The sequence below is a fragment of the Rissa tridactyla genome, chromosome 10 (assembly GCF_028500815.1).
Source record: "Rissa tridactyla isolate bRisTri1 chromosome 10, bRisTri1.patW.cur.20221130, whole genome shotgun sequence".
In the NCBI taxonomy this organism is placed as follows: domain Eukaryota; kingdom Metazoa; phylum Chordata; class Aves; order Charadriiformes; family Laridae; genus Rissa; species Rissa tridactyla.
In genome coordinates, this window is record NC_071475.1 from 11,899,927 (window position 1) to 11,968,113 (window position 68,187).

Below are 68,187 nucleotides of genomic sequence, written 5' to 3' on the forward strand. Positions count from 1 at the left end.
CGTCTTTTGATTGATGAAGCCTTTTGGCATATGAATCTGTGGGATTTATAAATTTGCACAGAAGGAAAATGATAATTGGGATGTCTAATAGGACTTGCAAGAGGATAGAAGGGCCCAAAATCATAGCTGGTCCTGCTCGGTGTGACAAACTGGTGTAAAAAACAAGGGTAAAGGTTGGCAAACCTGTTGGCAAAGGGTGGCCGGCGGGGCTATGTCCCCAAGCCTGCTCCACCGTTGCTACAGCAACGGAGCTGCTGAATTTAGGCTCCTCTCCCGCCCTGCCCGTGCCACGCAGACCCTCCTGGAGCCGGGCAAGGTGGGGGCAGCCACCACAGGCAGCGGCTGGGGCCATGTCAGAGCCACCAGCCCGCACACAATTCCCAGACTCCGGCACCCCCAGCAGCCTTGCTGCACTCCCGCCGTCCCCCAGCTGCCCTTCCCCTCCCAGAGCGTTTGCAGCCAGGGGAGCTTCCCGTCACTCATTTTCCCCAGTGCCATTGTATCGCAGCAACTCCCAGTTAGATCCCTGTTGGAGGCTGTCACACACCCATCACACCCCACAACAATCCAGCCCCCTGGGAATCACCATATTCCTTTTCCAGGGAGCGTTTCTGCAACTCCAGACCACATTTTCCTTCCTTAGCTTTGCACCAGAAAACTTGGGTTGAATAGGGAGAACACTAGGAGCAGCTAAATGTGTTTCCATCCCCTCTGTCTCCTGGCAGCAAGCACAAATCCTGGGCTTGCGGGGATGCTGCCAGGCTTTTTGCGGGCTCTCTGCTATCAGGTTTGTTAACGTCTGGATGCAGCCCCAGCCCTCAGCCAAAGCCTCAACCTCTCGCAAAGGCTGCGCAGAGAGATTTGGAGAGGATTTTCCTTGCTGCGAATAAAGAATGGGAACGTTATGCACGTGAGAAATGTTGAAAGACGCAAGTTGCTTCCTCCTGGGCAGACACACGCTCCGGGCTTCCCCCGGCTGCGGCACAGATTCTCCATCCAGGCTCCACGAGGCTCTTCCAGCAGCTCGAGGCTGATGGCCATCTCTTCGAATCTGGGAAAAACTCTGGATGTATAAATAAATTGACCCTCCCCGAGAGTAGCATCAGCCTTGAGCCCTAACCAGGTTCCTTCTGCCACTCCAGGCAGGAGTCCTTCTTGGATCAGAAAGAAATTAGTTCAATGGAAAGCTATGTTTTTCTTGCGCTTTCATCATCTTATTTTTATAAACTCCATTGGGAAGTAAGGCATATGAACAGAGAGCGCCAGCCTACTTGCTGCTGAAGTCAATTTGCAGAGTAAGAGAGTAATTACCCCCTGAAAGGGGTGGGAGGGGCTCCTGGCCCTATTTATACTTGGCCTGTGCTGGTGATTCCTTGAGAGTCAACAAGGGAGTAAACCCCCATTAGAGCCAACTTTTGACAAGTCATGCTTTTAAACTTCACCACCATCTTTAGCCTATCACATAGACTATCTCTACAGCCTATGTAAAATCTAACATAGATGTATTTAAGATCATATAGTATAGGTTATATGTATTACATCGGTATTAATTTCTGGGTGAAGGTAGAATTAAAATCTCAGTGACTCTCCTGCATTCATTCCTACACTACTCTGAGCTTTAATCCCTGCTGAAACACACACACAAACATGGAAAACTCCTCCTGCCAACTCCACGCCAAACCTCCCAGGCAACATGAATCATACGGCCCCGACAGCACAGCTTGAGGAATAACAAAAATCAGCTTTAGTCATTCCTGCTCTTCTTACCTGGGCCACCACGTGCTGTCTCTGCAGCATGCCGGCTTCCTCCTGCTCGCAGGGATATTTCGTACCCAAATTCAACTCCACAACTTGTTTTTTCCAACACTTGAGAGCAATTTAGAGCAGCTTAAACCCTTCAGACCTCCTCCCTCCAACTCCTGCCAGCTCCAGTAGCTGTGGCCAATTAATACTTCCTCAGAGCTTTTGATGTGCTGTTATCAAGTGTGTATTACACTGGGAATTTCACGGTATTTAAGTGAACGCTATCGGCCTTACAGGCTTTGGATGCCTCTGCCTCACCTGCCAGGAGGAGGGAGGGCGGATTGCCGGAGCCGGAGAGGCAGAGACCACAACGGGGATTCTCACTCCGGACCTCCCTGGGAGTTACTGGGCAGTTTTACGTCCTTCTGAGAACGGTTTTGGAGAAGAGATGTGTGCGCTGGAACAGCCTCTCCCATACATTGGAATAGTTTTGACAACTCCTAATGCTGAAAAAAAGATCGAAAAAAATTAGAAGTGTTAGAAAGTCATGAAATCTTCAGGATCCTGGAAATAATAAATAGTCAAGGTGGAGAGCAATTTCTCTCACTTTTTTTTTTTTTTTTTTTTTTCATTTTTTTGGTATGGAGACATAGAGGAGAACAAAGAAGTATTTATTACTTGATTCCTCATCTAGGAAGCGTAACTGGCTCGTGCCTCCCGCGTTTCCTGCCCAGCCAGAGCTGCCAGACCATTTACTGCTCTGCGAGGAGCAATCCCCGTCTGAGGAGGAACAGGGGACTTCGGGCAAGGACTGGGAGATTTGCAGCGCAACAAGAGCTGCCTGCAGGAAGACACTGTGTTCTAGCTTCAATATTAACATTAGGTGAAGACCAGAGTTAGGCAGAGAGTGCTCTTCACCATTCCAAGCTTCCACACTGTGCCGTAGGAAGGAGAGTTTCCCCAAGTGGGATAATTGCACTGGTGTGGTTTGAAATTCGGAATTTCTGGAACTTCCTTTTGATGCTATTGCTGATTTCTGTTACTGCTGATTTCTGCATGCAGCTTCTCCTTTGCTGAAATACATAAATAAGCAACGAGAAAACACTGCAGCCGTTCCCAGTGTCTTCCTATTAGACGGGATCAGCACTAGCCTCAGCCCTATCTAGAAAAGGGCTCCACACAAATACCAAGCAATTGGCCATCATAAGGTGGAAGACAGCAAACAAGCCTCACCACACCTTCCGACAGCACGAGCAAGAAGACAGGCAAGACTTACACATATAAATATCCCAGAAAGAAACAACCCAGAGAAAGGCAGGTAGAAAGACCTGACATTTACCTGTCCTTATTACAACTAGAAAAGCCACAAAGGAATCCAGCGCTGCAAAACGCAGCCGTTCTCCCTCTTCCTCCCAGATCCTGCTGGGTTTCCACAAGCGACCAGGACATGCTGGCTCCGCTGTGGCTCCCAGTCTGCCCTTTGGAAGGCTTTGGACTGGGCTCCGGAGTCTGCCCAGCCACAGCACCCACCCCACGAAACCCAGCCTGCCGCCCGGCACCAGGAGGGGATGCAAGGAAATGGCAAATAGCAAATGCATTAAACACAATGCCTGCCATGCTTGTGTACTTAATTTCTTTTTTTTTTTTTTTTTTTGGGGTAGGGGACACAAAGGGAAAAAGAAGAAAAAAGGTCTGTGAAACAAGAATTCATGTGGGGAAACCTAAAAACTAGGGGCTTTTAAGGGTTTTCTTTGGATGTTTGGGGTTTTTTTAGCTCTTCAGTTTGTGAAGTTTCACAGCTCAGCTCCCTTTAGAACATCATAGGTTTACCTCTAAACAACCGACTAAAGGGGGCTGCAGCAGCCCACCCAACCTGCTGCGAGGCGCTTGCCTGAAGTCGAACATTTACACCCCGGAGGAGCCCACGCTGGAAGCCACACGCACAGCAGCGCATCATTTCGTACCCCTCTCCAGCCGTAAGTGGCACCCAGTTTTCCAGCCAGGTTTTTTGGGGTTGGTTTTTTTTTTTTCGTCATGCAAAGAAGGAAAGACGCAGTCACAAATGCCATTTCTTCTCGATGGCGCCTCCTCGGCAAGATGGGAAGGAGTTTGCCCACAGCTGGGATCCAAACACAAGCCCTGTCTCGGGGCGCTTTGCTGACTCAGGAGGGCAGTGGCATTCCCATGGGATACAGCTGGACCAGCACAGCCATTCAGCACATCCCCTGTGTCTTTCGCAGACAGCTTTTCACTTTGGCACGTGGGAACTCCCATCGTGACTTCGATGCGAGAAAATGCTGCCGCACATACACAGCGGATGGCTGGGGGCACAGCCCTGCCGTGGGTTCCTAAAGCTCCTGCCAGACCACACATAGGCTGTTAGCGTCTTCTCGCTCTAATTGTCCCCAAACTGCTGTGTAAAAGAGGTACGTTCAGATTTTAATAAGTCATTTTAAAAATGAGCTGACATATGAGCCCTGCAAAGGAGAGGCTTTTTTCTTCTCTCTCGCAGTTACACAAGGAGGTGCTGATTTTTAGAATCGAATGATAGAATTGCCTAGGTTGGGAGGGACCGTTAACATCATCGAGTCCAACCATCAACGTAACACCACCAAAACCCGTACCAAACCACGTCGCTAGGCACCACGTCTGCCCGTCTTTTAAATACCTCCAGGGATGGTGACTCAACCACTTCCCTGGGCAGCCTGTTCCAATGCTTGATAACCCTTTAGGTGTAGAAATTTTTCCTAATATCAATCCTAAACCTCCCCTAGTGCAGCCTGTTGTCCTATCGCTTGTTACTTGTGAGAAAAGAAACAGAACACCTTAGAACACCTTCAAGTCTTCTAACAACTGAAGTTAGCCCAGAAAGTTTACAAAACCCTAAGGAGCCATGAACTAGAGCTCCCCATGCCCATCAGCTCCTTCTGTACCCACCCCCCGGCAACAAACACAAACCTGTCAACACAAAACCCAAGTCTGGAGCATACCTTGAAGCACCCTTGGCAATGATGCTTGGTGAAGCCTTCACCATCCTTCCCCCACAGCGGGGCCGATTCCATAGCTCTGGCATGTGGCTCTTGGCTCATGTGGCTCCAAAGCAAGGGATTTCCAGGAGCCCTGACAGCCAAAATCCCAGTGAAGCAGTGAGAGGGCAGGCTCGGCGGGTACCCGCGCTGCCACGGGAATGGTTTGCTGGCTCCTTCAAGCCTCCCATGGAGATGAAGCAGGTGGATGCTGGTGAAGATGAAGCCCATCTATCTCCTCCTTCGGCTGGTCGCAGGTCAAGCACTGGGACCGCGGGCTCTCCGAGGCAAGGGCCGTTTCTCTTCTCACTCCTTCAGCATGCCAAGAAAGTGCGTTTTCGTTCTGTAGAACAACCACTACCTTTCCTGTTTCTTCTTATTCTTGGCACAAAGGATTTTGAATAGTTTCCAACTGAGGTTAAAAGCATTTAAGAATCTGTTTGCACAGTGTTTTTTTTAACCCAACCTCTAGTTGTAACATACACTTTCCCCCCCCAGCATACACAAAAATATCCAAACGGCTTTTAGTTTAGAAACTGTCCTCATATTTCTGAGAAAAAGCTTGAGAGTAAGATTTGGGGATTTTTTCCCCTTTGCATTCTACCTATTGCTTGGTTTTCAAATTTCAGCTTCACTTTTGAACAGTTACATCACACATCTCCCGTCTCGTGTGGGGCCAAAATACGGACTAGAAAGAGCAGAGTAATTCGCATCACCTTCTTTCCTAGGCAGAGGACCAAAATATTGCTTGCAAAATACCGCTATTTTTACGCTACAAAAATACAATTAGGCTCTCAATTAAATTTTACTAATTTTACTCGTGGGAGTTTGTTAGCGCAAGACAGCCGGAGGAACTCCCAAGGGCTCTCAGTAAAATCCTCTGCACTAAGCCTTGCCATTTCTGCAGCAACAGAAAGGGGAAAAAAAGGATTATTTGCAAGTACCAGAACCCAAATTCTGCAGACACATCCACCACAGACTCCCCGTAGGTTGTCAGTCCCAGGCACAAACTGCATTAACTCGCTCGACTGAAGTTTTCTCTGTGCCCAAGCTGGTGTTTGCAGAAGTGGGGTGCTCAAGTGGTGGACAAGGCTCGTGGACAAGACGTACAGATGGACAAACTGCTTCCAGCACAGGACTCTCCGCTTTTTCTGAATGCTGGCATCTCCCAAAAAAGAGAGCTTTCAGATTTAATTAAATTTTACTATTTTATTTGTGAAAAAACTACAAGCAGAATTCATAAATAGACATTTCTATTTAAAGCAGGAAAATGATAAAGTGGCTTCTAATAACAGTCGTGCACATGCCAGTAACAGGAATATATTAACATCTTTTATTTGCTAGACAAAGAGCAGTGTCCAATATAAATTTCCCGAAAACATTTAAGACCTGTGAATTTCTGACCAGTTCACAAAACCACCATTGACACTTTAGCATGAAGATTAAAACAAACCTAACAGGACTGTCAGCTCTAAAGACTTTACAGAGCAGAAAAACTTTCAAAAGCGTTATACAAGCTGTCTTTCTGGGCAAATGAAAAATATAGCTCGTATAATACATTAACATAAAAATCCACAAGATAAGATTATGTTTTGACATACTTAAACAAGCATTCTATATTTGTCTCCAACAAACAAAGCTAAGGAAATAATGTAACCATCTTTACACAGTAAATTAAGGTTACAAGTCATACACAAGAACAGAACTGCTTGCGCATTAAAAACTGTTCAGCTCCATTGTCATACTCTAAATGTTGGCTCTTAAAACCATTCGGTTACATACAAGCAAAGGTTATTATATAGTCAGCAATTAATAAATTTTCAATAATTTAAGTTTATGGTAGAGCTTAAAAAAGTAGACTGAGAATGATCTTGGTAAGGCAGGTGAAAACATCTCAGTGGAAATAAACTCACGGAAGCTGCTGCCAATTTTTCGATCTGTCCAATTTGAAACAAGCAAAGTGTTCCAATTAAAATAAATAGCCTGGTGGTGTAAAACGCTGTCATTTTTCCTTTGCAGAACTACCTCAAACTGAGCGAGTCAGGCAAGCTGGGTTGGTGTCTGTGTGTGTGTGTAAGAGTTGAAACTTTGCAAACGTAACACTGTGCTTTACTTACCTGCTTTCTGTGCCACTGAACACCGCGAATCTGGTCCTTCCCCTACGACTAGTGTTTTGGTTGGTTTTTGTCTTAAAACACGCTCCCCACCAACAGCGGGATAACCCACGGACACAGCACAGAGGGAATCCCCCACCTCCCCCTCCCCATGGACACGGGGATGCTAACTGTAGAAATTAAGTGTAAAAGCAAACGCTATCCTTCAAATCCACAACACAGGCAGCTACAGATGAGGCTGGGGAGGCTCAATGCTTAGCTAGCAATTTCTACTGAATGCAGAATTACAGGTCACTTGTTCCAAAGAAATTTTCCCACTTATTTATAGCAAGCTACCTTATCGAGGAGGCATGCCCGAAGAGACAGATGTTACTGACTTTACCAGTAGCCATGAGTAGCTGGTTACGGCGTTAAAGCTTTTTCAACTGATCTACAGGTCCATTTTCATTTGAGAAAAGAAGCAATTTCCTGGTACACACAATGCCTTTTTTTTTTTTTTTTTTTTTTTTGCACAAATTCCCAGATTCAACGAGGAAGGCAAGCGCGCGGTTTGACTTGAAGCACCAGAATTAGCCCCGCTGAAGCCAGGGGGACTCACCGCTCGCTCGCACTCTTCGCTGGATCCCGGCCGAGATGCACGCAAGCCTAATTGATAATGGATCATTTATAAAGCAGTGCAAAATATACAAGTTCAGGGGCATCTTCAAAAAATCTCTCTTAAAAAATTATTCCAATACATTTCAGTAAAATAAATAAATATGGCTGACCAGTTTACCCTCCCTGAGACCCTTAAAGGAATAGTAAAAACTGGAAAAGGAATGTCTTTGCAATATCCCACTAATGTTAAAATGTGGATTGAGAAATTCATAGTATTTAAAACTATGTATAATAAATTGTCTTGATGCTCATAGGAAGCATCTGGTTTCCTTTGGTTCTTTAATAAATACTTTAAAAATGCTTAAAAAGGTAAAGACAGCCTATACTGTGAATATAAGCAGAATTAAGTCGGGGTGCCCACGTTAACCTATCAGGAATAAAACCACTGCTGCAAAGGCACTGCCGCTGCACACACCTTCGAGCAGGGGCTGTAACGGATCCCTCACTCACACACTTCTGTCGCCAGTGTGAAAGGAACCTACGTCTGCTACTCAAAACCACACAGATTTTTAAAAGAAATCTTAAAGCAAGTTGCCTCCACAGAGAGAAATTACTCTTGCTAAGCAAATAATTCACAACGTAACAAGCTGGCACAAAGTTGTCAAAATGTGGCCCTCTTTCATCGCACCCAAAAGTTATGCATTTGATGTCAAATGAAGCCACAGCCTCTGCACCCGGAATTACTGCCAAGCACCCTGGGGCCACGAAATAAAGATGAAAAGCCAAAGAGGTTTTGGTTTTTGTTCTTTTCAAAAAGTTTGTTTCACCTCTTCGGCCTAGTGTTTTAGCAGGATAATGCATGGAAGGTAAACTGTAAAGCAACACTAACAGGCCAGGAAAAGAAATTACAGTCTGAATAGCTTTAGAGCAAGAATGAAGGAGATGCTGGTCATGAGCATGAGCCACGCGTGTCGCTCGCTTGCCAGCATGAAAGCTTTGCCCTCCTTGTGCCCCCACAGCAGGACACCCAAAAGCATCCAAACACTAACAAGCCCAATGCCATCACTGGACGAGACGCTGTTCAGAAACCGCTCCTGGAATAGGGATGGACTTCAAGGAGAAGAGCCACCCCAACAGCACGGACAAGGCAGACAGAAGGGGGCCAGGACGAGCACCAGTTTGCTCCCTCAACCCGCGATCGCTCCCAGCCCTACAGCTCCCTGCTCTCTTCCCAGCCAAAGCAAAGCACTCCAGTTCTAAAGTTACCTCAATCACCAATGCAGGTGGACAGAATTCATTAAATCTAAGAAGCCCAAACGTCTGTGGGATTGGCCATGCACAACACAGCGATGCTCACGTTGCCAAAATACACGAATCCGTGGCATGCTGACACCGGCCTGGTCGTGAACGCTTACGCTCCAGCCGGGCAGGAACCTGCAAATCAATCTGGGTTACCCTAGTGGAAACACAAGCTACCTGGAGCAATCTCTTCTCATTTCAAATCCCAAGCTATAAAAATCAAAACCGTGTGTCCAGTACGTTTTAGCCACTGCTTAGGGAAGAAACGGGGAAGGAACAATAGAGAGAACGGGTCCCATCCAGGTTCAAACCCTCAGGAACACTTTTCACCTAAGACCAGTTCCATTTCAGTTTCAGTACTTTCACAAAAGGGGACTGTCCCAGATCTTGAACTGTTCAATTATTATTTTTTTTTTTTCACTTCACAGTGTTTCAAGCACCAGCGTTTCCATGTATTGGTTTCAAATAACCCTTTATATATATTTATTTATATATATATTTATATATAATTTATATCAAAACTGATAGTACACAGTATAACTGGAAGAAGAACTGAACTTAAAAAGGATATGTTGAAAGAGGATGGAGTTTGTGAATGCAATAAATAAAGCCCCCTTCCCTCCCCACCCGCTCCCTACCCCAAAACAAAAAGTTGTAATGTTCATGGAAAATTGTGCACAGCAGATATTATAAAAAAGTAGATTCAGGAGCACATCCAATTATAAATGATTGTTAGGAAAATCATATAAAACAATGGAATACATAAAAGTGTCAAGAGTAATCGTTAGGGTGAGAAATTCCTTGGTGGCCAGATGCCCACGGCAAGCAGAAATTATCCTGGCTGCATCAGTAAGAGGTCGATGTCCAAGAAAAGTGTGTGTTCAAGCACAGAAGAGGCTCTCCAGGATTTGAACAGCATGGGCAGGTGGAGTGTTTGAATTTCATACCCTGATTCATAGTTTCCACAACTCCATGTGCAATTTTCAGAAAGATTCGTCGTTGACTGCTGACATGTCCCCCTTTGGTGTGGAGGAACGGGACGAGCCCTTGTCTGTGCTCTCAGAGCCCGAGCTGCTCTGATTCTGTTGTTCTGATCCTGCACTGGAGGTCACTGTAGAAGACGACGTGGAAGAGGAGCGAGTCTTTTCCTTAAAGTCTGTGATAATTACTGTGACATTTCCCACTGTGACTGCCAGCTGCTGCGCGGTACTTCTGTCCACATTTTTCAGTCTGGGTCTAAAATAAATGAGAAAACATTTATAAAAAGGATAAAAATAAACGAGAAAGGAAGTTTATTAGAAAAAACATTCAACAAACTCAGTGTGACTTGTCCTCTGCTCATGCCTGCGCAGATGGCAGTACCTGGGAGGAGAACCTGGGCAGCAGTAAGCGCTGCACAGCAGAGGAGGAAGGTCTGACCTTCTGCTCCCCACGACAGCCCAGGCTGCGAGGAGAGACCTGTCTCACAGAGCTCTGCAAAGGGTGCTCTGCTGTAGACTTATCCCTAATGCAACTCCACCAGAAAGGAGGACATGACAGCAGAGCCAGGCGGACAGGAGCCAGACAGACCGAAGGATCTCCTCCCCGAGGGGCAGATGAAAGAGTTCTCTTATCTAAATTCACCATCTCATCATGTGCCCTGATGTTATGAGACAAGGCTGTGACTCTGCAATACAAAACCACATGAAAGCATTTGACCACAGCTCTTTCATTCCCATATTGGAACTCTGCAGCTGCAAACAACACAGGCACTGGGACAACTTGGCTTCTCTTTCAACTGCTTTGAGCTTATACAAATCAGATGCCCAATCAGCCTATGTATAAAATCACTCAAAATGTTCCCTCTGGAACCGAGGCTATTGTAAATAAAATCCAGAATGTACAACGATATTTCTTTCAGCTAATACTTCTGGTTAGGGGAAGGGAAAAAAAAAATAAGGAAAAAAATTCAAAACCACCAGAAAAGAACATGCTGGTATTTATAGCTCAGGATTATCTCAGTAATTTGCATGCTGTGCTATCTTTCAATTAGTAATGTAGCTAATAAGGGTCTAGACTCTAGGAAGCTGACATTCATGCACATTTCAGGGGCTGGTCCAAAGCTGTGATACAACAAGTCTTGGACACTCCTCCAGCTACCAGCAAATTCCAAGTCAGCTGCACCGACTGCTGCAATTTACAGCTTTTGCTCCTAATTAAGGGTCAGGCTTAAGCAGCTGAATACTCCCAACAGGGAAATTAAAAAGGAGATTCTTTATACATCAGTGAAAAGTAGCTTGCTGAGAACTGCCCTATTCCAAGCGATGGAGGGAAGGTTAGTTTACTTTGGGATCAAGCTCCGGCTTTTAAACCAATCTGCTTTTCCTCCTCCTCCTCTGCAGCACACTAAACTAGTGTGGTCAAAACAAAAAAAAAAAAAAAAAAAAAAAAAAGAGGAAATTAAGCCAACTTTGTATTTGTCATGCATGTCAATGGCTTGCAGCGGTAAATTAACAAGGGGAAAGTCCTTAAGTAGTAGTTATCCAAGTGGTATTCCAGAACTAGACAGAATAGAAAAAAGTATTATGTACAGCTTCAAAAATAGAACAAACGTATTTCTGCAAACTTCCTTGCCAAAAATGAACTTACTGCACCAAAAATAGTATTTTTAGTATCATATCTAACCTAGGAGGCTGTTTCAATTTTTAACAAGTAACACAGGAAAAGCATTTCTAACAGATAGAAAATACAATTAAAATATTGCTGTGCTGGGTTTCACCGTCAGTAAAACCTCTGACTTGAAAGAGCCCCTTCATTTAGTGCCCGGCCTTTTCAAACCCGCAGCTGCACTTAGTGAATTCCCGCAGCAGTGAGACACGCACCCACGTCTATGTGTTGTACGTATGCGCTTGCAGGAGTTGGCAAATTCAACACGTAACCACACGCTAGATTAAATGACATCACCTTGTTTGTGGGTAAGAAGAAAGGCCAGCTAGCTCAGCAAGTTTTGGGGTTTCCGTCCGCTTTCAGATAACGTCTCAGCAGATAAAGGCTGCCCACAAGGCATTGCCAGCAAACACAGCAGCAAGCATTCCCGGAAGCGTAGTACGCGTACGTATTTTCCTCCCTAAGCCCCAAGTTCCTCTAGGAAACCCAGTTCTTCCTGTAATTTGCCTGGGTCATTTGTTTTCTGTTGTACTCAGAAACAGCCAAAAAATGCTGGCCCAGATACCGGAACAGACCTTACTGCCTCCACCTTTCTACAGGGTTGAACACACACTCTTGATATTGCTTGTCAAAAGCCAGCACTGATAGTCATAATTAGAAAAATAGGAAAGAAAAATTAAAAGAAGAGTTCATACGGCCTAATCTGCATTAAGTTCTGCCCACAAAAAACTCACACTAACAGCAGCTTTTGAGCTAATCCATACACCAAGCACTTGAATGAAGCTGCCCCATGCATCTTTTAAATGGCGTGACAAAGTAACACGGAAGGACTGGGGGGGTAGCAGGGCTGAGGTGCAGGATTTCTCTACAGTCCTGCTCATTCTCAATGCCAGTTTTAGAACCAAGCCCTCCAACCATTTCTGCAGGAGGTTTTAGGGGTCTCCCCTCTGCAAAGAGCTGATCAAGCCCAGATGGAAACCTCCAGACAATCTCTTCAGCACACGCATACAATTTTTGCTTTCTACAAAAGGCAAAGGGATCAGCCCGTTCACATTATTTTGCAAAATTAAACAACCTGATGTTTTGTCTTTATAGCTACAAATGTTTATGGCCAAGTAAGAAATATGTTTCAAAACAATCAACCACAAAGTGCACAGCAAGGCATGGAGTAAACTGAGATACCATGCCTGTTTCTGACGAAGCACACAAGAAGTCCAAAGAGCATTCCTTAAAAATCCAGAGATCCTTAAAAGACAATTTACAAAAAACAGTTAAGAAACCCGGGCCTGAAAAAAACCTGAACAGATAACTTGTGACTCTGTAAAACTCAGATCTATAAAAGACTCTTGACAGCACTCCTGAGTGCAGTGAATGGAAAGAAAAGTTCCACTAAACACAACACTTAAAAAGACAGTTTAAGAACTGAAGGAGATGATGTATCTTTTATAGATATCCAGCTAGACCTGGTACGATTAAGGATTAATTAGGAATGACAAAAGCTTGCCACAAAACATGGACTAAAAGACTCGGCAGTAGACAGAGTGACTCCTTCAAGGAGTAAAAACGATTATTTGATGTAATCTATCAATTTAATATTATGTCATTAGTCAAGTGCATCAAGTCTCCTGCATCCTCACTCTCAAAATAAGTACCATTTTAAAAAGAACAGGACAAAACCAAAATCGTTGCAATAAAGCTATATTCCTCTAATCAAATCAGAAATGGACAATTTGATCTTTGAGGGCTGAGGAAGAGTTAACAGCGGTCTCTGCAAACAGCTCAGTATTCTATCACAGCAAATCTCACACTGCCCTCACTACATTTAAGTGAGTTACTGTGTAAAGGATATTCACTCTTATCAAACATTTTCATGCTATTATTTAAAAACCTTCAAGACAAGTTTTCTGCAGTCACGTCTTGCGAACTTTAACACTAACAGCACTATTTCCCACGTGCTTTACAACTGTTTGCAGCTAACTAATATTGCTTCAGCTCACATGGCTTCACTATAAAATACTTATTACAGCACATTTTGAGAAGAGATGCAATTCCTATATAGCCCACATAGACAAAGCGCCCAGATGAGTTCTGCCTCTTGTAGTTAAGTTCAATAATATAAAAACTGTTCTTTGATACTGAATTTTTGATTTAAGAAATAAAGCATAAGACACCGCGTAGAGAGAACAAGCATGGAGTATCAGTATAGGCAAGACTAGGAATAAACCACTCTCCACAGACAGCTACTCATTTCAAACTTAGACAAATATGAAACCAACCATTCATGCTTTTTGTTGACACCAAGATTCCAGCAAATCTGTTCATTCAGTCTTATTTCCTGTAAACTTCAAAAATTATCTTGACAGTTACAGTGACTGAATTATGGATAAGGAAGTAAAAAGGTAACCTTTGTTACTGCTATGGAGTGATGATAAGAATTTGGTAAAAACCACTATGATTGCTGGTTAATGTTTTTCCCCCGTTGTGTTTTATACGCAAAAGCATTACTGTCCACTTTGACAATATGATTGTTGTAGCAGAGAAATGAAAACCTAGTGGACAACAGAACAAATATTTCCAATGCCTGAACCTGTCCTCACCAGCAGAATGTGTGAGTGCTTGGACATGGAGAAGGCTCCTGGCCACTGCTGATCTTGCCATACTAATGCTGGCAGACCCATCAAAAGAACAGTGTCTGCTATTTAACACAGTTTGCAGATACCAAGAGTTTAACTTTAGTATAAAGTTACCTTGAAGTGTGATTTGAGTCGCTGGTCTTTGTTGTAGTATTCCCAGACTGTATACTGTTCGCTTCGCTAGGAGGATCTTTCACAATATCTGACTTTGGTCTGTAAGAATCGGAGGGAAGAGGGAGAGTATGATGTTAGATTAACCACACAATTAATCAATGCACAGTGCTACTGAAATCACTCCACATTCAATAGTGCATCCTTCAAACTTACTTAGTCTTCTTGTTAGTGTTCTTCTTTGTAACACTTGGACTAATTTCCTTCTCTTTGTCAGGTTTTTCTTTGTCTTGTTTTTCCACTTTCTCCTTCTTCTCCTTCTTAGGCGGTGGTGGGGTTGCATATTGCTGGGCAACTTGTTGTGCCACCAACTGAGAGTTTATTCTAGGTTTTCTATAACGACAATGAAAAGAAAGATCTACAGTCAATTTTACCCAGTAAAAATTACTTCATCAAAAGCCATATAAAGATTTATTTCAGCAACCAGAGAATACTACTCCACTTAAAAAGAACCAAATGGATGTCCTTATTTAATGTGAAGTCTACTGCTGCTATCAAACGAGACAGAAATTTTAAAATTAAGAAATACTCCAAACCGCTGTTTTATCAGTTTATAGCCTCATCTAGCATCCTTAAGTATAATGCTCCCTTTCTTCCATCCATATCATGAGATCACAGCCAATATTGGGGGGGACAATAGTGAAAAAGCAGCTTTCAAGCAGCTGCCAGCCACACACTGTGGCTACACTTTAAGAGAAAGAACAGAGAGAGTGATAAAAATAAGTTTCCTGATAAACATCGGTCTCCTTCATATCTTTCAATTTAATTTTTCAAACGAGATTCTGGTTCCCTGAAGCAGCAAACCTCACACAAATAACAAAGAACAAGGGAAGGTAACTGAGATGACTTTGTGCCTGGGCCGGAGCTCTCTGGCAGGAGCGCAGAAGACAAGCAGGCATTCAGGCTTCCACGGGCATCGGCTGTGCCAGCCTCCGACACATCATCTTCACACAATTGTCTGCAGTCCTCAATGGCGCTCAGACCAAATACACAAGCGCAGTGTCTTTCAAAGACTACCTCCATTTCAAATAGCGATTTGTACAAAAAAAATAGCTTCATATGTAACCTATACCTTAGTTACCGATCCTCAGATAGTCTCACAGAAATCCGTACGTTCCTCTCTTCTGCATTCCTCATCCAAACTCTCATCTCCTCGCAGCTTAACAATTCAAAACGTCTCCCTCCTGGCCTGACATATCAAAAAGCAGTTTATACTCTGACTACTCATGATTGATTCAGCCTCTTCAACATGCCAGAAAGATCTATGCTCCCTACGTCCACACAGCTTAGGGAGGAAGAAAACCAGGTTATCAACTCCATTAGTGTTCCATTATGAGCTGAATACTAATTGCAACAGTTGCTCATGCTTGTCCATAGCCGTTATATTGGTCATAAATACAATTCAAATTTTGTGCCTAGATTAGACTACAACAGATTGTCAAAGTAGTACACAAGTATCATTAAGGCTACAACTGAAACACAGGAATCCTAGGGTTTCTGCTGCAAAGCTCTGTACCTGCAGCCAGTTTTTACTACAAGCATCTAGAAAGACTTTCTGAAGAAGCTACTTAGTGGTTTCATGTCTTTTTTAAAAAGAAACATACAAAACACTAAGTACTCACATGCAACATCTGCATTTAGAGATGATACATACAGATAACAGAACACCCAGAGAAATTCTACTCCCTGGCACAGGAAAATCCAAGTATCTAATAAGTATCTCTTGGCACTGGTTTTCTGTTTAATGATACCAAGATGCTCTTACTGAAGGCAGATATACCCAAATATTTCATTTCACTACCATGCCTTATTATAAAGTCTATGCAACAGGTTGTAATCAGGCCCCCGACCCACCTCAACACCCCGGCAGTTGGATTTTTCACCCAACACAGAAACCATAACTCATCTCATGCCACAATCTGTGTACATTTCTGAGTGAACAAAGATGATCTGGTCTTCAGCTATCACAACGATGATGCTGAAACGTTTTGCAGATCAGATCAAGCAGTTACCTGTTTCACAGAACAGTGAAGATATTAAGCATCCTCACATTTAAAAATCCCATATACAGCAATTTCTGTCTGTATGACTGAGAATAAACACGTAAGAAAAAGCGTTTTGGTTACACGGAAAACATTTTTCAGATTGATGCAACCACACTAAAAGCTGACAACATTAGCTTGTGTCAAGCAGCCTGCTAACCGCCTACTCAAAAAAAAAAAAAAAGGGGGGGGAAAGAGATAAAGTGTCAAGAAATCTTCAAAGAGAGGGCAGATACCATCTCCCTACAGGATTATACATAATTAACCTCACTGCTTGAAGCTGCCACTTCTGCCTAGACTTACAGTTATTTGCTGTTTGCACAACCAGCTAAGTCAGAAACTTGAGCCATTCATGGGAAATCCCCATTCAAGAATCTGAGAGCACCTTCACCGTTTTCCTACTGCACACAACCGATGTGTCTGCTGGCGATGGTATTTCCAAGCCTTATGTCCAACCTCCACAGCTACCGAGCTGCCGTTCCTGTTGCAGGAGTGCTGCACTGCTTGAACGAAGATAGAAATTTTAAAATGGAAACTTCAACTAAACATAAATAAGCCACATTGCATTTCCCTAGGGAAGGCTGGAATGCACAGACAACCAGCCTTAAAGTGCTCCTGCGGAGACATTTCGCCCTCTGCTCTCCTGCTCCTTCTCTGTGCCTGTGACAGCACACTACGTTTATTAAGTTTTATCATTTTTTTTGGCCAGCCACTGACATAACTAGCACAACTTCTCCAAAATCCGTATTTGCATATTCCTTCTACAGGCCAGGATGGCTCCCTGGAAAGGGCAAACCCCAAACTGAATGCAAAGAGAGCAGGCAGCAGCGCACATGCAGGGGACCTGCCAGCAGGGCTTCTCCTGCTGCACCAAGGAAGGGAGCAGAAAGCTGCCAAGACTTTGGTCAACACCGAGCATGTTTCAGCATCTGTTGTAGTACTAGAAGATATTCAGATGGTGGTTTTTTTTAAACTAATGCAAATAACCCAATAGCTTCCCAATTCCTAATCTGGCCATTTCAGTCACACTAGCAGCATGCTTCGGAAGGCTAAAAAGCAGGTAAAGCTAAGCAACTGGCATACTAATAGTAATAATAATAGGAGTAATAAAATCCTTCAAATAAGGCCCACACTGCCAGTACAGCCAGGATACACTGGTTACAAGCCCTTTACAAAAAAAGCCAAGCAAAGCAAGTAGAGCAGCGCGTTTTTAACCACAGCAAACTATAACCATAGTAACCACAATCAAGTAAAGTAGCTGCAATATTCCAAACTTGCTCCAAGTTTCCCTGCCTACCAAAAACACACTTCAAGGGCTACCACTGATCTAGCCCAGCACCCCTCACACAGACCATCCCTCTGGACACGGCTGCTGCCTCCACAGCTATGTGTGCCATCTCCCAGTCACGCTGTTTGCCAAAGCAGCCACCCTCCACGTGAGTGCAGCAAGTTCTTCTCCAGCTGTGGCAGCAGGTAAGCTCACATTGCCTTCTAGAAATAAGGAAAAATGCAAATTCAATAATTCTTTGCAGTGGATACTAGTCATCTTCCCTTTCAGAATTTGAAGAAGGAAGGAAAAAAAAATATCAGTGGAGAAAAAAGAAGCCTCATTCCCACTTGGGCTACAACAATTTAATACGCTCTGGCTTCTACTGCAGAATTCAGTCATCAGAACAGCAAGATTCCTTTTTTCTTTTTCTGTTTTTGAACCCTGCAACGTGTCTGAGACTCCCTGCCCCTAATTTTGTCCCAGCTGGCCTTTTTTTTTTTTAATGATTTGGCAGGGGTGTGGGGGGGGAGGCAATCTCCAAATAGAATGCTTCAAGCCAAATACACCACTATTATATTAAAAAAAGTTATCACTTGAACACAATAATCTGAACAGAAAGTTGAAGCCACTCCTAAATTTTTTGGTAAGAATAAGGTGACTCAGAAACAAGTATTAATCATTTTTTACCCTGAAATCCACTCATCAGCTTACTTTCTGTAACATTAAACCATTCATATAAACAAAGACTACACCTAAGTCACAAAAATCAAACCTCAACTCAGCCTCTCCCAAGCTGCCTAACCAGCACTCACACTCAAGGAACAACTATATTGTCATTTACTACAAGGTTTACATTATCAACATTACAGACAAACTACAGTAAACAAGTCCCAACTTCCGAAAACTTATTTGAAGAGATTCAATACTTCGCATTACACCTGGTTCTTGAATTCCTAAGCAGACACCAAATGCTGAGCCAGGGTGTTCTGCTGCTTCTCGCAGGCCACCGTCTCTTCCCGACAAGAGGAAGAAGACGTGTGTTTTCCATCACTGTTTCCTGGTCCGTGCTGGGTCCCCTCTAACACCTGCGGTGCCCAATGTCTGCTACAAGAGACTCTTGCTTGATCCCCCTCCATCTCTGTCCCCACAAATCAAACTGTGCTATTACACCTTGGTGGCGATCATTACTTACACCTACTCTGCACCCAGTATCAGGCAAGTGCTTTCAGAGAAGCCAGTATGGTTCAATTAACACATATCAGCAGATAATGCCAACAGATGAACACTCTAGGAACCAATTTTCAAGGCAAGCATCTGAAATTGGTACGTTTCCTTCTACCTAAACATTTAGATAAAGTTATGCTCTGCTTGTACAATTTTCCCCTAATTTAAGCAACAGTCTAGGTAAAGACTCAACCATCAAGATCTAACACTGATGCAACAAATAATGAACATTATCCTTTTTCTTTTTTCAACATAAAGGGGATTGTCTTCTCCTCCTCTAAAACTAAGAGCAATTAAACTAAATTAAACTGTACTTTCAAAGTTATGTTCGGTCAAATAAATTGTTTCTCATTAGTTAAAGTGTAGTTTCAATCACAGGAGCAGATATTTGCACAACAATTCACAGTCACGGATACATAAGAAAGCTGAAATATATTTGTCTATTCCGAGTGTTTAGCACCTAGGTCTTTACTATCGACCACTGTAAAAGGTAGTAAAGAGTATCTGTGTGTGTCATTTAACAGCAGACCTGCACAGAAATGTTACGACTGCAAACAGGGCTCACTGCCTACGTTACTGTGCCCTTGAAAACAGAAAAAATACGTACTTTAAAGGTTCTGGCAAGTACCCTGCAGTGCTTTCAGCACCTGCATTTTCTTCCGTACCTCAAAGATCCCCTGTAAAGCCTGTCTTGGGACCAAATCCAGAGCACTGATGCCCAGGAATTGTGCTGCTCTGCTCCTAACCCCTGCAACCAGGCTGAGGAGTAGAGCAGCACAAATCACACCGCACACCCACACATGGTAGTTACTCGGACCCGGACCTCAATGGGGACATAGAAGGATAAGTTGCACCATATTTTTTCATGTGACCCTAATTTCTGTATCTGTTTGGGATTTCTTTGGCCCCGCTGCCTTGAGAAAAAGCACGCCACCCGCCTCCTGCCGACACTGCGGAGCAGAGGCTTCATACCCACGGCAACACACACAGACCTTGAGGAACTCCAGCAATCCTCAGAAACATGGATGTAATTACGATTGCTCTTACTTTCCTCCAACTATGTTATCAGAAGAATGAAAGTGACATCAAGTGGGATTTCAGAGCCAAAAGCCTCATGTAACGTGAAGTACTGAGGATTTGGATAATTTCATGCTGTTCTGGCTTTGATGCGAGAGGTGATACTGGCAGACCTCTGCGGCTCGCCGTTTCCTTGAGAAAACGTGTTTCATATGCTGTGCAGTGTGAAGTACGTGATTATTTTAATAATCCTAGTCACACATGAATGTATCTTTGCTCAAAGAAAAACAAGAAAACAAGACTAAAGGTATTTACATGAGTGTTTATAAAACAGTTAGTACCAGAGTAATAGTACAATAAAAATACTTCTGAGTGATACTGTAAAGCAAGGTTAGAAACTAACCCATGAATACATTAAAAAAAAAAAAAAACATCACCTTGAAAGAATTTGACATCCAGAAGAATCAAAGTGTTGGAGAAATTAAGCTATAAATGACATAATGATAGGGTAAGCACTCATTCTCGCATGCACATTTTCCAGCTCATTTATGATGACCACACAGTCCTTTTTAGCAACACGAAAAAGGACAAATGGACAAAGCGTCCATAGTGTACAACTGCAAAGCAGTATGGAAGCTGTGTACATTTACTGAAGAAGTTCTCCCTATAATACAAAACCACAAGGCAACAATAAAATCTGTTAAAGACAACTAGAAGGACAAACAGCAAGAAATAGATTGAGCAATATTTTGTTGAAAGAACAGGGTTTTCCTTAAACACTGATGTGCTAATGCTGTGTTTTCATTTAGAAGATAGATGTTTAAAAATAAAGAAGTTAATCTAAGGAGCGTCCACTTCTGGGCTGCAGGTGTTGTTTTTTCACAGCATCGCCAGCAAGACAGGGTTATCTTCTAGCTGAAGAAAACAGCATTTGCTCTAACCTTATGCAGAAGGACACAGCTACGTGTTTGAAAGATTCCGAGTGTTAGGCCTGAACATTTGAGGAAAAAAACATGGAAGAAAATAACAGCTTCACACAAACCAAAAAAAATTGTTCACCACAAAATAAACTACATTTAAAAGTATACAGCCACCTCTAGAAAGCCTCCAACAAACTGTTCAATGTCCTCCTTGACTATTCCAAGCCCGCTGTCTCCCATCTCCTTGGAAGAGCCAAGAACAGGCACCGCAGAGATAAAGGAGCCTCAGCTTTGCAATAACTGTTCCTGGCCACGACAACAAACCTTGAGCTGTTCAGATTTCAGAAGAAGAGTATTTTAAACTTCATGTTTGTCTACCAGAAGTTTTTAGACTTCAGGACATTTCTCACAGTTTGAATACCCTTCCACAGTACTTATGTTTTTAAACTTGAAAAAGTTCAAAATTATTTGCAGTACTTAATGTTTAGTGATCTCACAAAGCTACCAGCTCCCCTGCCTTTTAGAGTCAAATCCTGCTTTTCTTCAACTTTTCCCCCCCCTTTTCTTTTTTAATCAAATCAAGAATGGGAAAGTTTTTAAGAGAAATGCAAGCTGCCACCTCCCTTTACACAACAGGACAGGCATTACTAGTCAGTGCCTCTGTGCCACTATAGGGGAGCTGAGGCTCTGACCGATGCCTGTAAAAAGAATACTCAATTCTTACTTGTTACAGAAGCCTCAGCATTGCTTATTTTTAATTATTTGTGCGTATTTACAAATCAAAGCATATAAATCAAAGAGTTTTATTCCAAGAGTTGCCACTGCACAGATTCTGCAGCTCACATTTCTGATTTTTTTAGTGACAATATGCTAACAATCGCAAATCCAGTACTAAGCAAGTTCCAGAACTGATCTATGAAACTATTTCAGTATGACTGCTGAATAGCATAGTGTAATAGCGTTTTCAATACTTTTACAGTTCTTTATTAATATACATTATTTCATATAATCCCATTACAAAATAAGCTAAAGTCAGGGCTGTAAGATCTTTTTAGAAGGAGTTTGAACAGAATTTTTGCCATGCCGAAGCTGCAAGTAATCACGCAAGTTCTCAAAACACCCATTCTAATACAGTACAAAACTGAAACCTGCAAATAACATTTCTTGTAATTGGTCACATAGGCATTACCACAAATCCAAACGTGAAAGCAAACTGTGACCATTAGTACCCTATCAAATTAAATAAAAAACATCCTATATGGTGCTCCTTGCATGGCCACACTTAGGACCTGGTGGGCTTCCAGCAAGAAAAGAGCCCGAAGCCAGAGAAGGGGGTGATTTGGGAATTTGTTGGAAGATTTTCAGTGGAGAAGCAACACTGTCTGCATTTTTGCAAATATACAGAACTTGCAGAAAAGCTCTCCCCTGGCCCCAAAGGGAAAATAATTAAGAAAAAAAAAATAATCATAGAATCATAGAACGGTTAGAGTTGGGAGAGACTTTAAAGATCATCTAGTTCCAACCCCCCTGCCCTGGGCAGGGACACCTCCCACTAGACCAGGTTGCTCAAAGCCCCGTCCAGCCTGGCCTTGAACACCTCCAGGGATGGGGCACGTTGTCTAACGTTGTGTGGTTGCACATGTTTTGGACTACAGGTTTATTCTGATACGCCTCTGTGGAGGGTTCATGATACCAAGTAGCGTAAGACAGTAGCAAACAAAAGCTCCTGTACACTCTGGAGAACAAAGAGTCATCTGTACAAGGTCTCCTGCAAAACAGCACTTCTCAAGACCAACAACTCTCCCTTTTTGCAGCTATTTAATTTGAAATCACTGAGATGGCAAAAGAAGAGTTAAACACAAGTCGTTCTTCAGCCTTCTTTGATACCAGAGCATGGAGGGAAAATAGCGGTGATGGTGAATAACAACACTGAGTATCAGTTATTGGAAGAGAGCTTAAGGTTTACTTAACCACTAATAGCGTAAAAAAACCAAAAATCACGCTGAAGTTTTGGAAGAACTACTGCTCTGCTTCTCCTTTTAGAGTAAGAACCTGCCTGGAAGCCCAGGCAGCGCTGGCAGCCTCAGCCATCCCCTCATCCGCAGCACCTATCTGAGCTGCAACAGGAGATAATTTCATATCTAATCGGCAGCAGCTAATGAGCGCCAGCAAAAGCCCCAAGGCTGTCCAACAGATGCTCACCCTGCAGTTGCCTTCTCTGCTTAGTCCCAGTCCCTGGCAGAGACCCGCTCCGATGATGGGACTGCTCCCAGCTCTGTCCCTGGAGTTACAAGCTGGGGCTGCAGCCCCCACGCACAGCTCACTGGCCACGGGCACTCATGGAGTGCATATATATATATTTATACACAATAGCAAGGCAGCGCTGAAGAGCTACGTACACTGTTTTAGATGCACCTGCATTCATCTGCTTCAACTACTTCCAATAGGAATATCCTTTAAGGACTAGAATGGAAAAAAGTCTGAATTACTTTTTTCTGCATGTTTCCTTAAATAAGGAGTTCAACACACTTCTAAATAAATATAAAATGAGTAAAGAGTTAGCAAAACACCAAATTTACCACCTTTTAAGCACATCTTGTCTTGTTTGATGGGGAAGCAGAACTGTCCAAATGAGCACAACTTCATTACGCTTACAAATATTGTAAAGCTACTTCTGATTCATAACTATATAAGATCTAAGATAAAAGTACATAGCCAGAACTACAGTTTTTCAGATGCTTACTTGATCCACTATTTTACATAAAAAATAATTTTCTACTAAGAATTTTTAATGCCCCATCAAAAAAAATAATCAGTAATTAAGAAAAAAGAGCACAATACACCTTTGCTCTTAAAAAAAAATTTGTAATATGTAACAGATTAAAATAGCATCAATTCCCAATTGCAACATCACCCTAAATTCCAGTAGAACTACAATTTTACAACTCTCCTTCTTGCTTTCTGCCTAAGTATTTGCTTACAACCAGTAGGAGACAGGTCCACAGCTACGCATTCAGAGGAAAAAAAAAAAGCATTGCCTCCTATTGCATTTGCAGGGAAGAAGTTCTACAGCAGCAGAAAAATTGTGCTAATATATACAAAATCCACAACCAAGTGTTTACGAAATGAGATGCAACCATAAATGTAAAGATCACACCAAGCCCAAACTTGAAAAGATGGCCTTGAGATTACAAAATCATTTGTCTTAGATACGCAAATTTCTTTGGGCACCAATAATTTCAGTCATATGTTGCAAATGCTGCACAAGCTTCAATTCTATTGACCCATTCGCTGATACGCTCGGCACTTCAGGTTAATCCATCACTGAAAATTCAAATAGGCCCTTCAGCAGGTTTTACGACAAAACGGTAAAATTTGTTATGCAGCTGCTTCTGATGTCCTCACCTACAGACATACCTTACTGCAAAATATCAAGTGTTCCGTGATTTACAAGGACTTACAAAATTGTTATGAAAAATTCGCTGATCTCAGCACAAAATTTACTTGCCTACTACACCAGAATGATGATAAAACTAAGGGGTTTTACTTGCTTGTCAAAAATAAGCTGCTCTCACTAGCAAAAATTTGAAAACAGTTCATAAAGCCAGCAGCAACCAAGATGTGTATAATAAAATACTCAAGATTTACAACAAAACCAATTACTTAAATATGCCTTCCTATTTGACTGTTTATTAAGCTATGTATAATCCTGAGGAAAGTGAACAGGCTCAAAACTTCCTGTTGAGTAACAAGGTGGAGTTGGCAGCATGAAGGTATGAGTCTGATGAAAATTTAATATGTAGATTCCCCAAAGCAACTGCTCATGGTTATTGTTATCATAAATTAAAATTATGAAAATCTAAGGAAAATAATAGTTTTAGCAAATCTAACTAAAGCTGAAAACTAGGAATACCAGACTTGGTGTTATAAGAGTGCTTTACCACTGCTGCTAAGATAGATATATATAGATATATAGATGTATGTGTGTGTGTGCGCGTGTGTGTGTATATTTCCATTTCAGACACTGAAATCTTGAGTACTAACAGAAATCATTATGTATACACCGTCCTTTAATCCAGCCTGACATGTCCCATCCGGGAGCATCTGCCTCCAGGTTTTGGGATACTCAGGTTTCACGCTTCAAATTCATACCGGGACAGAGACCAATCTTGGAAAACGCGCAAGAAAAAGGAAAGATGCTGAGAAAATGAGCTCCCTACTGAAAAAAAAGAGATGTCAGTTAAATTCTGAAGTTGATCCCCTCCTCAAAAGTTTGTACTAGATCTAAAACGTAAAATACATTTCCAAAAGCACCTTTCTCTAAAAGCATGCTATTGGGTAAGCACAAAGGAAAACATGTACTTTTTCTCTTACAGGAAGATGAGTTATAAGACCATTCTCTCTTTCAACACACTCAAGCATCTCCAAATTTGAATACATATTGACATACAATGCCTAATAACATGGCAGCCCATATATAGTACCATTCCTGAAGAAACCTGTCAATTATTTTTTTAAGAGAAAATTTAATATGGTTTAATCTATATCAGCAATAAATCAACATTTAAATAATAGGTCTAAAACACCACCTGTTGTACAGCTAGAGTTGAATGAGATTTTAAGGTTCTGAAGCTGCACACCAAAATCATTGGTCCAGAATTTGTGTTTTGACAACACATTTCCAACATCCAGAACTTTTATTAGCAAACAGAAGGTAAATTTTAAAACTTTGAAACAAGATGAATTTCTATAAATTGGGAGACTGAAATTTCGAAACGTACAAGTCCAAGTTTTAAAATTGGGTCTGATGCAGAGATCGAGAATCTGTCCTAAGATCAGCACAGACAGGATTGAAACAGCCTACGAACTACATAACAAGGTTTCCAGCCACTTAAGCATAATGCTTAAATTTGCATAACACATACTCTTTGAGAAATGCAGATAACCCCAATAGCTAACCTGTGGATAGCGAGGGAGGATAGCTTTGCTTAGAAACAACTAAGAAATTTCTACCGAGTAACTCCTTTGCAGAGTCCCCTGGCAATGCAGGGATGGGCTGGTTTATCAGAGTAAAATTTCACTGTGTGCTTGCATGACACTGGAACACCGTACACTTAGGGAAAAAAGGCTTCTCTATCGTTTACCAGATAGGCTAAGTTCACACAGAAGCAAAATGAGAAACTACCATTTCTACAGCAGATGCTGAATAGTCTCAATAGGCCCTAAATCTCTCAGGATGCCATAAAAAAAAAAAAAAGAAAAAGAAAAAAGCCAGTAATTTTAATTCAGCTACATCAGACACTGCAGACTTCATCTAAATGAGAGAAGCTGAGTTTTTCCAGCAAGCAAACCCTCCTTTTTATTAAAAGAATCATCAATGCTAGGATTTCCTTTCATATGAAAGCAACGTTTCAAGAGTCCTTGAACAACCAGGAATGTAGCTTTGCGACAAAGCTCCAGCCTGCAGCAGCTCTGCCATTTGAGACCCATCAGGACGCCGCTCCGCTGCTGCCTGGGAAGCCAACACAGCAGTGGGAAGCCAACACAGCAGCAGCACAGGGAGCTGGCACACACTGGTTCTGGTAAGCGGTACCCTACCTACTCCTTCCTACCTCTGTCCCAGCACAATCTGTGGTGAAACGGTCACTGTCAATGGTTTAAGAGGAAACCTTACTGTTCAGTAAATCAGTTTGCTTTTCTAAACACGACAAAAAAATAAAAGCCGCTCTGAAGGATGATGAGGCAGGCAGACATGCAATTTCAAAAGGCCACCATGTGCTCAGAGGAGCATTTTTTTCCCCATTGTGTCCTCTGAACATAATCTGATAAGCAAACACAGATGTATAGGTGACATGTCTGGCTCCACGCAGGTGGCACAATGCGCAGCAATCCCGCGTGTGCGTGCAGTGCTGCCCAGGGAAGCCAGAGGAGAAGTCGGGCACTGGGCTGCCATCCATAGCTGCTGCTCCAGCATCGTGGGAACAAAACCGCCCCAGAGCACAGAAACTTTTGCTTTCAGAATTATGACTCCTGGGCGTGAGGAACTGACCCAGATGGTTTCAAAATTTGCCAGGAAACAATATTACAATACTCAATTCAAAGCTCTTCCTCCCCCTAACTAGAAAGCCTTAGGAGAAACCTACTGAGTAAACTGTTAGTTCCCTACTTGGGGTACCAGCGCGAGTTTCCCATGCATGCCTAGCACATCGTAGAACAGGGAAACTCAACTACCTTTATAAACAAAACAAGCAGAGAGCACTATCCTACAGAACAAAAAGCTAGGAATAATTAATTAAAACAACAGCAACATTTCGGAGTCCTCTGCAAGACAACTTCTGATCAGCAGATAACAGTAACTGCTTGTCCAGAGAGAACTATCACTTTTAAAGAAAGTTCTCAGATAAGGTAATCTTGAACTTAAAGCGTTCACTTTATTGTATTGTTGACTATACTACCACTGCTATCACCCTGATGACTACTAATTTGCAGTTTTGCATACACTCACATGACTTGTGTTTATCTGTATACAGGCAGACACACACACGTGCACGCAAACAAAATCGTGAATTGCCATGTTCTGGTACAAGCCCCAAGAAGGGAAAGCAAGCAAAGGCAGTTCAAAGTTCTTTTTTTTTGTTTTAATTCTTCAAAGCAATTCTGGTGCTCCATTCTAAAGAAGTAGTTAGTCTCACTGAAAACTACCAGTTACACCGTGAACCTGTGCCAGCTGCAAATCACTCCAACCGCCCTGGCACCATCATTTAAAGTCATTTTCCATTTAAAGAGTCTCACATCAGCGCCAGCGCAGCCTTTCATTACCCGTCCCACTTAATACCCACAATCTCTCCACAGCTTGCTCGCTCGGTCTCCACTGACCAAGCGGAGCACACGGAGACTGATGTGCGGATTATTGGGATTCCTAATGCCTTTTCTCCCCGCTGGCTGAGCGCTTGGCAGCCTGCCTGGCCCGCAACACGTGTGGCTCTGTCAGCCTAATGCACTGTGTCATCTGGAGAGTCTCCGGACGAAGCGGGACCCAACGGCGTCCTCATAGCAACGGCCGACGGCTCCCAAAGCTTCCAGCTACTACACTTCCCAGCACTGGTGGAGAAAGAGACACAGAAGTGAGTGCCTGGGTGTTTGCCACCGTTTGCTTTCCAAGAGGCAAACATACAAGGTAAGAGCAACCGCATTCAGTACAATCCTTTAACCGAAGGCTGGAGAGTCAACACTGGGCTTTCCCGTACAAAACATCGTCCTCACTTCATTGTTATCTTGCAATGACTCAAAATCTGCGCCTAAAGATTCTGGATTTGAGTAATTATTTTTTTTTCCCACGCAACCCACCTTCTGTTACCTAAATAACGACAGTGAAAATTCACAGATACATGCTCAAAAATGAGCTGTGACCAAGTCAGTTGTCATCAGTTTAAAAGGTTGCTATTAAACTGTACCTATGCCTGGCATTTAGTCAGGACAGAAAGAAATAAGGCTTGGGCATTTTTCTATATAAAAGATATACTGAGATATTTTGAAGTGTGAAGAAATACATCAGCCCTGTAAATCCCACCGTAAATTCTTACAGGATGAGTATACAAAAGGAAATACCACACAATGTGCAAATATCAAATAAATGCAAATTTAACATCATGCCTAACAAAAAAGCGTAGTGAAAGTGAAACTGGTCTGTAGATGAATGAAATACAGAAGCTGGCAGAGCTCTTACTTGGAAATGGAAGAAAAGAATACGCAAAATACAGCCGAAGTTTCACTTCCTCTGTACAACAAAATACAACAGAAAGCTCAAGCTCAGCACATGGTGCATCCTCTACAACCTCCTCAGACATCACCCGCTGTCCATACACACCAAGATTTCCTACTTTATATCTGATGTTACATTACAGATTTTTTGTGAATTATCTGAGCAGAGAAAGATAAAGATTACCAACTATATGACTAAGTACAGGGATTTTTAGACAACATATTATAAACCTATTTTTCTGCTAATAAACACATTCTAGTTATTTTATAATAGCAAACACAGTAACAGAACAACTAAAGGAAAAATCTTCAAAAGCACCACTAAGCAGTCCAACTGTGTTGGGTTTGGTTCTGGTTCAAGCGTATCATCCAGCTCTCAGCATCACAATATCCAGGCACCTCAGTCTTGGGTGTATTTATCATGACACCCCTTGTTTAGGTTTATTCCCATTTAACTATGGGGAAACCCTGACAAAAAGCGACTTGCTTGCTTGAGGATGACTACAGCAGAAGAAAATACATGAAGTTTTTCTGAGCCCCGGGACTACACCACACTGGCGACACACATCTCCCCGACTAGAAAAATTACTTGCTTCTAGAGATTTGCAAAAATGACTCAGTGAGATTCTACTATGTTATGTTGCTTCCTCCTCTAATTTCTTCCTGGATTTGTGCAGCTAATTGCTTATCACCAGAATTTCCAAGTTAAGGCAAGCTAAAAACAGAACCTCGTTTTTACTCAAACGCATCGCAGAAAACAGCGTGGACCGAGTTGGGCAACCACTTCCTAAGGAGCTCGTACCCTTGCTCTGCACCAAAGCTGGGGAGTGAAAAGAGCAAAAGCTTTTGGGGCTAGCATAACTGTGTGAGCAACTACACACATACAAACCATCTAGAGGAAAAACCAGAAAATATGTGCTCATCATCATCTCTTTTCACAATCTCTGAGGTCACTTGCAGCAGCAGCAAGTGCTAGGATTCAAACCAACACAAAACTTCCCCGTTGGGCTGCAATGCCCACGAGAGACAGCCCTGCCCACTTCTGCCACTGGCTTCTCAAACCCACTGATTCCCCCTCACCAGCGCTGGATGCAGCCACCAGCACCAGCCACAGCTCCGGCATTCGTGGTGAACAGTGACAAGGAAGGTTGTGAGCACTGAAACCCTGGCACAAGTATTTGCAGTCTGACCTGCAACCCCAAAAGGTCTATTTAACATCTTTAAAGATTGAGTGGCAGCTTAGGAAAAACATGCAGGCTCAAGTTCACTACCTGAAAATGGTCACTTCGGCTAGAAAACCTGGGGGTAGGCAAGGCAGGAAAGGTTGAAGCAGCCATCTTAACATTGCAATAACACAACTGCTCACTTTTCAAGTAAAGTTTCCTCAGAAGAAACTGAAATCAATCAAATAACACAGGAAAACGCATGGAAATTATCATTATGGCACAAAAACAAAGGCAGAAAAGCTTTTATGTGCCTCCTTTTAACAAAAGAAAGTCTAATTTTGAAACAGCTGCTTCACAGACTCAAGCCCACGCCCTGAGGCAGGGGCTAGGTCTGGTTTTGTTTCTGTTTATTTCACAGTTTCCCTGTTTATTCAGCTTCTTTCCTCTCCCGGTGGCAGCCAGGGCAGCACAGGGCAAGTAGCTTCATCCAAAACCAACAAGCAGCCCTCACCCCCAACAGCCGCTCCACGCTGCATTCTGAAACACAGGTAGCTATGATCTTCTGAACTTAGAAGAAGCTTCAAGTCTTTCCTAAAGAAAAAGGTAGTAAATCACCTCAGAGCTTGCTTGAAAAAAAAAAAAAAAACAACCTTTTTTTATTTCCCCCAAGTGTCATATTAGGCTGAAAGAAGGTAATGAAGGTGAAGAGGGGAAAGACAACAAGTTACACAGTCTAAGCTCAACGTAGCTTACATGCTACTTACACAACTGTTAAAAAAACACTAGCAGGAGTTGGAAGAGAAGTCTCTGCTCCTTCCCCGGAGGCTGCAGCCATTTCCCAGGGATGCTGGGTCACCAAATGCTTGGGAATCATCCGACATCTCTGCTTAGGGACAAATGCACTTCAGATGATCCATCCCACGCTGAAGTCTAACCACAGTGATACCAATTCCACCAACTTCAAGAGAACAGCTTTTGCTCTACACGGGCAAAGGACTGACTTATTGAGGGACTGCCGTGGTTTAGCCTCAGACGGCAACAAAGAACCACGTGTCGCTCGCTCGTGCCTTCCAAACACAGGAAGAATCGTAAGAAAAGGGAAGACTCTTGGGTTGAGACAAAGGCAGTTTAATAGAACAGCAAAGGGAACAGGCAAACAACAACAACAACAACACGGATAGGGGAATATACAAACGCGATTACGGAACCGCCACTCCCCCTGCCGCTCGCCGCTCGCCGGCAGGACCCGGGCCGCCCCAGCCCGCTTTTAAGCAGCAACTTCCTGCCCCCTCCCCCGGCAGCTCAGGGTGGGCGTGGCTCACATGGCATGGAATACCAGGAAAAGTTAACCCTATCCCCACCGGAACCAGGACAGGGACCAGGGCTGAAGGAAGAGTAACAACATAAACCCTTCAAACACACAGTTGTGGCAGGAACCCTGGACACCAAACATCCTTTGCAAACAAGTACACTCATTCTGACACCAATGGTAGAGCTCTCCTGCACGGATTTCCACAGAATGCCGGTGTTTTGACAGAGCACAAGTCTTGTTCTACTTCCTTTGGGAACAGTGCGCTTGCATGAAAGTGAAAATACAGTTCTCCTACCCTCAGGTACACCTAGCCAGCAAAAAAAGGAAGGTGACTGCAACATATATAAAACACCGTGCTACTTGCGATACTGTAATGTAACTAACAGCAGCAGTGCTGTGATTTAACACATCTGACACCAGGAGGGGACTTCAAACCCCTACACTGACCACAGCGCAGCCTGTGTGAGTATGTGCTCCCACTGGTGATGGCCATAGCCAGAGGATGGGTGAGCAGTCACAGCCACTGGCTGAGCACACCCGACACTCTCCGCAGGCTGTAGTCCACGTTCACGGTTGTGTTTTAGGCAGCAAAATGAAAGAGTAATTGTCACATGGGGCAAAGCGAGCAGCGAGGACTTGATGGTTGGGGCTGTGGTGTGGACTGAGACAGAAATCACACTGGCAGGAGAGTATACAGATGCTGTGCCGCTCCATGTTCAGCATTGTCAGGAATTGTTCTGTGGCCACGCATATATTCGTTGTGTGGATATACCTTCAGTCCAAACAGTGCTCTTCCATCACCACACTGCATCAATAGTCCCCTGTTCCTCTTGAGCAAAGGTCTTCGCAGTAAAAGCTAAAACAAGTTTCACCAAAACAGTCAGACTCCCATCAAAGTATTTCATGAAAGTAGTCACCAAGAGAAGGTGTGTCTCTGAAAAGCGTATTTTTAATTTAAACAGACATTGTCTCTTAAAGGCTACCATTTCAAGGACAGACATGTAGTGACATAAAATACCTGATAATAAGCTTACAAAAAGAACTTGAATCATCAAGTCTAATGAAGCTGGCCTGTTAGTGAGCAGCAGGCAAAGCATGCCCACGCACAGTGCCCACTGCAAAACCAGGACCAGGGCCTTCCACAAGTTATTTCTTCACTGCTTCAAAAACAAATAAAACCACCACAGCAGTTTCACAGGCACATTCATCCACCACTTTTATAAGACAGGTTCCAGCAACAAAATCCTTTTTCTTATTTTTTTTTTTTTTTTTATGTATCAGTAAGAACTTCAAGTCCTTTATTCCCCTCTGGTCCATTCACAGGAGAAAATCATTCACCTAACATAAAGTGGGGGGGGAGGGGGTGTGTTCAGAATTTTACAAACCAGCGAAGAAAAGCTCTCCATGCAGTTAAACTATTTTAATCCTATATGCGCACACCTTCCACACGTGCACGAACAGCCTGCCTGGGTTACAAGTGCTCAGTGATGAGTAAACCTTTTGGATGCTGCAATACCTATAACTGCATTTTGCAGAAAGCAGCAGCACCAGCAGTACTAGGGCTGTGATGGTCTGCTGGTTTAAGTTCAACAAGTTCTACAGGAAGACATAAGCTTAGTCTAAACCAGTCCCATGTAGTTAAAAAAAAAGTGACCTGCAGACTTGGAAGCCTGCTTTCAGGACAACCATACTTCATAATTATTGCAATCACAGCATCTCCCAAATTCTTTCAACCTGGATAAGGTGTTTTTACATCAGCTGGACTGATTTTGGTACTCCTCTATACTTCCCTCCCTTGTCACAGCTCTCAGGAGCAGCCTGTTCGTTACACAGGTCTGAGTGGGTAAGGAACATCCCGGATGCCTCGGGACAGAGGCAATGGCAGAAGACCGGCAGGCAAACATGCCTGGAAAAGTAAGAGAGAGTGAAAGAGACTGTGAATAACTAACACCTGCCTACCCACTGAAGTACACTAATTATAGAGAATAATTGAATGACTGCTTTCCTTACTCAGGGAGGTGCAGATAAGAGCTATGGGTCTTCTCATACTTTGGATGTGAGTTTAAAGCGCTCTCAGTTGGCAGCAACACACAGAAAAAAGTCACTGGCTGGGACAATTAACAGCTTCATTTTAAGTCGCTTTTGTTCAAGTGAATAACTCGTCTACTCAGACACACTACATGAAACAACCCTTTTTCAACTGAACAGATATATTCAAGGCACTCAGCTAAAACCTGAATGTAAAACCTGTAAGGCCCCCGACACTGGGAAGCAGCCATGCCATATTAGAACGTGGTGGAGCCCGAGCCTCGCCAGTTCTGCCCACAGGCGCAGAAGGTGGGAAGGGGACGAGGACGAGGGCTCCAGTGTCCTCCCGCCACCCCAGCAACACTCCGTTGTATCAACTCCTGCTTTTTTTAAAAACCAGATTCCCAGGGAGACTCAAAAACAAGACCATGCACCAGCTTGCAGAGAAAAAGGAGATGGCTACAAAATGAGTTATTTCAGTACATGCACAGACATGTGAAATGGGACGTAGAACTTAGTGCAGAGCAGTAAATCCTTAAATGAGATGTTGTAAAGTAAGGTACGGATAGATTTCACATAAGATGTTGTTTACTAGAAATATTCCAGGAAAAATGTATTTCAATTTAATAGACCTATGTTGATTTTATCCGTAACAGTGTCTGTCTACTCAATCACTATTTCTCAGAATCAGATGCTCAGTGGGAATTGAATTTCTTTCTGGAAACAGGTGTGAACAGTGGCTGGAGCTGTGTTCAGTTCTGCCTCACCTCTGTTATAAACAGAATACAACCTTCATTGAAACCTCTCTTCATTAAAACATCTCAGTTGTGGCATTTATTTTGTGACACTTGCTGCCTGAATTTAAAAAAAATTACACTTTTTTTCTATAATATACTTTACACAGTGGCTGAAAAGACTGCTTGCATAATGAGTATTATGCATTTCCCAAATAAATAATATCCTTGTAGGGGGGAAGATTACAAAGCCTTGAAGATTTTCAAGGCTGCAGATTTGGCTTCGAAAGCAAAGAGTCTGTGAAAACCACATGCCATCCCAAATCTTCCTGATAATTACATCACATCAGCACCCAAAGATCCCATCAGGAACGGTGCTCCACTGTGTATTAACAAAAGACAACCTGGCAAAATACACAATTTACCACCACAGTACTGTCTCTAAAGGAGGTGAAGAGCTTGACACCAGCTAAAAAAACAACCACAAAACACCCAACACAAAACAGCATGGATGCAGTTACACTTATAAAGCTGTGCTTTGGTTTGGGCAGCTTCTAGTCCTAAGATAGTTTTATTACACCAGTAAAAAAAAACAAAACAAAACACAAAAAAACCTTGAAAATGCAACTTTATTAGCTATCTTCAGCCCAGAGTACTTTGCCAGCACAAATATAGTTGTAGAGCATCTCAAGCTGAAAACCTACCCTAAGAAAAAAGCCCACCAAAATACCATGCAACTGAGTGATCGTCATGGAGATGTTTAAAAAACAAACAGTTCTCACACTGTAAACAAACACGTACTTTAAGTCACAAATGGCCCAAGTAACTCATGGAGAACAAAGACAGAAGTAAAGAAGGAAGTCCAAGTGGCAGCACAGATAAAAATAAGAGCAAGGGATTTGACAAACAGACCCCAGTGCCCACCAGTCCCCTACCTTCACATTTTGACAAATAACTTTCACAAGCCTGAAGAAGTTTCGCCTCTCCTTAAGTTTTTGTTGCTTTTATGATTCAGCCTTCCCTCTCCACTGGTGTTCCTCTAATCTCCACTCTGTCCCATATCAGACCCCAGCGCTGGTGGTCCCGGCACGCTCCAGCTCTCAACAGCCAACTCGGACACCAACCCTGTTCTGGGAAAGGAAAGTCCAGGTGCACCAAGCCCTGCTCCAGTCACCACGCCAGCCGGGAAACTTGGGCCCCCACCCGGAACAAAACTACAGCCTTGGATTTGCACTGGAAATAGGCTGACAGTGAAAAAGTGATTCAGTAAGTAAAAGAAGTCTGTATTAGTTTAAAGTAATTTCCGTTGAAAATTGAAGAGGTCCATTGCACATTTCAGATCTTGGAGTCCTGGGAGATTTTCACCCACAACTTCAACTGGTATCAGGGAGCAGAGAAGTGGGGCACCAAGTTTTGCAAAGGCAGCATCCATCCCACCAGAAACTACAGCCACAAAATTACACTTTCGACTGAGCTAATCAGCCACGTTCCAAACACAAGCTGCATTTATCTCCTCAAAACAGCAGACTTTTTTCTTAATTATTCAAGGTCAATGGCAGTGAATATTGAGCAAACTGACACTCGGGGAAGCACTGTAGATACAAAACTGGAGGGCAGGCAGCCTTAATAGTATCACATTTTAATATAAAGCTGCTCTTTCTAGACATGAGAAATACTTTCTAATTAATCACCAACCAATATGTTTGATAAGGTACCTTTTTAGAAACAGAAAAATCAAGTTCTGTACCAGCGTAATTCTCCCTTTTTCATAGATCCACAAACTCATTTAGGTTGGAAAAAACCTTTAAGATCATTGGGTCCAACCATAAGCCTAACACAAGTCCACCACTAAACCATGTCCCTAAGTGCCACATCTACATGTCAACTAAGAGAAAAAGTATTTTTAGATGTCGGAGTAAAGCAAAAGGGGTTAAGCCAACAGAAGCCAAGGGAATAATAATTACACTAATTTTTTATCAAATTCACCCAGAACTACAGTAACACCTCAGAATTTTGATCGTCTCTGTGTCCTTAAGATATTCACGGAAGTTAGTATAAACAACTTAAAGCATCACACTCCCAGTTCAATACGTACGAGACAGGAGGTCTCAGGTGCACAGTGCTACCTTGCTGAAATACATGGCTTTTCCAGACAGGTTCGAGCTTGTCACAAAACAGAAACTACTTTGGAAATCTCAATAACCATTTCAGCTTCTCTAGAAACACATACGGTAAAGAGCTGACAGAGTTTTACTCGCACTGTATAACAGAAAGGTAGTGCATAATTTCCCCGAAATTTCTATTCAAAAGCACAACAAAAATGCATATTATTCTCATGAGCTGTAGAGTTGTATTTCGTGCAGCATCCATAATTACACAGCAACTGAAGATTTCTGGAATCACAGAAGGAAAGAATAGCTCCAACAAGCCTCAAGTGAGCAGGGTTCTTGGTCTGACCCTGTCCTGATGCTACAGACATCAGAGAAAAAGGGGTGGAAGGGGAAAGGCAAGAAAGGTGCTTCCACAGTCTCATGATGGAACCAGCACAACAGCAACAAGCCTGCCCTGACCATAACGGTCCCAGGAAGAAAAGCATCATCCTTTAAATGCCCGGTGCAGGGATCGCATGGGGCTGTATTTCTTTCCAAGTTACATTCTAGTTTCCTAAGCTTGTTGATGACATTATATAACTATTAATTACACCACTGTTCAGCATGCTTTTAACTGCAACGATTCAAACTGCTTCCAGTAGCTCACTAATCCAAAGTACAATCCTCTTGACAGCAACTGACAGATTCAGAGTATTCAGTTCTAGCTGAAAGGAAGAAAAATCAAACCCCTCATCTGTCCACTGAACAAACAGCCAATATTCCTGCTGACCAGACTCGCAGCTTGGTCAGGGTCTGGGACAAGCTGCCGACAGGACTCCAAGCCTTGCACTACTGCACTAAGTGGCTCTCAGCCCAGCGAACAACAGATGAGGAGCAGCCCAGACCTACAGAGGGGCAAAACTCAGAATGCGGAGGAAACAGAAAGAAGTTAAGAGTGGTGGGACAGGTGAGGCAGTGAGCCACTGGGATCAGCACCCTGACGCAGTGGCATCTTGGGGGTTTTCCACCCTTCGAACGGCAGAGCTGGACCCTACCAGGTGCCCGCTCCACCACTCCAAAAGGTCCTCCCCCCAAAGGCTGGCTGTGCTTGTGCCCCAAAGCCCAAATCCACCCATCCAGGAGCAGCCAGGCGGCTCCGAGAGGCAGATGGAGTCAAGCTGTGCTAACACAGCCAAGGAAGATTTCTTCCCAAAGGCCATCTTTAAATTTAAAGGAAAAAACAGAAAATCGGGTCTCTGATGCATATTCGTTATCACAAGCACTGAAAGGTTTCAGTCATCAGCTACCGGCCCCAGCAGACCCCCTCCTCAGAGCCGTGCTCTGCCTTGGCCCTTCCCACCCACCCTGCCAGCACGAATCCTCCTTGCAAGCTCCAACACAATTCTACATGCATTATTTATCCCTCTTGCTAAGTCATGCAGTGGGATAATTACTTAACTATTGTAATGATATTTTGCAATGGCTGTACTCTATTATTCTAATTGAGTTTCGTAGGATTGCTTTTGCTGCATGTTTTGAGCAAAAGAGCATATTTTCCTGGAGTATAAAAAGATGAGTTTGACATTCATTTTAAGCCTAAGAGTTGGATGTCAAAAGTGAATTTTTAGGAGAATACCAACGTATTCTTAATTAAAACAATGTTGATATGTTACTCAGATTTTTGCCATCTCTGCTAACAACGACTGAAGACATGTTTTTTCATAAATCTAATGAAATGTAAAAATAGTTATTAACTAACTATTTGTAAGTGTTAATCAGAAAGTTTCTACCTTCCAATAGGATGTTGTTTTCCCGGTAAGACTCTTCCTTGTAAGACTTCAGTTAGCATAATTACCAAACGTTTGAAAGGTGAGAGATTTGGACCATTTCTATTCACAAACTAAAAGCTTAAGTCAAAACACATTTGCATGTCTTGCTTAACACCACATTAAATTTTACTAAGATAAATGCTCGGCTTAAGACTATGAGAATTGTTACAGTAAAACACTAAATAAAATCAGTCCTTTCCATATACTCAACGTGATATAAGCTACACAGCAGAGCAGCCCAATGAAGCAATTATTTATTTCTCACTACCCCCAGGATATTCTTCAGGCTATGCATGATTCAAGATGTACTTGTAACAGTTTTGTGAAGCGATGAATAGGATTTTAAAAAACACAATAGTCCCAGTAGTTCAAAACTGGTAAGAAAACTTCTTCTGCCTCAAGCCAGAAATTCTTCCAGGAGGAACCTCACTTTAAAAGCTGCTAATGATAATACTCGGAACTAGAGCAGGGAGGAAAAGCAGGAAGCCACTGATAATCGGCCATCTTACCTATTAATAATCTGCCGGCTCTATAAGCAAAGGCATGGATACAACTCCATGGAGAAGGAATATAATCTTTTTGATCCAAGTGAGCACACAGATATATGAAGACTAGCATATTTGTACACTAACATCAAAACCAAGAATTTTATACAGTTGGCAGGAGAAAGACTAAACTTTAGACAGATGAGACTCATTGAGAACTACAGCTCTGCAAAATTTGATTAATATGTTGGACTTTCTGGGTATTTTGTTTGTTTCTGCTTAAAAACAAAAAATGTTTGGTCACCATCTAAGACGCTTACTTTGAAAAAAATAGTTTTATCAGTCTCGGCCCCTGTTCAAACTTTAGAGGCTCCAGGATGACTGCGTGCAACAAGCAATCTGAGGAGTCCTGTGCTACAGACACAGATCAAGCTCTTCCCCCGAGTCTCATTTAGGGCTTTATACAATACAATTCATTTCTCAATTCTTTTTTATCTATTAAAAATATCTCCCTGGAAAAAAATCAGTCTCGGAACAAAGCAAGATCACAAAAGATAACCACGTTAAGTTTCATGTCAACTTATTCCCTTCTCGATGCATCTGTCTTTGAGCCCTGATCCAGCCCTTGCAGCTGAAAGCAAAGTGCTGCACCGACTTCTGCAGCCTCTGGACACAATTCAGAAAAATCAATGCAAAGAGCAAAAGGTCACATTCTCCACAAGTGTCAACCACCTGTCGAACCAAGATGGAATTCCAAATGCTAGTACACTCCGAAATAAAATGACCAACTGCTATTAAAGCAATTTCGGTGCCCATATTCCCACACCCATGACTAAGTAAACCTGTTCCTTACACTATATGCCTCTGTGTACAAAAATACAAAAAAAAACCCACTCACGCTTGTGACAGGCTTTTAAAAACAAGTAAGTGTAGTACATAGCTGTACAATTTCGTAGCTTTGAATTCAGAGTGCCAGCGGGAATGTCCGTCTGGCTTACAACGCAAAAAAAAAAAAAGACAAGAGGGGAAAAACTAAAGAGATGGAAATAAAAACAAACTACTGCTAGGTGTTATCCCTCACTCTCCCCGCACATTAGGAAAAGTCCTGAGAACTGGCACAGAACTGTAACAGGTACCTTGTTATGGAAGGTTTTCCACGACTTGCTTGACACATCTAGCTGTTGGCAGAAGTAGCCTCTCCCAAGCACAAGCTGTGAGACTGCCCTCACATCTTCCATCGTTATAAACGCATACGCTGAACACAAAGGTGTGATTTCCCATGCATTTACAAGGGTAGGTAGGCAGCATACAGGCACGATGTTCTACTGCCCTGTTCACTGTTGATTTTTGTATCAATTCATTAATTTGTAATTGGAAAAAATGTCATCCTCTTCATACAGACAGGGAAGCTTTTGTTTATAATAAAGTTTCACTATCACTTCTTTGAATGCTGGTTGAGTAACAGTGACTCTCAGCACAGCAGCATAAATTCCCAGCACACACTTGTACGTTCCCAGACAATGCAACCCAGGAGTCTAAACGAACCCTTCATAGGTCTAAACTTCTGAATACGAATGCGTGGTCCCAGCTTGCAGAGGCGTTGCGAAACTGTCACTGTCAATAAGTCATTTAACAAACCTCAAAATTCCTGTTTGAGTTGTGGCATTACAGACTATCCCTGTGGATAGCCCCGTAGTCCCACAGACACTGATAATGCGCATCTCGGATGCATTAGATCTTCTTGACCTCAGAAGTTAAGCAACTTACAACTAACTTGAGTCACATCCGGTAATAAGTACTTCTAATTAATGACTCTTAATTGCTGCCAGAGTACTGTATTCCCACACCCATGATGAAGCATGTTTCTTACTCTGCTAACCCACATGTAAAATTGTGCAACTCTAACAATCCCATGCCTTTAGCACCCACACAGCACAGAGCTGTGCCATTCCTCAGGTGCTTTAGGAGCGGAGACATCCCTGTACACAATGGTGAAATGAAGTGTACAAAGTCTACCCACCACATCGTCCCAGCAGTTGTATCATCATTTTTCTTCTTGTTGCCTGTGCCCTTATTTTTAAACAATTATCTATATAGTTCAGAGAAAGGAATATTGGTTTTTAAGTCTGACTTCACGTGCAGTTTTTGAGATGACACTTCAGTATGTGAAAGTGTTTTCCAAAAATTAACTTAACCTCCGATACGCCACATGCGGTAGGGACTTCTTACTACCTTTGCTTTACAGACAGGTAAACCTATTCATGTGAGTGACCTAAGCGTCCAGAGTCATAGCGAGTTAAAAAGGGGGGGGGAAGGGAAAAAGTCCCCACAACAGGCGATGCCCTGGGTGCCACCTCTGTGGTTGCAGTGCTGGCAAGTACACAGAAACACGCACCACTCATCCAGAATGACGTTTTTCTGACAACAGTTATAGTTTCATTATATGTCACATGGGAATTAACCATCTCTGGACACTGAGATACTGCTTATACAAGGTTCACAGCCCTCTATCCCATAAGAGGAGCACTCCTGCCCACCTTGGGACAAACCCACACTTCTTCCCCATGGAACCACCACTACACCATCTCCACCGAGAGGCAAGAGCCCTGAAAGGAGCAAAGCAGCCATGAAGGAACAGCTACTTGCAAGTTAACTTGTCCTCCCTGGCCAAATGATGATGCCCATCACCTGGAGCACACCAAGCTACCTTTAAGCTAACTCATAACTTCCACCGCACAACAGCACACCACCCAGCCGGGCCTTGGACAAGCCACCCGATGCCATCAGACACTATTAGAGTAAATTCTGCAACCCACCATCTTCACTTGCAACATTTCTCCTCTGATTAAGACCCACCGTCCTTCGAATCTCACGCTGACATCGGGCAGCTGCCAGTCTTTCCTACACAAGTCAAGTTACTTGTGTCTAAAATGTAATTTTAAAAACTGCCAGGCTGTTCTGTTTTCCCTCTACATGTTTAGGGATCACCTGGGTTTTTCTCTACTCAGCTAGTTGGAATTAGTTCACATGCACTTCAGTTTGGTTTGCGATGAAGAATCCAGAAAATCTGATTAGTTTTTCAAGAGATCCTCTGAACAGAGATTCATGAGACCTCATCCAGATACTTCTTGCAAAAGTTCTTAGAACCACCAGGAAACTTTTCTCGTAGGTGGACCAAGACTTGTAACGAATGCTTGACACACATGAGTCTACTCAGTAAACCTGTCATTACAGATAAACAAAACACACAATTCCTCCAAAATAATTCACCATTTTTATGACAAGCAGTTTTATGCAATACAGGTTTATGAATTGCTAACACTATGCTGAACTGGAAACATTTCCTAGAGCTTATTAAATATTGTTGTTAAATTGATCCACACCCATGACTGTTACAGATAACAAATGAAAGCGGGTTTGTTTCTCCGTAAGGCACTTGTAGTAACTGAGCAATAGCAGCAAACAGGCACCAACCCCAGCTCCCTGGCTGTATTAGCATTACAGAGGCAAACCTCCCCTTCTGCTGCTAATGATGTGCTCTACCCTGTATCCCCAGGAGACAAATGACTGCACTGGCTGATTGACTCCATCACAGGGCCATCATCCATCAATGTATTGCCTCTCTCATTGAAATCTCATCTCGGGAAGGGAAAGTGCTCAGTACCACTTCCGAAAAAACAGTGAAAGCACTTTCAGAATAAGAGCTCCAGGATACATAATTAGAGCCAAATGTTCAAGCAGAAACACACATTTCCAACAACCTGAACATATACACATGCTTTGTCCAAGCAGGACAAATAAGATTTATGTCCTTCTGCTAATCCAGATGATTTTTATTAATTTTTTTTTTAAACAAAGGAATGAAACACCTACCATAGACAGAAGTTTCTTGATCAAATTAAAACAGACAGGGAATACAATCATGCAGATTAAAGAACAGCAACTGGACGATATTTAGCTAGATGATTTGCTAACAGGTGAATTCCAGCCTCTTTTACACATGCTCAAATCATACTAACATCATACTATTCCCATTGACACCTGCAAATAAAAGTGAAAGAAAATACAAATCCTTCCATGTATTTATTTGGTACATAGCTAAAAAAAAATTTAAAAGGGAGTAATCCTATTCAATCAAGAACTACCCTTATAATTTAAAAAATACTGCATCTTCAGGGCCCAGAGTGCAGGGGATAACCCATGCTCAGCGCTCATCAGGCAACGTTCCCATCAACATTGCAACATCACTGAAGCCACCAGATCCGAGTACTTTTACATCCTACATCCACCTCCCTGACTCAACTATTTCAAGTTGCACGTGAATTACCCAGAAATAGTTCCACCCGCACAAAAATAATTTTGTTCAGGAAAAATATTTCAGATTATGATCAGTCTTATGTCTGTCTACTCAACAATATAAATCTGAAGAAGGCAGCTTTAGCTCAGGCAAGATTATTTTGTCTCACTTAGCACCTCTGCATGATACAAGCAATCCATCATAACTCTGAAATCCCGAAGAACAATCTGCTTCAGAAAACACTTCTAAACATTTATTCCTTGTTTACCCCTACACAGAATCCAAAACTGACTTATTTTGCTTCCACTTTTATTTAAAGACAACCAATCTGATAAGATCCTCAAACTAAAGTTTCTAGAACTCCTGAACATATTCCCATCTAAGTTGTAAACATAGTTTCTGGAAGTTTGCACCTCCATATAGCAACTGACACAAAGCATACACTGTGCTTACTTAGATGTGGAACATTTCAGCTCTCAGCAAATTGCCATAAAATGTATGCTTCAAAATGTTTCTCTGTCTGAAGGTTAAAATCAATTTGACTATAACAAGACTACTTCTTCTGCAGTAAAGAACATAATTACAGATTTTTAGTATTTTGATCCTTGTAGCACAGGGGGTTAGTCCACAACCTCAGGCCAGTGCCCCAAATCAGGCCACATGCGCTTCAAAATCAGGTCTCCTGGTTTCACAATCCATACTTTAGATCCCTACAACCTCTTTTTATCACACCTTTCCAGTATTACTTAACAGAAGATCGGCTGTGGGTGTACTTTTAACTTTCAGAAATACAGGCAGCACTTCAATAATAAAATACTATGAAAACAATGCCCAGTTTTAGCCAGTTAGTTTTGTTATTTCTAGGAAGGAGTTGACACCTGACTGAAGATACTAAGTTACTGAAGAGTCAAACAAAAACCACCAGGCCAGCAAGGAAAAGTGATGCTTTTCCCTCTCATTTATATTTGAGCTAGTCAGAACTACAATCTTTCCAACGTTTAACAGGCAGTGAATTTGTTGATGTACCAATTAGCACTCTGCTACAAAGAACATGCTCCTAATTAATAGCCAGCTTACGGGAAGAGCTATGTTAAGGATTTGGTGGTACCTCCAGCCGCGCCAAAAAAGTGTGAAATGAGCTCTGGTTGATGCAAAGAAAGTCTGTCTGCACAAAGAGACAATCAATGTATTTTGCATGTGTCACTGTAAAAGGAACTCACATAAATGTAATGAAGGCATTTCCACATTATTTCTGTCACACTGTGTAATCCTGGACATCTGCTTAGGATAGCATGTACAGGCTACTGAGTATTTGAGGTCTGCTTTTTTTTTTTGCCATGTCCTTAATAGACATGAAGGGGCAATAATGATAATTTGCCCTTACCTATCTGAAACATGCACACTTTAAACAAATCCTCACAAACCCTCCTGGTAAGACCACTTCCCTCTGGTAACACCCAGATTTCTCTTCTTACCTTGTGAAGAAGGCAGCCAGTGCAAAGAGAGACGTAAAGTACAGCTGCAAGACACAGCCACAGAGTTTGTATGAATCTTATTTCAGGTCAGAGCTACGCGTTACGAAACTCCAGCACACCTTGCGAGTGACCTACATTGCGAGACTGAAACACACTAACCTATAGAACCACCTGAAATCCCGCAAAATAGGTCAGTGGGTTTCCTCGTAAGAAGAATTATGCAGACAAGGAAAGATGCACATAATAAAGGACATGCAGAGCACATCCTTCGCCGAACCCAGGAGCACTCTGCAAGCCACTGTCTCTCGCCCTGCTGCCATATTCCTGAACACCAGCAAGACTTCCCAGAAGTGCCGTGAACTTCTGTGTTTCTTATCGATGGACCATGAAAGGACCTGTCTGCTTGTTCAAGTAAGATGGAGCAGGAAGAAGAGGAGCAGCACTGCAGCAAGGAATGGCAAGCCTACAAGCAGCAGAACTGTTTAATTCATGTTGCAGCAGCCCAAGTACAAGTGATACCTGATTCACAATCAGCCTGGAGTTACAGCAGGGTATCCAGGCTATAGCTGGATGTGGCCAGCTAAAATAACCCATCCACAGCACACTACTTGCCAGCCTTCATCCCTCACTGGTCTTGGATCCCATGCATTGCTTTGAGGGACCTAACAGTTCAGCCAAAACAGAGTCCCACAGCACTACGAGCTGCTGGGGAACACGAACAGGCAACACAGGTCAGCCAAGATCCCACAGGAGCCGAGGGTGGCCGCAGAGAACCACACTTTGCATCCACCACCTCCCTGCTCTCAGCTATTGCAGCCGTCAACACCACAAACACGCTTTTATATTTCCAGTTCATACAAGGTTCCACTTACTAGGTGAACCCTACATCAGCGTGCATATACACATGCCAGTCGTGCAAATGCAGCAGCCCCTCTGCAGCCGGCTGACAGGAACATGAAACAATCAGGGCAATTAAGAAAGGCACGCAGAGAAAGTTGCTCAGCATTCCTCTGCCTACCAGTTCCCCACGAGGACCTGCTGAGAGCCAGGGCCAGTATCCCAGTATCCCAATGTCTGTTTACAGCAATAAAAGAAAGTTACATGCCCTCTCCTCCTACACGCACATACATACTTTGACTTAGATTCCCATCTCCCAAAAAAGCAGTCTCTGGAGGAAGGGAAAAATTAATAATATCCATGCTGCATATTATCAGCGATAGATTAACACGCTCAGTGTCACAGTTTATCTATTAGATCTTTATACAGTTTCCAACAGAAATCAGAGATTGATCTTCAAACCCCATTATCCACAATCTTTTAAGCTAGATGGGTAATCCACATGAAAACTGTAACACAGGTTTTACTGTTATTTTAACATTTTTCCCTAATTAAAAAAGACCACAACAGGTATAGCTATTATAGGATCCTCTCCAAGTGATAGAAGCAAAGTGAGTCACAGCAGCCACCACACTACCTGCTGTGTTTGACACCTGCAGCGTTTCAAGCACACAAATTTGACAACCATAGCAAAGGGATATTGCCAAGGTGCTGCATATCAATACTGAGGATCTTCACTGCTGAGAATGATTCCCCAGAGGTGCTGAGACCCAAGAGAAATCCTGGGGTAACAGTAATGAGATCATTAATACCAGAGCCAAACACTAGCAAAGAGCAAATCAGGACACAACTCTTATTTCTTTCAAAAGCGCTGATGTACAAGACATCAGTGTTATGCTTGCACCAGAATGACAGATAGTAGCTGATCTGAAACTGAACAGCTTCATCTGCTCAGATGAAGTCTCACAGACTAACTCTATGCTAGTTAAAAAAAATAAGTGTAATATGAATCTGTACCAGTAGCCAGTTTATAAGGGATCAATACCCCAAGCCACATGGCTGAGACACCTGCGGTCCAGCAATACAAGTCAAACTTGGTGTACTGTCAAACCTCAGCCCCAGAATTTGGGGGTTGCTGTGAACCATCAGCATCGTCTGCTTGTAAGAGGTTAGGTTTGCAAAAGGCTCCTCCTGTCCTTAGCTCCCATGCCCTGGCGGGTTTGCCAGACCTAGCAAAAATACTCAAAAATCTACAAACTCAGAAAGTAACAGCTAATTACTTTTAGACAGTGCTGGTAAACAACGTGTGAGACAAGAGAGGCCTGAAGAACTTGCGTGCAGGCAAACATTTTGCAAACAGGTATCAAGCATTCCAGCACTCAAAACCACCTAGGCAGAATTATGCTGTTCCCATCCATTACCAACAAAGCTGTCCCCAAGGAGGCACGTCTCCAGGATCTGGATGGCCCTGTGGAGCGCTGGCACAACTCCAGGCTGGTACAGACCATGCTTTGCTCCACCTGATCCAACTGCCACTTAACTTCAGCGATCAACAGGAAAAATAGGGATGACTTAACCATAGATCTAAATGGCCAATTAGTAAAACAAATATTCCAGAGTAAAGGCACCGATGTCCCTTCCACAACAGCTTTTTCCAGACAAGTCACGTACTCCATTTTTATAGAAAATAACCCACTTAAAGGCCACTATGATGCTAAATAAAACCCACCTTAACACAGGTGAAAGCTACTTAACTTGAAAGAATAGAGTGAAACCACTTTGCTTCTAACCTGCTACACAACAAAGCAAGCATTTTTAGAAGAACAGTCCTACAAATAGACAGCAAATAAGCAGGGCATACTTTATTTGTATGGTGGTCTGGATCATGAGCCTGATTCCTCATTCCAGGAATAGCAGGACTATCTGGTGTCTATTCTGGTCAGCCCAGCTTGGATGCAGAACAAGAGAATACTTTTCAATGGTGACATGGACAGTAGTTTACGTCCTTCAAGGTGCTAGCTTATATCCTGCCAACATGCAAAGGAATTTTCTGGAGAACTGATGGGGAACAAAGGCCATTCCAAGACACCTGTTCCACACAAGAGAAAATTCACTTTAAAATTCTGGTGAATTGTTTCAACTCGACCTCCCCTCAAAAGAATGGCAGAAGAGTGAAACATGGACGACCTATACTCCCCGAACCCTCCACAATGTTCAAATCACTCGATGCAATCTTCAAACTATGCACTTCTGGTATACAGGTATTGGCAACAAATACAACAGATTGCTTACTGAGAGCATGCCTTACAGAGGACACACACACTACAACTTGTTAATTTCATATTAAAAAGTCCCATTGTTTTGTTAATTGGCATATCAGACATCCAGTTGTTGATCTCTCATCTGCCACTGACTTTTTTTGGTGCATTTCTCTGTAATCAAGGCACACTGATGATAGAGGGTGTGAAGTCTGGACAAGGAAAGCACTTGTTAGAGAAAAACTAACATCAGAGAAGCTCCATCACCTTGCGCAGCCATGCCCGGGAGGAGAGATGAAGCTACAAGAAGAGGTATATAGAACACAACATAGAGAAACCATCAGAGAACCGAAGGGGAGGAGAACTAAGAATACCATTAAGAAAAACAAACAGAAGTAGGGAACCATCATCTACCCTCAAATAGGAACACACAGCTCCCCATAACGGGAAATACAAGGCCAAATTCTACCCTCACATTCCTAGGAAATCCAAAGTAAACTTTCCTTCTGCGTTTGAAGAAGTAACGGATATTGGAAGGGAACGCATGTCTGTGGAGCAAAGTTCCTGGCAGAAGTTTTAATTCAAGCCTTCTCTTGTGTGCAGGAGCTGGTGGGGCTACACCAGAGCAAACCACCAGAAGAACCACAGGAGGCAAGTGGAAGTGGTGACCAGCACCAGTCCCCTGTGCCCTTACACCAATACAAAAACCTCCCGGAAAGAAAAAATTATTGTATACCCCAGCAAAGACACTACCATTGCTCACTCCCAAGCCAACCAGTTAAATCATTGTCTCACCCAACTGAATGTTGTGTTGAACATAGCTTGTATCTTTGCTGTGACTCTCACAGAAGGGAAACGGTAGAAAAATTCAACATACTTGCCTAAATAGGGCATAATAATGTTTAACCGTAAAATAGCAAGAATAAAGTTGAGGAAAGCTGAGTTAGTGCCGTACTGTAACAAATCCAGTATTCAAGTAAGTACTACAGGTTTAATGCAATCTTTGCACGACATCTCCCAATTCTCTAGAGATGGATTTGACCTCATTTTTATTTAAAAGTGCAACTGAAATATTTATAAACAGCCCCGTGAAAAAGTATTCAGGTGCAATTTAACTGTTTAGCATCTGCAGTGACTTTGACTTGCCACGTCAACTCTAAAACTCCCTGTGTTTGAAGCTCCTTTTACGAGATCCTAGGGAAAGAGGATAGTTGGATCTAAGAAAGTAAAACTTCTAACTGCTGCCAGCCACCCCTCCCACACACCAACATATTATATCGTCTGAAAAAATATACACACAGTGAGAATTAGCTAACGTCCTAACTAGTTCTCAAATCAGAGAATATTTATCAGTGAAAGTAAATTCTACAGCAAATAACTGGCTTCACAGGGGAAGGGGTGGGGGGGAAGTAGGTTATACCAGATCTTAATAAAAAAAAATAGGCATATTGTGATTGCCCACAGTAATTTGGTGAAAACCAGTTGCCTCACATCTACGATGTCCTTCACTACTTTGTTGAGTTTTTTTAAAAGTGAGTTTGATCAATAACACTTATTGGAAATTTAAGTAAGCCTAATGAAGCAAGGCATCTTTAAATGTGGAAAAGTGTCATCAACTTGTCAAATTGCAACTTAAAAGTCAAGCTCATCAGACACCTTATATTTCAAGTAATAAATTATCATTCACAACTTGTTAAGTATCTTTACATCAGTCATTTATTTAAAAAATTCCGAAGAATTTCCCCAGCGTTGACTCGTACGTCACATACTGTAGCACTCAAAGCAATACCACAACAAAGAACTCTGACCTCCCAGGACTTCTCAACATATGACAATCACTCACAACGCTCAATCACTCCTGCTTTCAGTTATATTTATTCATAAATGATATAAATATGCAAGACGACGTGATGGTGCATTGAATATTTTAAATACTTTCTCAAATTCTACAAACAAAAGTAATTTAAAAAGCAGCAAAAATGAATAGAAAGCTGATGAATTAAATGAATTAAAATTAGAAGCCATTCATAAGGGTCCATTAAAAGCTAAACAGAAGTACAATGTTCTAGACCTGAGGATCACATCTGCAAGTAATGCTACAGTTCTTCACCCAAAATCATCAACTGCTATCCCTCTTGAGGGCCCTTTAAAAGACAAAACATCCTACTACCTCAATAAACAGTTTGAAAATTATCACTAAAACAAAAAAAAGGGCAAGAGAAAGCTGCTGCTCCCAAAATGAACATCAGCATGGTGGCCAAATGACAATGATCGAGTCTGATAGAAGACACAACCCATATGGACTCCTACATCTCATTAAGGCTCTCCTCCTACAAACACCCATGCACATGCTTGACGCGAGGCTGTGAGGACTCACAGCGACTGCAAGGCTACGCACTGTAGTAGCACAGTTAAAGACCAGGCAGCTGCAGAATCACCGAGTTTCACCTGAGCCAAACAGGGAAGCCAAGGAAAACAGAAAACCACAGAAATCAAGCATTGACAAAACAATATTGAACAAAACCAGTGAAGAATCAGCTCTAGGTGCATACAGAACATTACTGTCCCAAAAGCTCGACCTTACTCAATGCTATAACTACGCTACTTAGAACTGTTTTAAGCTCAAGACCTCTATATATTTTGTAAAAAGCACAGGGATACTTGTAACCAACGTGCATCATGAAACACACAGTGAAGTACTACAGCACTCTGTTGCGGTAACTCAGACAGTTTCAATGGCCCAAAAGCATGCTCCCCATTAAAAATGTAGGCACTTCACATTGTTTAAAGCACAGCCTGAACAATAACCAACCAAACATGCTTCCACCTCCTTTGTCAATCAAGTCAAGACAGCCAAGTCATGCAAACAGCCTGCTGATGAGAGCATCTCAATACGCTGCTTCACTCAAAGGAGGAAAATGATGCCTTTCACAAAGGAAATCTTTTGGACTACTTCCTTGGCAAAGCAGAGCAACGGGAACTCAAATTTGGAAGGTACAATATGAACATAATCAGAAGTCAACATGGTAGAACAAATCAGAAAAAGAAAGAAAAAGCAGAGCACCACACGCCCGTTGTAGCACCAGATGATATTTCCAGGACAAACTTTCTGAACCCATTAACTGGGAGAGTGCAAACTTTGGGGGGGGGGTGAAGGGGGAGAGGGTTGAGGTTAAATTAACTACTGTATTTCAGCTTCACCATCTCGTAAAGACTTCCACAGTTACTCAGTGCGAGGCAATCAGAGAGACCTGACAGCTAAAGCTTTCAGCAATCCGCACCATTCCCACACTGAACACAAAGCCGATTCCTTTCGGATGACAACAGACACCGAGAGATCAACATCTCGGGAAGGGAGCTGTTGTTCTCGTGGCAGCTTTAGTTTCAGCCGTTTCCTTTCTTGCTCCCTAATCCTCAATCATTTCTACTCCTGTAGAAAACATAGGTAAATCTCCACCCAAACCACAGAAAACCATCTGCCACAAAGTACAGCCAGAACATTTCTGGCTGCCTGCAGATCTCCATGAGGTCCTCTGTACATCAGCGACAAAAAGGCACAGAACAACAAAAAGATTCAGGTCGCCACCACATCCACGAAACATGTCTTCCAGCTCCAATTAAATGCTTGAAAGAGAATTTTTAAAATCCACACGCTTTTGAACGGGGACAGAAGGGACTGCATCGGGGGGGAAAGGGGGGTGCAATCAGCCGATATCCAGGCAATAGCGGAAAAAAAATCAACAAGTCGGTGGAGCCCAGCGCGGAGCAAAGGCTGTGTCGGAAGGTGCAGACGTACCTTGTGGAGGTGCCTTTCCTGACATCGCAGATGCTGCATTTGAAGGCTTCAGCGCTGTTCCTGAAGGTGCACACGCTACAATCCCAAAAGCCTTCATCGGCTGCAGGTTTGGCTTGCCTTTTCGGCCTTGAGGAGGGGGAGGGAGAGGGAAAGCGTGTGTGTGCGCGTACGTGTGTGTTTGGGGAGGAGGAGAGAGGCGGCGGGAGGAGGAGAGAAAGAAAACACACACATGAGAAACCATGTTACAGAGCCCCAAAACCCAGCGCCTGCTCTGCCCGCCGCTCTCCCCACCCTCCGTCCCCCCCGCACCCGGGAACGGCCGACAAACACCTACCGGGGCCGGCTCCCGGAGAGGTGCGGTGCGGCCCCGCCATCCGCCCCCGGCCCCGCGCCGCGGGAGGGCCCCGCCGGGCCGGGCCGAGCCCCGCCGGGCCGGGCCACCTCCCCCGGCACCGCGGCGGGGGCCGCCCCCCTCCCCCGGCGGGAGGGCGAGTTTGAAGGCTGGGAGGCGCCTTCCCTCCTCCTCCACCTTGTTAAACCTCCCTTTGTCTGGGAGCAGCGAGTGCGCGGAGCGGGAGTGCGAGCGAGAGGAGCCGCCATGGCTGCTCCTCACACCACACCAGCCCTGGCACCGGCGGCAGGCAGGGAGACACCGGCACTCCTCCTCCTCCTGCTGCTGCTGCCCTTCCACGCTCCCTCCATCTTAGCAGCCTCCCTCCCTCCCCGCCCGCAGCGTCCCCCCCCCCCTCAGCCCCGGCCCCCCGTGTACCTGGCGGGGCGGCGCGGGCACGCCGCCCCCCTCCCCGCCCGCTCCCTCCATCTTAGGAGCCCCTCGCCGCCACTGCCGTCCCCCCCGTCCCCGCTCCCCCGCCGCGGAGCACACGCACGCAACTACCAGCCAGGGGCCTACCCACCGCCATCCCCTCCCTCCCGCCCGCCGCGCCAGCGCCCAGCCGGGCCCACCGCCGACCGGCGGGGCACGGGCGGCCCCCGCCGCGCTCCCTCCATCTTAGGTGCCTCTCCCCGCCCGCCCCCGCGCAACCCCCCCACAGTCCCCGTCCCCCCCCTCCCTTGCTCACCTGGTCGGGCTCTTCTTGTCGCCCATGACCATGGATCGGGGCCGCCCCTGCCCTGCGCACAAAGAAAGAGGCGAGGGGGAGGGGGGACGGGGCTGCCTCCGTCCAGCAGGCTCCGGCTGCTCCTCACCCCCGCGCCGCCGCTCCTGCCGCTGCCAGGCTCCGCTCCAGACTAGCAGCGCAGCGCAGCCCGGCGCCCTCCCTCCTCCTCCTCCCTCTTCTCCCTCCCCGCGCCGCTCCGGCGGGCGGAGCTCGCCGCCGCGCCGCGGCCAATGGGGGCGGCCCCGCCGCCAGCCCCGGCGGGGAGGAGAGCGAGGAGCGCCCCCCGCGCCGCCTCCCCGGCGGGTCCCACCTCCGCCCCCGCCCGAGAGCCCCTTCGGGCCGCCTCCCTCCCTCCCTACCCCCCGCACCGGGACCCCGCCGCGGCGGGAGGGCGGGCTCCGCTCAGGCGGCCCCTTCCTCTCCCGTCCCTTCCCCCGCGGAGGGCTCGTTGCCTGCCCGTCCCTGCGGCAGCCCCTGAGGGGAGAGCGCAGCCCCGGCCTGCCCAGGGGCGGTGGGGGGGAAGCAGGCCCGCTCCTGAGGGAAGGGCTGCCGGGCCCCGCCTCGCCGCCGCGCTGGAAGTTACCCCGTAGGGCCGGGGCAGCCGGGAGCGAACTCCTGCTCCGTGCCCTCTCCTGTGCCCTCCCGAACACCTCGGCTGCTGCCTTTATGAATTTCCTTCCCCCTTTGCGTCAGGTCACTCGCCTGCACAGCACCCGATGGCGCTGCATTGGCCTTCCAGAAACGTGCCCGTCGATCCCTCGGTGGTCTATCAGCTCCCCCCAAAAGCACAAGCTGTGGTTCTGCAAAACTCCTGGGTTGGCAAAAAGTGGCACTTCCCAAAAAGTAGAACTTCCCAAAAAACACCAATCCAGCCCCAGGCTTGGCCTTGCTCCCCCTGCACACTGAGGCTGCAGAAGCACTGGCAGGGTGGGCTGGAAGGGACGTGGCAAGGACAAGCCCTTGCCATCTTTGCTGAGCCACTTTTCAGGCAGGGCGGGCTCCTCAGGAGATGTGGGACACGAACAGCTCGGGAAGGGCAGCAGTAACGAGCGATAAAGACAAAAGTTGGTTCAACCACTCCTAGCCACGCAAGCCTTGCAGGGCAGATGTTTTTTCACCATATTTTCCCAATTTCTCAGTGGCGACTAAGCCAAGCGAAGAGCAAACTTCATCCCCAGGCCAGAAACTGGGGCCGGTGTCTGCCTGGGGCCGTGCCCGGAGAATGGGGCTGTAGGGCCAGGGTGAAGACATCTGAGCAAAGTAACCACCTATGGCTGAATACAAGGAAAATAAAAAGCAAACCAATGTAAGGGGCTGAAGGCAGGATACGCTCCTACCATGACAGGGGTAAAGCATAACCCTGTCCTGTGCTTTAAAGTGATCTGGACTCACTCATAAGCCACAGAAGTTTTTCCTCCTCCACTGGTGCCCATCTTAACAGTCAGATCAAACAGACTCACCTCTCTGCCTTTAATAGCTGCATGTAATCCACTTACCCTACCCAGCTCCCCCCCCCCACACACACACACACAGGTAATTTAACCCTTGCCAGCACCTCCGCCAACTGCTTTAAGTGCGATTTGTACAGACCAAGACTTCCAATGACTTTTTTTCCTACGCCACACAAGTTCCCGAACAATACAGCGAGAAGCAGACATACTCCAAGGGCAGAGTTAAGGTTGCGCAATTATCACATGTAGGAAGTGTCATTTTCCCATTGCATCTGCTGTTTTCCAAACATTTTTGCTCTTTTAGATTACAGCAGTAACGTTTGCTTCGGGAATCTGTGTGGGAACAGTAACTCAGCAGTGCTAATGGGGTCTCGTAAGCGCACGCAAAGTCCTGGTGTGCAATTGCCACCAGACCTTAATGGCAATGAAGTTTATGGGGACATGAAGGCATGTTTGGGGACAAGGGCAGTGGAGAACACAAGAAGAAGCACAGAAAGGCAGAAAGCACTGAAATTTTGACTTGGGAGGAAATGTGGGCTGTTTTCTGACTCCTGTTTTCTGCCACAGCTGCTTCCCTTTGCTCCCATTGCCACATTAAACAAAGCGACAGCCACCACAGGCACAGAGTAAGTTCTTGTGGAAACACCAAGGGGCCACGGCCCATTTTTAGAAAGCAATTTATCTCCTCAAAAAAGTTTCAGGGTTGGTGTTTTCTTTTCACAGCAAAAGTTGTTTGCTTTCCAAAAACCTACTACATCCTTTCCTATCAATTCCCCTGGAAACCTTCCTTCCTCAGCAAATAATGCTTTCAAAGTCACGTGTGAAAAGCTTGGCAACCCAAGTATAGCGTGACTTCATTCAGCCACGGACATGCACTGGGAGGTGATCATTCCCAGTTTGTTAAATACTCTTCAAGCCGCAGTTTGGTGTCTCTGCCTTCACGGATGGTTCCTGGAGGAACCATGGCTGCTGGTGGGCTCGCGCATTGATCCAGCTGGAGCTTTTGGGATGCTGCATCCTGCAGACAGCACTTCCTTGTTGGCTCTTGCAGGTACTGACCCACCAAGACAGGGACCGTTGGCAGAAATCAAGGGCTGAAAGTACAGTCAAACTGAATTAGAACTGCCTTGGTGGGGTATTTCTTTCACACCGTGGTGTTAGCACAGCCAATTATCCTGCCAGCCTCAAAATTCACCCAGGTGGCATGGGCAGTGCACCCTACTGAGCATTTGTGGGTTCTTAATGGAGTTTGGGCTCTTGTGTGCTCTCAAGGCAGCCTTGGGCAAGTCATTTAGCACTTCTTCTCATTAACTCCAGCAGTCTAGAATTGAAAAGTGAAAGCAGTAAATTTCTAGGCTCACATGTGAATCTATGGCACAAGTTTTCAAACCAAACTCATTCCAGCTAAATGTTTTAGACTCCATGGTGCTGTTCAGGTGGTGGTAAAAACACTCGAAGAAATTTCCCCCCTTGCCTCCAGAAGATGCTGCTTTCTCAGCAGTGCCAACAGTGTGCAACTCCTTGCTTGAGAGCACTCTCAACTGCAAGAGGATCCTGTTAACCCACTTCTTTCCACCTCTCCCATTCCCCCACCATGTGTATCTTTAACAACAAAAACCTTGTAGAGAGACACTGGTTGCAGATGCTTCCAGGGCATGACCAGAGACATGGCCCCACAGTGGGCACTCTCACAGCAGCTGGGAGAGCAGGGCATGAGCCTCTCGGGCCAACCTGGCTGCCACAGCCTGTGCTGGGAGCTCATGCACAGATGGCTTTGCCCAGTACATCCTTCATGTCAGGTCTGGAGATGTTGGGGTGAAACAGATTGAGCATGGTTACCCCTCTGTACTGGCTCAGCATCCCCATCTCCCTTGCCTGAATCGTCCCTCACCCCAGCAGCGCTGCAGCTGCTCCTGTTCTTTTCTTCAGCCCCAAAAGCAACTGACAGTCCATACCCTCCCCGGAGCAGCTGGCCAGAGGTGCTCGGAGCACCCTGTTAAGAGCCTTTTCAGCGCAGTGAGACCTCCAAAACCTGGGGTGCTGAGGCACAGGGATAATTCTCTGCACCTGGACCATCTGTATAAACGGATTTAAAACTAAACCAGGATGCTACGCACACAGCCAAAGTCAGTATTTGTGCATAGGGTTCAATGCCAAACATAAATATTAACTTGAGCTTCTCGGCCCCGTTGGTCACTGTGGTAAATACGCATTTTTGTAATTTTGCATCAGATGTGCGTAACTTCTCAGAAGTGACTGCTGTCCTCAACAGCCTGAAGTCTAACCACTAGTAAATTACTTTTCTGTGGATTTAACAAGGAATTTGTTACACAGGAGTGGGAGTTGGGCTCAGGACACAGGTCTCTATTAGTTTAGCCAGAGCTAAAAGGATCAGAAGTGATGCTGCTGCTCTGTGGGGCAGGGAAGTTGCGTATCGCCACACGATTAGCACCTTTTAGTAGAAGAGGGTGGAAATGGAAATTAGCAACTGAGGGTAGAAATGGTGAACCAGCTACACTAGAGCACCTTAACCGCCAGCATTCATTTCACTGTGTCCTGCTGAAGGGGATTAAATGTGTTTGGCCTCCCCAGGCTTCCAGGATGAGGGGAAGACATCAAGGGCTGGAAGAAAAAGAGGCTGTGTGAAAGCCAGCGGACTTCACACAAAGTAGCATAATGTTTGCCATACCATGAGAGCATCCTTGGCAAGGGAAGCGTGAGCCTATGCTCAGAAGCCTGGAAGTCTTCACCACAAAACAAAATACCAAACCAGAAAGCATATGTTGACCAGAGATGCTGGTGGCCAACTAACTGCACCCTCGCTTGCTTTCAAAGCACGGCATTAACTGCCATCGGCTTCAGGTGCCGACATCAGTGAGAAGTCAGGAGGAAACTGCTCTTGGAAGTCTCACTTAGCATTTGAGAGCATCTTTGAAAACACGGCCTAGGCTGAGTTGGTGAGCTTTTGGAGGAAAAGCGTTGTGCTAGGGATTGTGCAAACACAGGACTGGCTGGTGGATGACCCTCGTGCACCACAGAGATTTGTGTGTGCTCTGGCAAAACATACTGAATTAACAAGCGTCTCAGATTAATGCAGGGACACTAAGAGACTTCACTGGTAATTGTGGGAGAGAATCAAATGATAAGGAAGAGTTACCACACAGTGTGCCGTTTACCAGACTTCAGTAAAGACTCGGATGCACATTCATATGGGATATTTTTAGCTGAGCTGGGAGCAAAGGCATGACAAAGTAGGCAAGGGATGAAGCAAGAGAACCATGGGGCTGGAGGAAGATCGTTGGTAGAGCTCCTCAAAAAAACTGCCTTGGTATGAACATTACTTGATATTTTCCTTAGCGACCCCATTAGGAAAAGCTGAAGATGAGAAGGAGAATGTCACATTGGAAGAAGATAATAACTTTGAGAGAGCGCAAAATGGAAATGGGATGAAATACAGTGTAACTGACTTAGGCAGCTGGGTGCTCCTAATAAAGCTTTCTGACATAGAGCAGAAGCTCATTGGAAGAAGACCTCTCTCAGATGTTTGTGTGCCGCTGGTGTGACTTAGCTCCTGAAAAGGCCAGTGTCAAGCAGAGGGTATCAGAAGAAGTACCAACAAATGGAGACAGGGAAACATATAAAGGCAAGATCTTGGAATTACCATTCTCCAGACAATCCTTCAGCTGAAGAAAAAAAATGCATTCAAGCTGAGGCAAGCATGGAGAAGAGTTTCTAGGATGGTCAGAGGAATGGAAAGCCTATTTTATGAAAGAAGTCTCTACAAACTCAGCCTAAGGAAACAAAGGCTGGGAGGGGATATGACCTCTCTCTAAAAAATACACCGGGGAAGGAGGCAGCACATCGCAGCAATAAAAGAGCTAGCAGAGAAGAAAGAGCACGACTGAGCTATGCTGGACATGTAGGCTGGAAACTAGACATCTGTTTCTAACCTTTGGAGGAGCAGAAACAGCCTGGCAATGGGAGGAGCAAAGGCAGTCAATGTAAAGATGGACCTTGATCGCTTACAGAAGGAATCTCACAGTGGAGCAGCTCACACGGTCCCTCCTGCCCCTGTGATCCCACTGAGGTCAGACCCTACTGCTGTCACCCGAGTCCTGCCTCTCCCTCCTCACCCACCCACACCAAATCAGCTTGTCTGACTTGTTTCCAGCCAACAGATCTCAGTAGATGCTCTCTCAAGGGAAGGAGAGAGGTACAGGGAGAAAAATCAACTCTTCATCCAGTTTTTGTGCCTAGAAATGGATTTCTCAAACACCCAGGGATTTCCAGTTTGCTTCTACATTTGGTACGTGTGTTTTTCCTCCCAGAAAACTTAAAGCTTCCTCTATTCAGCAAAATAAGGGTGTATTTAAAGTTTTCTTTTTTTTAATATAATCTATTTATAACTAGTCTTTCCTGGGTTCTTTGGAAAATACTTTTAGAACTGAATTAGTAAGTGATCAAATGCCGACTATCAGGAACTTCAAACACCAAGCCAAAAACTTTCTATCAGAAACAGCCGAAGAACAACGTAGTAGAAAAAGGATCTGAAAGATGAGGAGCAATATGCAAGCAACAGCCAGTGCCAAGAATCTCTGGGGTCTGCAAACCCTTAAAATGCCGGACAGACAGGGGTAGAAAACAGCCTGAAAAGGTAGAGAGGCATAAAAAACTCTGCGTGTAACAGCATTAAATATAAAACTGGGCTGAGTAGAAAAGAAAGCCAACAAAAACTAGAGGCTCCAGCTAAGCATCCTGCACGCTGTATTCTACAGATAGCAAAGGCTGTGCAATTTAAATCTGTAATCCCTTCCCAAGCAAAGAGGCTTTTGCAATAGCGCAATCTGGATGTCACCAGCGTATGAATAGGCATCTTGGGACTGCTCTGGAGAGCAGAGGTCAAAGTTTAGTGATGTATGTAGTTGTCTCCTTAATGGGTCTTATTGATTATTATCCATAGAAACAAGAAACGTCTCCAAATCTGCCTCCCCTTTGTGCTAGATGCTGGCAACCAAGAAAAAGCACCTTGATCTTCTAGCTCCATGCTGTTTGTAGAACATTGAAGCCCACGATGAGGAAAGACACGAAGCTGCTGAATAGTCTAATGAAACACGGCAAGTGGAAATTGGTAAATAGATCGGTGTAATATCTACATAGCAATGATACGTGGGAGCACATGTCAAAAAATAATATCTAATAAAATAAAAAAAAATTAGAATAAGATGAGAAGGGGAAAGAGGAAGGGAAACCAACAAGTCAACATTGCAATTCAATCACCTAAGTCAATAATGTGTCATGGAAGGGGCTGAAAAACCCCAGTACAGACACTTGTCCAACCGCAGGTATCCCAGCAAGGTGTCTTAAATAATGCAGTGAAATTGTCATATCTCTGATACAAAATGGTGGTAATAAGTTGGTATCTTCACAGCACAGGCACAGTTCTGTTGTGGAAACTTCAACGGGACAGCAAAAATGGAAAAAGCACCAGAAGGACTGGCCCAAAAGTACCCATGCTATTTTTTCCTATTCTCGTGACCACTGCTGTGGCAGCCAGCTGGCACGGTCGCGTGGGCAGAGCCATCTCAGGTAGGGCACTCCCCTTGGGGGGAGACTAAGCTGATGAATTAGCAGGGGTGAAGGTGATTATCAGGTCTCTTCAAACTTTCTGAGTTTGCAAGACAGACCCAGAGAAAGCAGGCTTACTCTAGAGACTTCAGTACTTCCACTTCTGGCTGCTGCTAGAAACTCGAAGTGGGAGGAAAAAAAACAAACCAAACAAACTGAACCCTGTCTATAATATTTCAGAACCTCAGAAGAAATCCTGTTTGGCTTCAGGGTTAGGAACCATCCATCTCTGGCGGCAGGAAGGTCCTGGCTCTCTCTGGAGATGTTCACCTTCCTCCATATGGAGACATGTGGCCATTAAGGCAGGCCCTGCAGATGCACTGCCTGAGATCTGGTTGTATTCTCTGTCCATCCTCATCCTCACCCACCTCCATCTCATGGCTTGCAGGCTGAAAAGGGGCAGAGGAGGTCGGTGCCAGTGCCGCTGAGCTCTCCTGGGCTGCCAGGGTCTGCACACCTGAAAAAAAAAAAAAAAAAAAAAAGGTGAATATAAAGAAAAGTATAGACTGTATCATCGATACTGATGCCATAGCACAAACAGATCAGCAGTAACTGCATTTATGCCAGTGGAAATGTAACAACATGATCCCAGACCCTGCCAGGGATGTTGTTATTCAATACACAGCTAAGTCATAGAACCACGGCCCTGCCACACACTCAGTTTTCTTACAGGTACAGCAAATTTGTCTTGCTCTGGGGCGTGTGAAGGGACCAGCTCCAGGCGGTCAGAGATGCTGTGCTCTGTGCAGCTGGCATTAGGATCACCGGCATCTGGTGGGAACGCAGCTATGCAGGACTCACCAAAACAACAACAAAAAAGCCTCTTTTCTCGTAGAGTACAGCTTGAATTCCCTTCCTCCCGTTCCCTTAACAGATGTTAGAAAAAGCATGAATGGCTGCAGCTCTGTGCTTTACTTGCAGCTTTCACACTTGGTGCAGAGCCGGCCTAGTGTTTCTGAACCCAGCTCTGGAACGTGTTGCTTTTTGAAAAGAAAAATAGAGAGAAAGGAAAAGAAAAAAAAAAACCACCTTAAACACTTAATGGTAAACTCCTTCAAAAAGAAAACTTGCTTCAAGCCAAAAAACATTTGCCAAGTTTCAACTAAATGTGAATTTTCACTATGCTGCAATAAACACCTCAATATGGGGGTTTCAAAATGAGAATGCTGAGACAACTTTGCTCCAAGCTGTTCAAAAATATATATATAATATATGACTTTTTTTTTTTTTAAAGAAAAATCAAACTACCCCAAGGAGACATTTTATGGTGCTTCAGTTATATATATATTAAAAAAAAAAGAAACCCAAAACACAGGGAAAGCAAAATGAAAAGCCATGGATTCACCCGTTGCCCATCATCCCAGTGGAGCAGGAAGATGTAGGCAGGAGCAGGACTCTCTCCCCAGAACCAGATCACAGGTCTGGATGCTATTGCAGCAGATTAACCTGGGAGCACTACAGGAAGGAAGCATTTCCAGGAGAGAGTAGTAGTCTATTGCAGAAATGCTCTTTTTTAAATATCTTTTTAAAATCCCCAGAACCTACCTGGCCATTTTATCTTCTCTAGACTCCAGCCAGGGTTCCTGTGGACTCTGCAACACACAGCGCTGATTTCTGAGCCCGATGCCTCCTTTCCCGAGCACTGCACCAAGTGATGCCTGCCACGGCTGTAGGTGTCGGAGGGGCTCCAGTGAGGCTCTCCAGCAACTGATAGTGATGGTGTGAGCCATCAAGGGTTCCTTGGACTGGAAGAGTCTAAATCCTTGACTCCTCAGCTTTTGAATGGCTTCTCTTAGGCTTAGGCTGGTGCATAAGGTGGGATCCCGAGAAAGCAGAGCTCTGGGTGCGAAGCGTGAGCACATCGATCTTTTCTCAGGGCCAAGTCTGGCTGCCTGCTTTGCAGACAGCTGCCAATTGGTTTTAGAATGTACTAAAATGCTCTTAAATCTAATTTAGACATTAAAGGAAAAAAAACCCCGTGAGTGCCGTGTGGTAGCTTTGCAGACCCAAAGGCATCCACAGCTCCTGAGGGGACAGCGGTGTTGCCATCACTGATCCAAAACTGGTGTCATGGTGCTGCCAGCTACAGCATCCCTGCAGTGACGAGCAGCGGGACTCTGCTGCCAGGGCAACCAACAGCCTTAGGCTGGGTTTAATTCTGCCTGGCTCCCTTGTGCCATCGCACGTAGGACAGATTGGGAAAGCTGCAGCCAGAGAACAACCTGCGCTTCTGCAGGGGAAGAGACCGTGTTTGGGACCACAGCCATGAGTTAGCTAAACTTGTCCAAATGAAAAGGGGCGGGGGAAAAGCTACTTACACTCTTTCCCCACCGTCGGGGCAATATGTTTCCCTAGGATCAATTCGTAACAGGTTGCTGCATTCAGAGCTAAAATTAATCTTACACCGAGAGAACAAATTAAAAAAAAATGAAGATCTTACTGCATTCATTGCTAAAAAAATTAATCTTCTGCTGAGAGCTTCCTTTTCTACTTTCCAACTGGCCACCTTGCTTTCATTCAAGGAAAGCCCGAGTAAGAATGTGAAACCGTTTCCAGGTGGTTTTGGTTAAAGCAAACAAAGAGCTGTGAATTGTGTCAGAGCCTGGTTTCAGGCACGGCAGAAGGTGGAGGGTTAGCCAGAAAGAGAGAACCGCTGCTGCTGAGATACAGCCACTGGCCTAATTAGGTGGAATAGCTATTAGCAATTCCACCTAATTAGATAATTAGATTAATTATCTAATTAACTGAGATTGTTGTTAGACAAAGGCAGGTAGAGCCTCAGAGGTGATAAGAAAGATATCAGGGCAAGGTTACTCTGTGATTTATATTGATTTCTTTAACAGTTCAAGAACTCCCCTGGTTCCCACATTTATTTACCCTAGTCTCGCTCCTCCTGGGTTGTTTTAAAGTGATTAAAGCAGGGAAGGGGGTGGGGGGAAGCTATTTTTTAAAAAATAAAGAGGAAAAAAAAAAAAAGACAATTTCACTGCAAATTCCCCCTCCTGCTATTGAAAAGTCAGGACTCGGTGAAGGGGAGCAGCTGGACGGGGCAGGGGGATGCCTTGTGGATGATGACTGCCTGTATCCCCCCACTTCTTGCACTTGGATTTTGCTGTGTATCCTCCCCACAGACCTTTTGGGCTTCCCATGTTGTTTGTCTTTGGGGAGAGAGATGACGTGTGAACTAATGATGCACCAGCGCCAAACGGTAGCTGTGGCGCTGGCAGGTTTTTCTCCATCACTTGCTCTTTGCTTGCAGTGCTGGTGGGAACCACAAGCCAATTAAGGAGGCCTCGTTGCGGTAGACGTGGCGTAAAAGTAGCATTAGAGCATCCTGCCCCAGAGACCCAGCAGTCCTAAATACCCAAGGGCTAGTGCAAGGCAGGTTTGCAAGTTTAATAAGCCAAGTCCTCCTCGTTCAGGCGTGAAGCTAATATTATGCCAGGCAGGCCCGGGCGGAGGAGGCACAGCCGGAGCCTCTGACTTCCACCGTTTCAGCCGCCTGCTTTGAATTTCGCCATGATGGAGTCAGACCCACGATGGAGCCCAGATTTTGGGAGGCGCAGGAGGGCGTGCAACCAGATTGACCCTGCCCTTCCTATCCTACATCTATTGTTAGATGCATCAAGGAATTTGACCCACTTCGGGAGTTTCTGGTGGTTTTTCACATTCCATTTGTCCTTTCTGACTAACGTTTTGTGCTCATGTGTCACAGCCCTGGCTCTGTTCCCTGTGGTGGATGTTCAGATTGCTGGAAAAAGATCCAGCTGCTGTATCCCACTGTGTTTAGAGCTTCTAAACTCTGAGTGGATCCAAGACGCTACCCACACTGGGTTTCGAGGCGTCCTCTCCATGTGCTAGCTCCACCTGGCATCCTCCCTTCACAGAATTACAGAATGGTTCGGGTTGGAAGGGACCTTAAAGATCATCTAGTTCCAACCCCCCTGCTGTGGGCAGGGACACCTCCCGCTAGACCAGGTTGCTCAAAGCCCCGTCCAACCTGGCCTTGAACGCCTCCAGGGATGGGGCATTGACAACTTCCCTGGGCAACCTGGGCCAGAGAACCTGTTCCCTTCTCGCCAAGCGTCCCTCCTCCAGCCAGTGGCTTGAATTTGGACCTTACAGCCATCGCAGACTCACTCACACTGAATACACAAGCTTTGCAAACTACAACATCATTTTTGCAGCGGCCCATAGCAAGTGCTATCAGAGGTGGGCTCTTCCCTGAGTTTCGGAGCTCAGCTGGTCTCTGCTCACACCGCAGAGCACAACAGCATTTAGAGATCTGGTGTAGACACTTTAAAGATTCAGCTGGGCAGGGTGCTGGGCCATCTTGTCTAGACTGCGCTTTTGCCATGAAAGGTTGGACCAGATGATCCTTGAGGTCCCTTCCGACCTAGTACTCTATGATTCTATTAAATCCTCAATGTGGGGCCGGCTCTCGTGCTCACCTCCCTGTAGGAATCCACACAAATCAGTCGTATGGCTGAAGAAAATGGTTTGTCAAGACCTCAAAGGTGACTTATGGTTTATCTTCTCTGGCTTTGGTTGGTCCCACAGCTGAATCAGACCCTTCTCACTACGAATGCCTCACCATTGCCTCCCCTAACTTCTCCTGTGCACCTCTGAGGTTTCTCTTTCGTACGCCCTCATAACACTCAGCTTCTTCGTTCAGCCTTAATACCTGTGTATAATAATAGCTTAGCAACTTTATAATAGCTCCAGCCTCTCTCCTGAGAGGTACAGAAATAAACCTGTCGTTCCTAGTTGCAGAGACTGCATTAACAGACCAGTTATTGGTCAAACCAGAATCATTAAAATTATTAGCATCCCCTGCTCCAGTGAGTGTGCCTTGGCATCCTTTTCAGCAAGATGCTCCACCCAGGCCGTAGCAGCATCCCATGGAAGAGCTGTAGAGTGTAAATGTCATGCCAGTGCCTTGGGTAGCGCCTGGGGCTGGGCAGGCTGTGGGGCATGGGGCTTGGGGTATGGGGACGGGGCTTCTGCTCTCCTGCCCGCTGCCTCCATGCCCCAGAGGCCACGGCCACAATCTCTGGCAGAACTTGCTGTTTCCTAACAAAACATTTATGTCTCCACGGGAGCTAAAGGGTTGCAAGCGCAGACCAGCCACATCGCTGTGAGCAGCAGTCCATCTGTTAAGAGTATTGGAGCAAGCGATTTTCAAAGCCAACAGACACTTTTTCGCAGAGTTTTTCCACTGTAGAGAATATCACAAAAAATTCTGTTTTGTTGTGTCATAATACTGGTAACTAAGAGAGATTTTTTTATCATTTTCAACAAACTCTGAAACCTGTCCCAGGCCTCAGGGAGGGACATCTCTTCAACCAGCCACAGGACATGCTACTCGGGGAGAAGATGAGTCCCCAGCAGCCCCAGAGAGTCACCTTGCCTCCAGAAAAACTTCCTCCAACAGTTTTGGCCTCCTTGGAAATCTGTCACCAGTGTGCCAAGGCTGTCCCCCATTAGCCAGCAGGACAGAGGGGGACCACAAGCCAAGAGGAGTGAATTTAAGGCATGTCCAGCAGCAGACTTTTGATCCCTATTGCAAAATTTGGCTGTTCTGCTACAGTTTTCATCCAGTTCAACAAGTTTGCAGGAATCGGAGCGCGAGAAATCAGGTGACTTAGGCTGGAGTGCTGATCATCCACAGAATCTAGCGGCATTAATGTGCTGATCACATTTAGTGCCAAAGGGCCCGAGTGGGCAGTTATTTCATTTTCGGGGCTTGGAAATCAAGCAGCGCATCTCACTGCAGCCCCAGAGTTCAAACCCCGGAGGACAGTAAATCAGGGAACGGTGCACAGGCAGCGCATTGACACTCCTCAGCATAAATATCAATTTTCACACGGTGGTCAGGTTCTGTAAGTGTGGGGAATTGGTGTGTCAACGGGATTTTAACGAGGTCTGGTTGCGATTAATCCCTTTCTAGGCAGTTCCTCTAAACGACTCGATTCCTTGTGATCACTCAGTAATTACGAGACTAAAGCAAACTGTCAGGGACTGCAATGAACAGTTGCATGAAACTACCCAAGTCTGGAAAACAAAGTTACTTGCTGGGAATTATTAAAACAGCACAAAAACATGGAACTTACCTGAAATGGAAGGTATATTGGAATGGCTAAGAAAATCATGGACTAGATGACCTTTAAAGGTCCCTTCCAACCCAACACATTCTATGATTCTATTCTGTGATCATATTGCAATTAATGTCTTACAGGACACTGCAGCAGAATGGAGCCTACCTATGGAAGAGCATTGCAATACCAGAGCCAAACACACAGCCAAACCTGGCCACCATGGGCTTCTCCCAGCCATTCTGTCCTTTGGCAGGGGACACTCATCCTGGGCAGGGGAGTAGGAAGCAGCAGCAGCCCCAACAGGGCAAGATAAAGCAGAAGTCTACAAATAAACTGAAGTCGGTCACTCAAGTTCCTGCTCTTGCATCATCCATCCTCTTGCTTTTACCCCTGCGGCAGAGAAGATTCCCTGCCCAGAAGGCAGCCTGGCTGCTGTCAGAGTATGTTGGGAAGAGGGAGAGAGTTTGCTTTGCTGGGGAAGCAAATGCCTTCCTCCAGCCGATCTCCATCGCTCTTTATCTGCCCGCAGCTGCTCACAATCTGGCCCCGCAGATAAGGAAGGCAGCATTCCCCATCCTTCCCATTCCTCCAGCCGGCGAGGTCTGGCAGCTCCGTGTTTTCTGGAGCTGGGAGCAGCAGCGCTGTATGGCAGGCCAGCACGTGGCCAAGTCCCACGGCTTTGGCCAGGAGGTGCCACGGTGTGTCAGCCGGCCACGGGGATGGCAGGCACTCAGGCTCAGCACACATCTGCTCCCACCCCACAGCCCTCCCCGCACTCCGGCAGAGTGGCAAGGGCAGGCGCTGGGCTGGATCCCTCTGCGCCCTTCCAGATCCATCTGTCCTCTCCATCCTTTTTGCCACCTCCTCCCCGGCTGTAGTAGTGTCTTGGTACCCTCCTTCCTTCCAGCTTAGTAGTACAGCTCTGTCAAGTGCATCCACTGTAAAAGGGCCAAATTCATCCCAGGTGTCCACGCAGAGGCTTAACCAGAGGGACACTTGGGATGGATTTATCCCATTACACAGCGTGTTAATCATATTACTGCAGAAACCTGATGCAGTTCCCAAAGCGCGAGCCGACGAATCCTCCCAGAGCCCGGTGGGCCTCGGAGCCTCGTTCCAGCCTGCCAGAGGTTCTTTTATTCATTAATCATATTTGCTTAATAACCTTGTATCTCTCCAGCGGAGGGAACTGCCAGGCTCGCATAAGGTAATTGTGGGATGGCTCTTCTGGAGAGCTGGAAGCGCTGGCATTTTCAGCCAGTGCGTGTGGCACAGCTCCGTAATAATTTGCTTCCCTGACCTCAGCCGCAAGGGCGCAGGGAGGGATGCGAAGCCCTGCGGATGCTAGGTCCCCTTCCGACAGCGCTTCTCCCTCAGCCCAGCAGCAAAATTTATGACAGTGAATTTATGATGTTCTGGGTCTGAGCTGCCTCTTGATTGACAAGCCCGAGCGCAGCAGCAGCATGTTTAGTGCAGGTAATTACTGATGATGTCAAGGAAAAAATTGCAGAGAAGATCCTGTACGCAGCCTGTTAATTGTACCTGTTCCTCTTGCTAAAAGTTTTGATAGGTGTAATCCATCAAATATGCTTTATGCAACTTTGCAGTGGCTGACTAAAGGCCAATTTTATTGCTTTAGAAATCAATGGGAGCAGCACGGTTGGGAGCAGAAGATCCCGTTGATGTTTCCTATCTCCTGTATCAGCACCCGGCGTGCGAGAGGAAGGTGCTCATTCCAGACCCCGCTTCTCTCTGCTGCTCACTCGCTCCGTGCAGTGTCTACTGTCACTGTCCCAGGAGCACTTTATGCTCTTGTACGCCATTAAAGCTCTGACATTAGGGCTCGTGTTGTTACAGCATGGGGTCTCACTTTGCAGCTGAGGTTCAGGAACTTCCCTTTGATTAGGCTCGTTGAGAATCAACCTTTTTAAATATCCTGTGATTATACCACCGAAAATCTTGAACCGGCACATTTTCCAAACTCTCTGCTGTTTGCGTGATGCTTGTGAATCAGCCCGCGGTTCTCCACCCCCCAGTACACCCATTTCTGTACAACATCACCTGGGTGTCAGTCCCAGACCAAGGCAGAGTGACACCCCACTGCAGCCCTCAATGTATTATTTTCCTCACTGTTGATCAGGGAAAGGATTCCCAGCTGGCAAATACTGTGGCCAGAGCATGGAAGAAGTGGTATATTTGATTGCTTGTTCCCATTCAGTATCGTCCACCTACCCCATGATTCAGTTGCACCTCAGCAGATGATGCACCATTTCTTGGGGGGGCCGGGGGACTCGGAGGGGCCGTGCAGTGCCCATGGGGATATGGGGACCGTCTGGCAGGGACGTCTGGGAGCGCTTCCTCTCTCTTCCTCCTCCCAGGCGAGGAGCGGTTTCACATCAGCGGCCTCACGGATGCAGTTAAACTGCAGACCGGGCTGGGTTTAAATCAACCCCAGATGGGCCATCCCCTTCTTCCAGGGGGTGGGAAATCCAATTCAAGTCCCACTGACCTCAGAGGCGCTGGGTGAGGCCCCTCAGACCAGCAAGAGGCAGCTTTTACCTGGCGTCCTGTGAGCCCTGCGAGCTACTTGTTGATCCTCACAAGATGAACAATGAACTGCCATCATTTCCAGTTCACAGCTGGGAAAATGAGAGCGGAAGGGCACCCAGGGACACACGGGGAGCGCATGTGAGGGGCGCTGCTCAGGGCACAGTGAAACACTCCTCCATTCCTCCTCCTTGGCTCATCCCACCGGAGCAGCACATCCCGCTCCGACACCAAGCAGAAATGATGCTGACAGAGTACGATGGGAATGTCAATGTTCTTCCCATCAACGGCACACGGGGACCAAGGAAGGCATATGTGTCTGGAGCTGTGTCACTCTTCTTTCCGAAATGCACGACCAGAGTCCCTGTTCTGGAAGTAGAAAATCAGGGATCTGCTGGCATATACGTCTGGTGGGGAAGAACTTGGGAAATTCAATTGAAATGCTTTTAAAAAGCAAAGGGAAAGCAGACACCCTGCCAAGGCAAGGAGACTGAGAAGTGCCTCGGCTACTGGGAACAGCTATAAATACAGCCAGGCTGGTTCTGGGAGAGCCATGATATCGCTTAATAACATTGCTG

General features: G+C 44.8%; 1 protein-coding gene across 1 annotated transcript; it reads right to left on the bottom strand.

Moving 5' to 3' along the window:
- Positions 1–6,004: 6,004 nt before the first annotated feature.
- On the bottom strand, positions 6,005–52,055 carry RYBP (RING1 and YY1 binding protein). Its single transcript, XM_054216546.1, has 5 exons — positions 51,850–52,055; positions 50,771–50,896; positions 14,386–14,562; positions 14,173–14,271; positions 6,005–10,015 (listed from the first exon to the last, which is right to left on the bottom strand). The coding sequence occupies exons 1-5, from the start codon at positions 51,879–51,881 to the stop codon at positions 9,763–9,765; spliced, it is 687 nt and encodes a 228-aa protein (XP_054072521.1). The 5' UTR covers positions 51,882–52,055; the 3' UTR covers positions 6,005–9,762.
- Between the last annotated feature and the right edge of the window lie 16,132 nt (positions 52,056–68,187).

Excerpts from the sequence above, each read along its gene's own strand:
- RYBP (XM_054216546.1), bottom strand. The coding sequence starts at position 51,881 with ATGGTCATGGGCGACAAGAAGAGCCCGACCAG. Across the intron at positions 50,897-51,849 it reads GACAAGAAGAGCCCGACCAG|GCCGAAAAGGCAAGCCAAAC; the intron begins GTGAGCAAGGGA and ends CCCCTCCTCAAG. Across the intron at positions 14,272-14,385 it reads AACACTAACAAGAAGACTAA|ACCAAAGTCAGATATTGTGA; the intron begins GTAAGTTTGAAG and ends CGATTCTTACAG.